The sequence below is a fragment of the Eublepharis macularius genome, chromosome 12, assembly GCF_028583425.1.
Source record: "Eublepharis macularius isolate TG4126 chromosome 12, MPM_Emac_v1.0, whole genome shotgun sequence".
Lineage (NCBI taxonomy): Eukaryota > Metazoa > Chordata > Lepidosauria > Squamata > Eublepharidae > Eublepharis > Eublepharis macularius.
In genome coordinates, this window is record NC_072801.1 from 16,663,842 (window position 1) to 16,735,696 (window position 71,855).

Below are 71,855 nucleotides of genomic sequence, written 5' to 3' on the forward strand. Positions count from 1 at the left end.
TGTCCCCTGTGCTTTTTAAAAATCTACGTGAAACTGCTTGGGAAAGTTGTCTGGGAGATCTGGGGTGAGGTGTTATCAGCATGCCGATAATATGTAACACTATTTCAGTAGCACCATGTAAAATGATGAATGCATAAACAATGCCACAATGAGGGGAAATAAATTGAAGCACAATCTAGACAAGGTGAGGATGTCTAAGGTGGAAATGATCTGGGAGGCAGTTGGTTTCTTATTATGGATGGGTTAATCAATTAGGGGAAGTGTAGGCATTTGGTTTGGGGGTTCCTCCAGACCTGGCCAGCTATACCTACTCCTAGAAAAAATATGACACAGTTGTAATAATTACTGTAATGTGCTTTATGCAAGTATGCCCCTGATGGAGACTTCAACTGACTCAACCACTTATTAAGCAAATGTAAGCCACTTGTGGAGCATAGCACACCCGCACTAACAGATCTACAAAAGGCTCCCAAAATATGCCAAAAGCATTTTAAGTGTAGGTCTTAATTTTTGGAGGCCTGAGGGTAGTCTCACATTTCATCTGGAAAAATATTCAGCTGGTACAACCGCCATGCTCTGCACTAAGGTCACATGAGAAGACCCTGTATTAAGGATGTGCAGTTCGGGTTCGGAATTCAGTAAAAATTACCAAATTTTACCTAATTCAGTATTACTGAACTGAATCCTATATTCGGTAATACCAACCTTAAGTTTACCGAATGTGTTCGGTAAAATTTGGTAAACTTCGGTAAGCGCAGCAGCAGTCTTCCTTTGCTGTTCCTTTGCAAAGGAGCAACAAGAAACACGGCTTCCTGCCTTTTATGACCTGATGGGAGAGGGGAGGAGAGTTGGAGTGAGTCAGAGGAAGAAGGGTAAAAGAGGATGGGGAACAGGGAAGGTGGAAATGGAATGGGCAATCCTTGCAGCAGCTCTCCTTCTCTGGGCAATAAGATTCTAGAGAAGGAGACTGCCTTTTTTTAACTGCCCTGCAAAGAACTTGGAGGCTTGCCTGTTTGTAAACCTCCATTTTGCTCTGGCCTGGTGATAGAGAGAGATACTGCTGCTTCTGCCAGCTTGGCTCTCTTTATCTGTGGTCTGGTCTGGGGCTCTGGCTGTCCTGCTGGACTTCTCTGAGACTGCGTGAATTCCTTCCTGCTGTAACTGAGAGTGATTCCTTTTTGCTACTGACCTGCACTTGGAGGACTTCTGGACCTGAGAGGACTACTGCACTGCACCTTACTTGAAGACTGATTCACAGGGTTTTTTTCTCTTTGTGGGGAGGGGGTTGCTTTGGTAGGTTGGGGGAACAGGATTTTTTAATTTTTTTAAAAAAAATTAGTTTGCATTTTAAATAAATTTGCTGCTTATTATTTGCTGCTTGTTCTTTGGGGGGTGTAATTCAATTTTCTTGCTAGTTTTCTTGCTGTGTGGGAGGTGCTTTGGTTGGGCTTCTCTGTGGGTGAGGTGCTTTGATTAACTGGTTTGGCTTTTACTTATTGTTGTTATTGTTACTTTGTTCTTCTGGGGGGGACTTCTGTCTTATCCTGTGGTTGGGGTGCTTCTTTTGGTATTTTATAGTTCCTTATTAGATTCAATTGTTCTTCAGGTGTGTGTTTTCCCCTGTTCTTTTTCTGTGTGTTAATTTTTGCTAGTCGGGGGGGGGGCTGTTTTTCCCTGTTGCTGGCTGCTTTTTCTTTACTAGTAGTTGGTGTTTGTTTTCTGTCAGCATAGAGGTTTGGCTCATTCTCTGTAGATGTCTGTTGGCTGGAGGGCTGTTGTTTGTAGGGGTTCACTTTTACCTAGCAGTGTTGGGGTTGTGTACTTTAGGTTTCCATTTCTGAGAGTGTTGTGAAGTTTTAAAAAGTGTTATTAAGATAGGCTAGTTGTAGGTTTTGTTGTAAACTAGCTAAATTAAATTGCTAGCTTTTAGGGATCAAAGAGAGTTTTCCCTCCTTTAATAGGCTTGTGTATGGAATTAAGAAGAGTTCAGGTTCTACTCTAAATCTTCTCCAGATAAATAGGTCTCCCATTAGTGCATTTTAAACTAGGATTTCCCTGCCCAGCTCTGTGTCGTGGGCTAGGCTAGTCCGAGCAGAGTAATCCAAGTCCAGTCCACAGTAAATGCACTAATTCAAAGCCAGGGGAGAGTTCAGAATTCAAAAGCCCAGTCCAGTCCGAAATCAGAGCACGAATGCAGGTGTGTCTCCAGAATCCAAAAAGCCAAGTCAAGTCCAGTCTGAGGCCAGTTTCCGATAGCATCAAGTCTATGTGCAGGAAGGGCAGGGTACAGGGTTCATGGAAGTGGTTGCAGGCATTCAACACGTTGCTTCCACACCTGGCAGTTCCTCCAGACTGGCTTTTATAGCCAGGTGTGGTTTGCAGCCAGCTGCTGGGGCTCACTCCTGATGCTACTCATCCTTGCTCTCCAGCAACTAGTGTCAGCTCAGAAGGCGAGCACTGAGCCACCTCTCTTGCAGCTCTAACCTCTGTTTATGTCTGCGTCGCTCGTTAGGTGTGGGTGAACCTAGGGGGGTAGAAGCTCCTGGCTGGGCCTCCCCAGTGGTGTTGGAAATCCCTAGCTGAGCTTCCCCAGTGGTATTGGGGCTGGAGAGTGTTGGTGGCCCTGTCTCAGCTGCTGGCTATAAACTCTGATTAGCCAGCAGCGGTTCCTGATCCCTGGCTTCTGCTGAATCAAGACCAGGCCTGGCCACACGGAGCTCCTCTTCTCCTGAGGAGTCATGGCTGTCTACACGAGGCTCCTCTCCTCCTGAGGAGTCCCCACTCTCACTGAGCTCAGACTGGGCCACGACACACTGGTGCATTAGTCAGGCTGAACAGCATTACAAGGTACTCATATTGTTCATAGCAGGTACTAAAAGCAATCTTCCACTCATCGCCTTTCTTGTTGTGCACCAAGTTATATGCCCCCCTGAGGTCAAGTTTGGTGAAGATCTGGGCTCCCTTCAATTGCTTGAGAAGGTCAGTGGTTAAGGGGAGTGGATACCAGTCTCAGATTAGCCAGCAGCTGCGGTTCCTGATCCCTGGCGTCTGCTGAGTCAGGGCTAGGGCTGGCTACACGGAGCGCCTCTTCTCCTGAGGCTCCTCTCCTCCCGAGGAGTCCCCACTCTCACTGAGCCCAGACTGGGCCACGACACTCTGGCTCCCTTGGAGCCAGGCCAGGCACCTTAAAAGTAGGTTTTCTGTTTAAGGCTTTCCAGTAGATTGGGGTTCAGGGGTAGCTTCATTCTTGAAGAGGAGTGAAGCTGTTTGTTGGTAGTGTAGAGCCACCACAAACTTAAATAGGGCCATTTTTAAAAGGAGATATGTCCATCTCCAGGTCCCTACCCACAAAAAGCAAGCTTTTAGAAGAGGTAGGTAAGTTTTAAAACAAACTGATTTTTGGCTAGGTGCCTAAGACTGACACTTCTTTGCCTGACAAAAGAGCTGTTTCTCCAAGCCACACGACTGGTGCAGCATGTATTTTAGCAATGGAAGAGTGAACTACTTCAAGATGTATTTCCTAGTTTGGCCCCCACTAGTGTATGATTGTTTATATTTAATTGTGTGCTGCGATCTTACCTTAGTTTGATTGTTAACTGCTGGGGATGGGGATCTAATACAATCAAGCAGTATACAGATTTTTAATTAAATAAAGTTAGTGTGTTTTCAGTTTCTACTTACTGACAATCCATCTCATTTTCCACATTATTGCCCATTCACCTGACTTGGGGAGTTCCTTTTGGAGCTCTGCACAGTCTATTTCATTCTTCCTCATCCTGAATCATTTATCATTCTCCCTTGTGCACTGCTATCTTTTCAGGTGCTTCCTGGGTTTGTGGTGAACCATAGTTTCTTGTTGCTTCTAAACCAACTTAAGATGGCAAATAAAGACTGCAAGCTGGGAACAATCTATGGTTTGTGGGACATGTGCAAGCCAGAGGTGGCTTGTTTAGATGCAGCAGCCACACAAGGATGTAACTAATTAGACGGCTGTAGAGAGGACGACCAGGGAGGGCATGCATCCAAGAACCCCCCAATTCATCAAAAACCAGAGCGCAGATGTGTCTGAACCAATGGAGACAAAACTTGATTCCTTCCCATCAAGTAAAACCTGTATACAAACATAAGCTTATTACTGGAATCACACCAACCATTTTGTTTGATACTGACTTAGAGGAGGGGTTGGAGAGGGATGAACAGTGTAGTCCTCGGGCCCCAACAAGCTGCACCCACCAACATACATTCCTGACAAATACATATATTTTTCACAACTAACAATATACACAGCAAATCAACAGTCAAATATTATACACTGAACTTATTTTGATTTAGCTGTCCAGAACTCAGTTAGTATGAGGCACTGCCGATAAATATTGCAAACAGCCCCACAGGAGCAGTAAACCGCAGTGCCATGAGATTTCCCCCAATATTCACAGGCTCTTACTGATATTACCAATTTTATAACTAGAATGCTGGCATAAACGTGCCGACTTTAGTATTACATTAACAGCCTTAATTCTGAGGCATGTTGTATCAATTTCTGAAGAATCTGCTTCTACTGTTTTTCAAAACAGCCTAATTCAAATCATGTTTCCTTATACAACGGATGTGTCAATCAAGCAGGTGTCTTGCTAAGTGCAGCAATATCGGCATTGTCAGTTCTAGAATTCATAGCACAGAGTGCACTGCTGTTTCTTACGATTTATATAGAGTCCATGCCCCTCCTTTAAATGCCCTGACCTGGATCTAAACAGCTTGTTAGCTTCATGCAAGGGACTTGCTCCAGCCTAGGGGAATTTAGGACTTTTTCTTCAGATAGTTGGCCCCAATGCCATATCAAAAAGGATTTCTGAAACTTTCTGTGGGCTTGAAAGCAGTTTGCCATTTGGCAGTGGAGTCCAAAGACTGCTTGGGGCCACAAGAGTTAGTTTTATAGTTCTGTAAACTTCGGCCACTGAAACTAATAAACCTTCTAAAGAAAATGAACGCATAAAATAGATAAAATATAATAAAACACATATTTTGCATCTAATATGAAGTGTCTTATAAAGACACCACCAGCGGAAAGTAAGATAAAACCTAACTGAAAGCTTTTGAAAAATAAATACAATGCCATACATTCAGCTGGTGCTATTAAGACTAAATCAAAACAGGTTAACCAAAAATCATCTGAGATACGCTGTATATCAAAATACTGAATTCCAAATACTGAATTCAGTTATTTCAAAAGAGAAATACTCAAGTGTTCAGACGCTGATAAAGATTTTTAAAATATGAAAGTGAAGTGAATCCAAACTTTCACCTGGATCTTTTAAAAAGTCAAAAATCACAAACTAAAATCCATGAATAAGAAAAGTTAAGTCATTTTTTTTTCACAATTAAAGTAACATTTGCATGAGGAAAGAGTTACAGAAGTAAGAAGCGGCTTTGTACTTGAAAACAGCTATGAAACATGATAAAATAGACATATTGGCTTGAATTCAAACAGAAATGAACTTCCACTCACGCAGAGAAAGACTGATGATTCCCATCACCTCACCAGCAGTCTCCCAGAATATAGAGCCAAACTAGACGAGATGCCTGACACATGGAGGACGTGTGTCGGTTTCCCACAAGTTTCCTTGGGAAGTGGAGTGAGAAAGAAACTCTGCCATGGAGAAGAGGGAGAGAATCCCTCCTCTCCCTGGCAGAATTTCTTTCTCTAGATGTCTCCTCTAGTCCACTCGGCTCCCTCTTGCAGCCGCTGGCGTGCTCAGCTCCCTCTGGCTGCCAAGTGCATTTAGGGGAGCAAGGAGAGCATGCTCCCTCTTGCCACTGCCAGCACGCTCAGCTCCCTCTGACAGCTGCTGGCGTGCTCGGCTCCCTCTCATTGCTGCCAGTGCGCTCCCCTTGCTCCCCTAAATGCACTCTGCAGCCAGAGGAGCCAGGTGCACCAGTGGTGTCAGAGGGAGCCAAGCACACTGGCAGTGGCAAGAGAGAGCATGCTCCCCTAAATGCACTTAGCAACCAGAGGGAGCTGAGCGCACCAGTGGCGGCGAGAGAGAGCGAGCAGACTAGATGAGATGCCTACAGAAAGAACCTCTGCCAGAGAGAAAAGGGATTTTCTCTCCCTCTTCTCCCTGAAAGAGGTTCTTTCTCACTACACTTCCCATGGAAACTAGAGAGAAGTCGACACATGTCCCCCACATATCAGGCATCTCGTCTAGTTTGGCTTGGCTCATAGACACAGTAAGGGAAGGGGAACCCCTCTATAGACAAGTGCCTTAACCTCAAAAAAAAAAAGAATATTTGAAACTAAGACCTTATCAACAGACAATGATATTTAGCCAGATGCAAAAAGAAAACCAGCAAAAAAACCCCTTAGAACTTTTACCAATGTAACTTTTCTTATGCTGCATCCAAGAATGTGCAAACAGTAGAACGCTAGCCAAAGCTGGGGTAAACTTATTGCATTATGAGTATCCTGATGAAAGTTGATAGATTTGATAGCTCCCAGAGATCACCCTTATAATGAGTTTGGAAAAATGTGATGAAGGATACTAAAGCATAAGGATATGAAAACTTTCACTTACCTCAACAATAAACTGTTTAAAATCGTGTCTTCTTACAATCAAAAGATCCACTGTGAACCTGAAAAATTCAATAGGGACACACAAGAAAGTCTTCTGAAGTTACTTCAACATTTATTTAAGGCACACACATGAAGACTTCACAATCCTAGTTCTTGATGCAGGAAACTGCCTTGTGCAGCTGGAGGTGCTCCAATTTTCCTTGTTTCAGCTAACCCCATAAGGAAGACTGAATTAATTCAGAGACCAGGGCTAGTCCGACGAGTACATTCAACAACAGTTGCACAGAAGAAAATTCATCATGTAGCTAAATGAGTAGAAGTATGCGAGCAATAAATACTACCCTGAAAAGGGGTAATCTATCTGTCTGCTACTACTTCCCCTTTTTGTATGCTGACGGGCAGGAGTGCAGGACTGCCCATCTTGGAATGGTTTTATTGATTGCTGTTTTTATGCTGTGTTTATTGTTTTTATGGTGTATTTTAATCAATGTTGTACCTCGCCCTGAGCTCGCTTGCGGGGAGGGCGGGTTAAAAATATAATACATACATACATACATACATTAACGATACAATACATCGTCACTGGTATTTAAGATTTGTGAAAGGAATGTTCTTTTCATAATACCCAAGCCAAAAGCATGAGATGTCTCAAAGATCTCCGTTATAAATCTGAAGCCCAAATTGAGGGTTAAGTTTGAAATAATATTGATAACCAAGCTTTTGCTATGAGAACTGCTGGGCCAATTAGAATTCAGAACTTGGGCTAGGGTCCTGCAAATGCATTCCCACAACTAAGCTTTCCTCGAGTGCAAGAAGCACTGTCACATTTCAGCCAAGGTTCCATGAGAAGTCCTGGGAACACAACAGCCACCAACCCTGTTTTCCTTTCCAGTTTATATTCCACTTTAAGAGAGTTTAACATTCCCAGTCAGATCAATCCAAAAGGATTCCACATAGTTACCTGCTTTCACACAAGGATGCAAGGAACATTAAGAAGAAACAATCTGTACACAAAATGGACTGAGAACCTCTCTCTCTTGCAGAGCTGCTTTCTGTCAAACATCTCCTTCAATATACAAAGGGTGTACAGGATGTAAACTTAAGCCTCAAAAGACATATAGAATTCCTAGAAAACTACAAAGCAAACATGGGGTCATCAGAGGATAACAGCTGGTTAGCATCTAGCTATGGAAGTATTCCAGCTATTTAGCACTTTCATTACTATCAATATAAATATACCGGGTACTAAAGCATAGTACTGAAAATACTGAGCACCTTACATCTGCATGCATTTGTAATGCTCATATATACAAATAAAAGTTAAAAGATCAGTGGATTACCACGATAGTGTAATAACTCTTGTTCAGTATTTATATAGTCAGACACTTTATGTAAATATTACCACACTAATTGCAGCATACAGAAATTTCTGCCTATTCAGTAGCTGCAACAGTGACAAAGCAAAGGATCAGCCAACCTAACCCTGCTGATGGGCAAAAATGTAGGTGTATCCTTCCATTTTGTAAGTTGCTTTGAAAGCTTTTTTTTGTTTGGCAAACTCTTATTGGGCCCTCCCCTCCCTGGCTGTGTTTTACTACATTCTCAAATATTTATATATACATTTAAAATATCATTTTAACAGGCAAAAAGTTTTTAGTGCCTTGAATTTGCCGTCTTGGGAGCCCTATTTATGTGGAAAGGCGACATACACATATTTTAAATAAAATATAAATAAACGTTTTAAATGAATCAAACTCTGTTCAGTCACAGGTGGGACCCTGGTGGGGCAGAGAGGCCCGCTCAAGGATCTCCCTTCTCCGCCAGAGCAATCTTGGGCGCTTGGGACGCAAAGGGGAACGGGAAGCCACATTGTAGCAAAATAAAACAGCAATCAGTGGGCACCTTCAAGACTTAACAACACTAATTTCAGTAATGCTTCTAGGAGACAACCAACTCCGCCAGGCTGCATTCCAAGCAAAGAGTCCAGGGGCGCCTTTTAAACTAACAAGATCTATTTGAAACAACTACTGAATTAAATGCTGTGAAGCCTTTGAGGCGCCCCTGGACTCCAGCGCTCGCTTGGAATGCAGCCACCTCTGGGGCGGAGCCTGGCGGAGTTCTTGGCCTCCTGGAAGCCCCGCCCCCTGAGGACCCTGTGGTAATAACCCGCCGTTGCCACTCAAACCTACTCAGAGGCGCGGGACGCGCGGCGGAAGAATCCCCTCTCTCCCCGCCGCCCTTCCCGTCCCCGTATTTTCCCTTCCCATCCCGACATATCCCGTTGTCGCCGTCCACGGGGAAGGCAAACGGCGGGAAAGAAGGCGGGACGCGTCCCCTCACACAAACCCCGCGTCCTTTCCCTTCCCTGCGCGAACCCCAGTCCGCCCCTCACTCACCCTCTCTCGCCGCCGTTACCGCGGACATGTCCTCTCGCGAGGTTTTGGCGGCGAGATTTGGGGAGCGGCGGTGAAAAGATTAGGTGCAGTGGGACGAAGAAGGGGCGGGACGCAAAAGTGTGTGCACGCGCGCTCTCCCTGTCGGATTCGGCGGGGGCTGTCCCGAGCAAAAGGTATTGAGGCGCGCGCATGCACGCGACAACCGTCGGGATGCGCACGCGCGCGGCAAAGCGCGGCTCGACTCTTCTCACCTCGCGTTCGAAAGTTTTTTTGGGGGGGGGGGAGGAAGGCGCTCGTGTGGGCTCTCCTTCATCCGGGTATTTTCCTGCTGCCTCTGCCCTTTGTTGGCAGAAGTGTGAGAATTTGGTGCTAGTCTTGTTACCGGGACGAGATATATGCACATTATGTATCGACATACACAACTCTATATCGACACACACAAACAATTCATGTTACTCCCCCCCCCTCTCTTGTCATATGAATGTATACACATACACCTGCCAATAATTCCAGAGGTTGGTTTGTATCAGCAGAACAAAACAGGACACCTTACAGACTTTTATAAAACTGGGTCATTTGTTACCTCAGTGGATAAACCTTCAAAACTTTATTTCCACCTAAGGCTTCATGAGTCAGAGCTTAATTCATCAGATGCAATGATGTGTTGATATCTCCTACAGATGCGTCTGATTGAGTGAACTCTGACTCACAGAAAGCTTATACTAGGTTTCTTTGGGAATGCCTCCTGACCCGTCTCCTGCTGGGGTGGGGGGTGGGGGGGCTACATAACCATCTGCCCCCTCATATGGTAAGTCACAGTCAAAACTCCAGTTGTACCCAGGGGTCATTTTGTAGAAAAAGAAATGCAAGAACTCATTAGCATGACTTATTATCATATGCCACACCCCCTGACATCTCAGAGTGTCATTAGCATAATTGATTTGCATATGCCACACCCCCTGACATCACCTATCCTGGCTGTTTTGGACCCAATCCTGGCCATTCAGGGCTGAAATTGGGCCCAAAATGGCAAAAAGGGGCTGAAAAGGGGCCCAATATGATCAGAATTGGGCTGCTGCTGAGCAGGAGAGTGATCCACCACCCGTCAGAGGCCCGATCCTGGCTGTTTTAGGACCAATCCTGGCTGTTTTAGGCCCGATCCTGGACATTTTGGGCCAAATCCTAGCCGAAACAGGCCCAAAATGGCCCAAAATCAGGTGGGCAGGGCCACTTGACATGTGACCTCTTTGGAGAAGTACTGGAACTGGGTTCCTGCGCGTTCCCCCTCAAAATGAGCCCTGGTTGTACCCCTTCTGCCCCTTGTTTATGCTACATTGGGAAAAGTGGATGTGGCTGCTATTTGAGGTTTGATTGTACATATTGATTATTCTGATTTTAATGTCTCTTAATGAATCTAAATGGTCTATTTTTGTATTATTATACTGTTGTAACCCACCTGAGCCCATTTGTGGGGAGGGCAGGCTATAAATTAATTTATTAAATAAATAATAATAGAATAAACTGAAGGTGCCATTGAACTCCTGTTTTCATCTAATAAATGAGAAACACCAAAACACTCCAGAAGCAAAGGAGTAAAGTGGCCTTTCGCACTTCATAAAAAAAAAATTCCTTTCTGATAGATCAAGATGGGTAGCCATGTTAGTCTGTCTGTAGCAGTAGAAAGGAGCAAGAGTCCAGTAGCACCTATAAGGCCTATAAGACTAACAAAATTTGTGGTAGGGTATGAGCTTTCGTGAGCCGCAGTAGGGTATGATCTGAAGAAGTGAGTTGTGGCTCATGAAAGCTCATACCTGATCACAAATTTTGTTAGTCTTATAGGTGCTACTGGATTCTTGCTCTTTCCTTTCCATTTCTGAGTTGTATATAAGACAATGCTTGTGGATGCACGTTAGGCTTGCCAGCCCCCAGGTAGTGGCTGGAGATCTCCCAGAATTACAACTGGTCTCCAGGCCGCAGAGATCAGTTCACCTGGAGAAAATGGCTACTTTTGGGGGTGGACTCTATGGAATTATGCCATGCCAAGGTATTTTCCCTTCCCAAACCCCACTTTCTCCAGGTTTCTCCAGGTTTCACCCCCTAGATCTCCAGGAATTTCCTAATTTGGAGCTGGCAACCCTAATGTTGTACAGCAACCTATTGGTTTTTGTTTACTCTGCCTTTTGTCTAAGGAACACCAGCTGATGTACATGATTGTCCTCCGTTTATCCTCACAACAGCCCTGTGAAGTAGGCTTGGCAAGGTCACCCTGCAAAGTGGCCTAAACAAGCCCCAAAGGGGCATACAATTCAAAAATCTGTGGCATTCCTATGCAAAATGCAAATGCACACAAGAAAAAAAATGGAGCAAGGGTTCACACCAGCTGTAGCTGACAGTATCACAGCACACATGAGCACCTTCACATCAGTTGGCTGTGAATAGAACTATCTCCTAGGAATTTGCTTGATTCTTTTTTTAAAGCCGTCTAAGCTAGTGACAATCACCACACTTTGTAATAGAGAATCCAGTTAAATTAACTGTTTTATAAAGACTTCTTGTCTGTTCTGGATATATAGCCCATCAACATCATTTGGAATCTCTAAGTTCTCGAGAGGAAAAGTTGTCTCTATCCACTTTTGCCCTTCCATGCAGAATTTGATAAGCACCTCCCCCCCCACACACATATAAACAGCAAAAAACCAAACACATTAGCATAAGCAGCACATCTTTCTTTCAGACAAAGCAGAGAATTCCTGATGGAAAATTCAGTTGACTTTATCATAAGTAATACTGATGAACTATGTACAGCAGTTTCAAAAAATGCCCAGGGGAAGGAGGCCAATTCAGTTTAACATTCTTGTAAACAAAAGTCTTACAACTGATTCTCCTTTAAGTCCTGGAGCAGTGTCTTTTCCCAAAAATAATCAAAAGAAAACAATCTGACTTTATTGCACAACCAAACAGGCTTCTCAAAAGAAAAAGCCTTTCCAAGTTCCTGTTACCAAAAACAAAATAAAAGGCACGCTATTAGATCAGTGGGGGGATGAGGGTAATGTTTAGAATGGGGGAAAGTTACACGAATGCTTCCCCCTGCAATATCTAATTAGACTTGTAAAAATAAACTTGAAATGAGTTGATCAAATCAGCAATCCCATCTCCTGCTCCTTGCCAAAGACTGCCTAGCTCCCTGGAGTCCTTGCAGTTAGTATCATTTTTTAACATGCACAAAAAAAATTAAGACAAATAGGAGCAAATGTATACAAGACAATCATTGCTGGTCAAGCAACAGTATCGCCATTTACATCGTTTGTACCCCACCTTTCTCCCCAACTGGTACCGAAAGCAGCTTAACGTTGCTCTCTACTCTATTTTACCCTCACAACAACCTTGTGAGGTAGCTTAGGCTGGGAGTGTGTGATTGCCAGGCCCAAGGTCAACTGACAATCTCAGTAAACAGAGACCCACAGAGCGCATGCCCATACAGAAGGGGGCTTCTGGGTCCTACAAAGTGCAAGCGGAAGAGTGTCACAAATACGAATTTTCCTTATGTTCCCCTTCCTCCAGCAACCCTCTTTTAACGTAGGAAAATCTTATGCTGGGAAAGGCAGGGAGGCCTTTCCATACTTTTCTATGGCCCCACATGCCCTACAAAGGACATGCGGAGCCAGAAAAGAAGGAGCAAAAAGCCTCTCCATCACCTTTTCCACAGGTTAAGGGGAGGGAGGGAAACTGGAAGCTCATTCTCCCCCCTCCGAGGGCTCCCCTGCAGCACCAAGCAAACAAGTGCTGTTTAAGGTGAGTTCTCCAATGTGTGTCTGTCTGAGTTGAGAAGTACACTCATGTCATAGCACATATCTGGTGTATCATGTCCTTTGACCCTAAACATGCCTCAGATTGGACTGTGCGCTTAAAATGCAGCTCTTAAGATTTTGACAAATGATGTCAGGAAAGAATGGAAAAGAGCAAGAGTCCTCCAGTAGCACCTATAAGACTAACAAAATTTTGATCTTTGGTTAAGGAGTCTGGAGAGCTATCAACAGAGCTCTCAAAGAAAGCAAAATCAATGTATATTTATCCTAAATTTTGGTAGAACCATTGAAGAGGGTGGTAAAGGAAAGTTAGGAATCACGAAACAGATGACAAAGGGTTGAATCCAGATGAAATTTGCTACTGGATCTTTCCTGCCCCTCCCACTGTGGTCACTGATCTTCAAAAAATGCTGCTTGTTGGGAATGGTGGACCAGGAATTACATGGGTTTTTGGGGGGTGGGGGGAGATAGATGGGTGGGAATTGCCAGTATAGTCTGGATCTAACCTAGAGAGAAGAAATTTCTTTGCAATCAGAAGATATCTTGGCTTGGTGGCTGCCCGAAGCTCAAGTACTTGATGTTCAGATTTTCAAAGTCAGCACTGGAGCCAGAATGTTAAAAACAGAGGACAATTTGGTATTCTCTTTCTCAGCCTGAGAAGGGATTTGCGAAGGGGCTTCAGCAAAAAAGAACAATCTGTTCCAACAACACTGAAAAAATGGGGGACATCACAATACGGAACTAAATCCAGTTGACCACACAGGCATGCAGCTCTTGTCCAGTTGTTTTCACAATTCTCTAGCAGCATAGAAACAGCTCCCTCTAGTATGTGGTATATGGAGAACATGTTCAATCTGATTAGGATTTTGGCTGCTTTCATGGCAAGCAGTCAGGCTGTGTGTGGCTGGCCTGGCCAAGTTTTTATGTGTGTGTGTGTGTGTGTGTGTTCAACATGACAGATTGAGATTGTTCAGGAGAGATGAGTTATGAACTTTTTATCGGGTCCTTTGCCACCAACTATTAATAGCAAAGATATTTCCCCCCTCGCTCTAACACCACTGCCAAGCTTGTAAAGGATTTTGAAATTGTTTTAGTACATTTTTCAATCTTTTGTGTACGTTATGCAAACAATAACAGAGGCAAGATTTTAACTCGCAACAAACCCGAAGTCTGAACACAAACAGTGGCAGAGTTTAGCTAGCAGCATGACCTTCCCTGTAGCTGCTCCATTGCTGTGGATTTCTTACCCGTGGCTGTTCATTTGGCTTTCTCTCTTCCCTTTTGGGGAGACAAATGAGAACATAAAACAGGGCACTTTTTCTGGGCCACTTGGCAAACCTACTTGGCAGGACAGTACAGATTGCTTCTCAAATGGCTTGATATGCCCTAAGGCTTGGTAAATAGTCGGCAGTGAAGATCCGACATTTACATCTACGCTGTGAAGAAGCTAACCCGGATGGTTTCTTCTGCACTTAAGGAGAAAAGTGCAAGCCAGACCGGATTATTTTCTGGTCAGTTGGTTACTCATCCAGTTAGGTCACTACCCTGCCTATGAGGCAGTCCCTTTATATCCCACCCCCCAAAGAAAGTTCCTTTTTCAGTTACACTCTTGCAAACACTGCATGGAACCTGACAACGGGTCATTTCGTGCCAGCTAACAAGTCTTCCGTGCTGGTAACCTGAGATTCTGCCTTGTATCTCTGAAAATGATGCCCAGTAACGTAAGCTAAGAACAACTCTGCTTTATATATAGAAACTGTTTGTTTTATTGGCAGACCACTCTCAGAATAAATAATGAGGTAATTTTTAAGAGGAACCCAGAGAAATTGGCTATTAATCCTAAGAGCAGAAGGCCCGGGAGTTTGCTCTTTGGTTTCTGGGCCTGGCTTATGAGTAGTAGCAACTGCTTGTCAAAGGTCATGCTTTAAGGGCAGGGGGACAGGGTGAAAGATGTAAGCCTTTAGCCTTGCAGTATCTTCCTCAACCCTTTGCTTGTTCCTTTTGAAAATATAGGTGTTGCCGAACCCTAAGCAGGTTTATGCAGAAGTGGGTACCCTTGGGATCAGTGTGGCTTACTCTGGAGTGAACATGCAACTTGGGGGCCCCTCAAGTTAAAAAAAAATTCAGAATTTAAACTATAGTGGGAAAAGAAATAATTTGCATACGAAAGAGCATGAGCTATAACTGAGGGTTTGCATTTGCCCTCTGATGCATCTGGCACCCAATGAAGCAGCGGCTCAGAGTTCCATCTTATGCATGAGGAGACAGGGAACTTTACTTTCAAGGAGCGGCTTTTTATTGCCCTTCAGCACATGGAATGGAGGGTGCGAACCTCTGCGTGCTTTTATTTGCTGAAGACGACAGGGCTTACAGCCAAGAACACACAAACAGGATTGGACAGGAATGGGTGGAATGGTTACAGGCTCCCAGTGAAAGGTACATGATAGAGTTACCTTGCCACATCAGGTCTCGTCAGTGCCCAGATGGATGGATGGCAGAGCTTGAGTACTGTGAAGGAAGTAACCAGCCACATGAATACATAATAAACATCCACGGAATCTCCACTGCCACAGGCAAAAAAGGACCCCAGCTGACCTTCCCCACCTTGTGTTGTCTTCCACCCATGAGAGAGAAAAACACAATGACTTTGAGATCCAGAGCATTGGAGGTTTGTCCCTGCCACTGCTCCCCTTGCTCCCCTAAATGCACTCAGCAGCCAGAGGGGGCCAAGCGCACCAGCAGGTAAGAGGGAGCCAAATGGACTAGACAAGACGCCTAGAGAAAGAACCTCTGCCAGAGAGAAGAGGGATTTTCTCCCTCTTCTCCCGAGGTTCTTTCTCACTACATTTCCCATGGAAACTGGTGGGAAACTGACACGTGTCCTCCGCGTGTCGGGCATCTCGTCTAGTTTGGATCTGAGTGAACGAAGTGTCAAGTCCCCCTGCTTTCTATTTGCTCCAGCTTTTCCAAAATGAACGAGGTTATATACTCCTCTGGGTTAGAGTCGATGCTATGTGGTCATAAAACTCTTGTAGTTTAGCCACTATATGGAAGCCTTAAGGGCCAGTACTCTAGACAGGACACAGTTCCCTGCAGTAGCAAAAGCCTGACCTGCTGAATTGGAAAGCACAGGGCATCCGTCTGTGCAAAGATCTAGCAACTGTAAATATATCCTGTTCCGCCTGCAGGTTTAAGGCTTATTTAAAGAAGACCTTGGAGGGATGCATGACACCATAGCTATGGATATTTATGTTTTCAACTGCTGTTATTAATGACAATGGGGGCAGGGCGTAAGAAATTGTTCTTCACAGTGCCAGAAAGGCCTAAAACTTGATTTCTTTTAGGGTTATGAAAAAAACTGGCTGGATAATGTGGTTATGGTCAAACTTGATCTGGTCTGTTTGTTTTTAAAGAAAGAAAAATGAACAGCTTGCACCCAAGGCAGGCCTTCTGTCTAGTGTATCATTGTTCCACTCTTCCCTCTGAGGTTTGCCGCAAGCCAAGAGGCTTTTTTGTTCTTTTAGTTAAATATATGTGTGAAAATCAAGATTGCTCTACAATACTGAAACATTTCAAAAATAGGCCACAGCGGCTGCAGCCTGTGATAGAAGTGCATGGCGTTAGCATTCATGCATCTGCATTTATGCATATACACACTCAAGACAGACTGCACCCATGCCTCCCTCTGAGATTTAGCCTACAAAGAAACTAGGGCGGCATGAGGCTTTTACTTTTTCAACGTGAGAGTCTTCATTTTTTTTTCCTTCTCTGTCTCAAATGTTTCTGGTGCATCTTGAAATCTGGTTTGCACCCACCACCCATACACTAATTCTGCCACACCTACAAATTGCAGACTTTGGCTCCTCTATCATGCCCTACAGCATTTTTTCCTCTTCCCCTTTACTTTTGTTCTGGATGGCTAGCCCAATGAAAAGCTCTGGAGAACTTCAAAGTTGGCACTTGCCATTTTGTGCTTTTTTGTTTGGTCTTCAAAAAACAAACCAGTTTTATACTCATGTTGTATCAGGAAGGCTGCTTAGCCCTGAAGAATGACAACTGCAAAAATTCAGACTAACAAAATGTTCACAAGACATGCCAACAAAAGGCAAAAATAGGAAGAAAATGGATTTGCTAGGGCTGGGAAAGTGACCAGAAAGAGGGGCTGTTCTTGGTTTAAAAGCAGGGTTTTTTTCAGCTGGAACGCGGTGGAACGGAGTTCCGGAACCTCTTGAAAATGGTCACATGGTCGGTGGCCCCTCCCCCTGATCTCCAGACAGAGGGGAGTTTAGATTGCCCTTTGCGCCACGGCGCGGAGGGCTATCTAAACTCCCCTCTGTCTGGAGATCAGGGGGCAGGGCCACCAGCCATGTAACTATTTTCTTCAAGGGCAACCCACTGAGTTCCGCCACCTCTTTTCCCAGAAAAAAAGCCCTGTTTAAATGGACTGTCTGACCTAGAGAAACCCCAGTTCTGACTAATGCTGGAAGTCTCTATCAGAAGGGTTACATGTTTTAGCAGCACCGAATTCCCTGTTGGCGTTTGAATGAAGAAAACAAGCTCCATTTTTTTGGAAGCTCCAATCACCTTTTCTGGCCTTGTACCTCTAAGCTCAACACCAATAATTCTCATTTTGGTCATCCAGCTTGTACAATTACCAGGACCAGCATGCTGCTATGGTAACCCTCTTTATTGTCAAAACAGAAACCACTGCTGTGGTATATCCAAAGAGGCAGACTGTGGCTTCCTTTGACCGAAGCACCAACAAGACCGAAGAAACTCCTTACCATTTTAAGGGCATGCCTACTTCAGATTTTAAGAGTTTCTCCGAATTTAAATAGCCTGTTCCCCCAGAACCTTTCCCTTCTGCGTTTGGAAACACAGACAGACAAAGGAAGATGCTTTCCCGGTCATTCTCTCCCCTTGGTGTTTGGGATATGCCAGCTATTCTTAGGCTGTACCAGCCTTATGTGTTTTGTCACACTTCCATCCCAACTATAGCAGAAGAAGGCGTGCAATTAGCAGGACTTTAAAACAAAACTGGAGGGGCTTCCAAGTAACTGCATGCCGATGCCACCTAGCATGCAGTCAGATTTGCCCCCTTGCCAAGTGTGGGGGTGGGCGGGCATGTCAACCAGTGGCCAGCTGACCGGGAATCACTGCGCTAGAAGGGAGCTGAAGAGATCATGTTAGTTCAAGCTCTTGCTCATTGCAAGACATCCAGATTTGGGTTCAGCACCCCCCCCCCCAACAGATGGCTAACCAGCTTCTACTTGAAAAATCTTCACCAAGGGAGAGACTTCTACTCTCCCTACACAGGCCATCAATTCAATTGTCAAGCTGTTCTTACTATTAGGAAGCTTTTTTTTTGGTAATGTTCAACTGAAAATGTATTTATGAACCAGTGTGGTAAAATGGTTAGAGTGATAACTAGGATCAATGTGACCCACTCTGCCGGGGAAGCTTGCTGTGGGACTTTGGGACAGTCCACCCATTTTCAGTCCAACCTACCTCACAGGTTGCTGTGAGGATAAAATGGAGGACAGGTGAACAACGTCAGCTGCTCTGGGTTGTCTCCCCACCATGGTTCCCCCCTCCATTAAAGAGAAAGATGGAATGTAAAGAAAATGAAATTTTACCCGTCTTGTCCTCACAACAACTCTGTGAGGTAGGCGAGGCTGAGAGTGTGCGACTGACCCCAGGTTACCTCGCAAGCTTTCATGGAAGAGTGGGGATTTGAAACCTTTCCTATAAACCTATGAGATCTAGCCTTACCAACTCCAGCAGCCGAGAACAAATATTTGCTCTCTTCCACATGGCAGCCCTTGAGGTATTTGAAGTGTACAGTCTTATTCTCTCCCCTCCCCAGTCTTGTCTTTACCAAGATAAACATATCCAGAATTCTGACTCAGAGTTCTGTGGAAGTTTTAGTCTTTTCTGTGGAGTGCCGGCTGTTTCCTTCGTGTCAGGCTGACCCCAAAGCAGTGCAGTAGAAAATCAGGTGGGGAATTAAAGCGTTCTTTCTGCTTTTGAACTCCTGCTCTTGCTTTCAGAAGCAACGATTTCTATACAAAAGGTGGAACAAGATTTATCCTCGTTTCCCCTGACAAAGAGAAGTTCAAATAGGAATTCACAGAAAACTCTTTCAACATTACAATTCTTTTCAAAGATGGAGAACTATGTTACATTGCAAGGGAGCCAAGGACAGGGCCATATTAACCCATGGCCAGGCCCCGAGGCTTTCAGGTATTTTGGGCCCCTTCCAGCACTTCAGTCTTTCCCCCCATTACAACTCTTAAGGTGGTACTGAATGAGGCTGTTTTGTGACTCCTGGGATAGTTTGGCATACTGTATAGTTTTAATTAATTTTAGTAACCTATACAAACTGTGATAAGGGATATAAATGTTTATTAGTCAATGTTTGGTGAATTGTGATGGCCTATGGCTATAGACAATAAACTCTTTTGACTTTGACTCACTAAAGCTGACCCTGGTACAGTAGGTACTAGACCGCAGTACATAGAGCCCTGTATTCATTTTGAGGGTCTCCTGAAGAATTCTATTCACAAATTAAAAAAAAAAATTATTGCACAAGTAGAACTCTTCAAGAAAGCACATTGGGGGGGGGGTATAATTAATACAGTAATATTTTGAAGTGAATGAAATTATTATTTATTAAAATATATATAATTTATGGATATTTAATATAAGAGACAATTTGTTTCACTTCAATAAGGAAGCAGTCAATTGTCTTATTAATAGAGGTTATATAAGAGAATTAATTCATTGTAATTTATGTGGGGGTGTGCCTCAGCAAAAAAAAATGATGGGCCCCTAGTCCTGTGGGGCCCCTAGGCTTCGGCTTAGTCAGCCTTATGAATAATACAGCCCTGGCCAAGGTATTAGAAAAAGGAAGAGGTCGTGGTAGCATAGTATAAAACTCTACAGAAATCTTCTCCTGACAACGCATCTGAGCCCCAGCAGGACGGCTCAACCTCCCAAGGAAACATTTTTGTTTCATTTCCTCAAAAGCCAAAATACCTCACATAGAATTTAATGTTTGCAGAATAATTCCTACATCCATGGTATAGCTTGCTCCAATAGGGTTGCCGGCCTCCAAGTAGTGGCTGGAGATCTCCTGGAATTACAACTGGTCTCCAGGCCGCAGAGATCAGCTCACCTGGAGAAAATGGCTACTTTGGGGGGGGGGGGTGGATTCTATGGAATTATGCCATGCCAAGGTCCTTTCCCTCCCCAAACCCCACTTTCTCCAGGTTTCACCCCCCAGATCTCCAGGAATTTCCCAACTTGGAGCTAGTAACCCTATGCTCCGATAATTAGTTTAGCAATAAACATTATTCTAGACTTTATATCCTGGGTTGCCTGCTAAAAATAATAAAGATTGTCACTGATGAAGTTCCAACTACTCCTATACATCTGCAAGCCAGGGCTGGCACCTACAGAATCTCCCACCATTTCTAACCAAAATATTAACTTTATTTATGCCCTCAGCCTTTCCCCGCAGTGAGGACCCATCACATCTTACATTCTTCTCCCATCTCTCTCCACCACAGTCCTGGGTGGATTGAACCTGGGCCTTACAGATCTGACACTCCAATGACTACAATAACACTGGCTCAGGTATAAAGTTTTGGGCACTGCAAATGGTTGGCCAGTAGCCACAGAAATAGACAAAGGTCTTCACGATAGGCACAACACACAGATCCCAGCAGGGCAAACCAACATGGCGAGTCTCCCAAGAAGCAAGCCTGAGGATGCTGTGGGAAAGCTCTACTGCTGTGGGAAGCTCTGAACATGGAAAAATGACTCACAGTAAAGATGGTGGCGGTGTTCTCAAGATTTCTCTTTGTCTTACCAACGCAAAAGCTCTCAACAAGATTTCTACCAGGGGATTGTGCCCCATCCTCTCGAAAGAAAAGTTTGGCTCCAGGTAGCCAAATTCCACCCGAGAACTGAAAGCCAGAAGTGGCAAGTTCAGTCTCTGTCGCTTCTGCCCGCTCCCTTAGTTCAAATTAAGGTACTCTGATATAGCTGTTAATTTTAAGGTTCAATGCAGCACTTGGCCTATTATGTAATTGCAAGGAAAAACTGAAGAGGTAGGGAGAAAATGTCCATTCTGCAAAATAAAATTTGGAAGGTAAGACAAAAATCTGCATTCTGGGTGACAAAGAGTACCAGCAATTTATTTATTCATAGATATTTCATCTGGCCTACCTTGGATGGTAGGTGTAAAGAAAATTCATGAAAATTGGACATGTGGTATAAGCAGACAATTACAAAAGCACGGAAATTACAGCCCAGTCCCCAAAGAGGATAACTTCACCCCACACAATTCCTGTGACCCGAGTCTCCAGGGGCAGGTGGAATGTCAAGGATCCAGTCCATGAGCATGATGTGATAATTTTGTTTCTGAACACCATGCACAAGTGACGTGCAGCATTTCTTATCTATTCTTTTCAATTAGTAAATACGTGTTGGACACTTCTTTGAAAGTTTCTGGCCACCCATGCCAACCAAAGCGCCCCAGAACAACGCACCATTGGGAGCCAATTGTCAAGCGATGAAAAAAAGATGTAGTCCAAGGGCCAACTGGAATGTAATATTCTAAAATGCAGGAAGGAAGGAGAGCTGGGTCTGAAATGTTCCCCCTGCAATTTTTTTTAAAAAATCCCTGCATGGAGAAAGCTAACATCAAGACAAACGTTATGCTATACATGCTACCTTTCTACACACAGGGAGTCTTGGTCATAGACTGCATTCAAACATGATCTACCTTCACCTGCATTCTGAAGCTGTCCAAGAGGACTGCAGCGTATCAGGGTTTCCCCCCCTGAATACTCAGATCAGCCCAAAGATACTAGAAGCAGTTATTAAAGGCACTCTGACATTAGATTCACCAGGGGGCCTCAACGCTCTTCATCACCTCTTGGCTTTCCCTTGAGAAACAGCTTCTGTGTATGGCAAATGAATGAATTCATACAGCTGCTTGGCACTGTTAGTGTTGCCCAGCAGTTCTGCCAATTTGTCCTGAGAGAGCGTCATGAGTTCCGCCAGGCTGTTGATGTGGTTCAGTATCGCCTGGCAGTTTTTGGCATTCACCCCTGGCATTTTTAGCAAGAAGTCTTGGGGGCCTGGGCTGTATTTGTCTGACTCGGGGATGCTTTCTGAATCCGCTGTAATAGCCGCTGCCGTCAATGAGTCAGGCTGGGGCCGGTTCTGTTTCAGCTCCTCAAACAGTTCTGCGGTGGCATAAGGAGAAGGGCACCAGAGGAGCCGGAGCCGGGGGAAGTGAAGGGTCAGCAGGACAAGTTTGGAAGTGACGTCACTGCTGGAGATCTCTTGGCGGAGGGAAGCCCGCGGGGCGAGAGAGAAGGATTTACTGGGGTCGAACTCGATGAGGAGGACGGGGCGCTTATAATAGCGGCACATGGAGACGCACTGGCCATAAAGCCTCCCATTATTGAGGGAACCAATCAAATCACTGATGCTCTTGCGCTCAACGCAAATGTCAGGTGTGAGGATGTAGTCGCCGACTTCCAAGGTCACGGGGTCAATGTCGATGCCCCGGCGATGGATCAAAGAGGGAAGCTCACTGCGGAATTCACGCATGTCCACCACGATGCTATGCTGGACGCTCTTCTGATCCTGGCCACCTGACAGAAAAAAACCACTGCCACGTTAGTGAAGGCTTATCACGATGCAAGCAGAGCTACTGCTATGCAGAACCCACGGCTCTTTGCGGGGAGGGTCCATGTCTCAGAGGCAGGGCAATGGTTTTCAATGCAATGGCTCCAACCCCTGGCTTCCCTAGTGAAAGGGTCTCACAAGGGTCCCGAAACCCTGCCGGGCTGCTGTCATTTAGAGCAGCAACCAAGTCAGATGGACCTACGGTAGTAAGTTTCTGCCCTCCTCCTCAGAGGAACTCTGGCTGCATTTTGAGCTAGCAAAGTATAGCGAGTCAAAGTGCTTGGCTCCAAATCCATGAAACCCTCACTATGGGCCGGTCATTCTCTACTGGCCTAACTGACCTCATAGAGAGAACCATGTATATGACCCCCGCGAGCTCCTTGGAGGAAGGATAAGAATGAAAACAAGGGAATTTGGTGCTAGGTGAAGCTTCTGAATGGTCTTCGTGAGCAAACCCCCACAGATTATGTTACAGTGGCCGAGCACAGACAGTTCTCTGCTCCTCCATTTATCCTCACAAGAAGCCTGCGAGGTAGGGCAAGGTTGAAAGGAAGAGGGAGTGTCCTAACAGCACCCAGATTCCTAGTTACGAACTGTGACTCTACATTCCTTTGGCATTTCTGATGGTCAGGCTTGGCACAAGGCAGCTTCAGATACAGACTGGTCTGTGCACCAGCGGTTCTCAGCCTTTTCGATCTTAGGTCCCATCAATCACTCTATCGAAGTGGGAATGTTTGGAAGCGCGGCTTCATTCCACCCGAGCTGTGAACGACTTCCGCGGGATACGCATGACTTCTTACAAGGAAAAGCTGCCATTGATCCTGAGTGGGATGGAACCAGCTGTTCCTCTGGCGCAATAGGGAAGAGAGGACCACCCCCCTCCCGGTGACCATTGCAAAAGGCTCCGCTGGAGATTCACTGCCTTTGCATGGATAAAAGCCACATGGGAAAGAGGGACTAGTAAGGAGGAGAATTGGACCAGATTAAGTGGGGAAATTGGCTGGATCCTGCCCACTCTTTCCGTCAACCGAGGCAAGGGAATCTAAAATTTTCTTTGATGCAGCCCCTTACCTGCTTTACGTGTATCGGTGGAAACAGCAGCCGGAGTAGCATCCCTGACTAGATCCAAATTGGTCTCATCTCTTCCTTCTCGTTCTTCAGGGATGACCATGCTGGCCTTCTCTCTGAAATGGCATAAATGGGAACGCTTTAAGGGCAGCTTCCCGCGGTTAACGTTTCAGCCCTGAGCCCGTCTGATGCTACAGTAGAGAAAGAGAGAGCAATCTCACCTTCGCTGCGGAGTCATACAAAAGGCTGCGTGTACCCCATGCCAATGTAACAAAATGCACAGGCATGCACACACAACTCTGCACCAAGAGTAACTGGATGACTGGTACAAATTAAAGCAACCAAGCACATCCATCAATTGAACCTCCTAAGAACAGGCCAGCCGGATCAGACCAAAGTTCATCCAGTCCAGCATCTTACTTCCCCTCTGCCTCTGAGAATGGAGGTCTCAGTTGAGCCGTGGAGGCTTAATAGATGCCGATAGAGCTGTACTCCGTGAATGTCTCCAGAGCCCTTTTCCAGCTATTGTTTCATCCCACAGCAGTGATTTCAGTGCGTTTAGTGACTTTACAGCCATAACATTTGCCCACATTTACTACCTGAAATCCTATCTATGGATAAGCTGTGAAATGAACGGGGGCATCTTTCACAAGCAAAACATGTATTCTACCACTAAGCCACGGACCTCCTGAATGCAGATGGAAAAACTGGGGGAAAAAAACTGTTGAAAAATGTGTCAGTGGCTTGATAGCCATTCATGTCTGTGTGCTGGAGGAAGGGATTATTAGACATCTAAATACCTCTGGATTTTCATGTGCTTGGAGCTTGAGTGAATTCATTTTTATCTGGATAATGCTGGCTTGTCACCTATGGTTCTGTCATAAGCAGACACCCAGATTTTAGTACACAGATGTATTTAATCCTTAGATATGTTTAAATTTAGAATGAATGCACTTGTTATATATAATTATATACGCTGATCTGAATTCTGACCTTGGATCGTAATAATACACTGACGATGATGATGACACCCGGATAAAGAGTCTGAAGATCAGCTACCCTATCCTTTGTGGAAATGTTACTTTTAACAATTATTATATAATTCTATGACCATCTCACACAGCACTCAGATCTTTATATAATCTGCTTCCTTGGTTACGCAGGGAGGAGGGGGAAGCCCAGGAAGCTGCATAGCAACAAAAATGCACCCAAAGAGCTTTCATAGCTTTTCTGAATCTTTAACCAGAATCACAAATTCTTCAGCAGTGAATGGGCAGTGCAGTCTCTCTGTTTGATGGCACATGAAGATATCCTACAAAAATAAACAAGGCTAATTGTATGCGATGCTGGCATGCAACCTGCATGTTACCCACCGAATGAGTTTTTCGAATGCTTCTTTTTCCTTCCTTAGCGTGGTCAGATAGCGCTGTTCTTCTGTGGACCCTCCATATATAAGGAAGTAAACTCTGCAATAAAAGACTCAAAGATGTCTCACAACATGGAAGAATGCAGACTCCGCAAAATAATAGCAAACTGCTATTTTTGGTAAACTCGACAGCATGGATTTAAATTCCAGCAGTTTTCACAAAAAGTAATTTAGCAAACATTAGGGACAACTGATCTGAAACGTGGGTGCTCAGAAATTACATTCCCTATTTAAATTCAAGGAAATTATTTGCAGCTAAGTATGCATACGATTGCAGCTGGAGTGTGGGGGGGAAGGCAAAACTTATTAATTAATCGATGTACATTACTACACAGAACAAAGAAAATGGGGACTGAGCTGTGGCTCAGTGTCAGAGAGTCCACTTGGCATGCAGAAAACCCCAGGTTCAACCCCTGGTATCTCCCACTAACGCGATCCTAGAACAGAGGATATAACAGAGGATCATATAACAGGGGATGCAAAATACCTGCCAGTCAGAGGGGATGGTACCAACCGTGGTTTCAGATCATTGGTTTACTAAATCTTTCTAAGGCAACTTAGCATGTTCGGAAGACGGATGAACCTGATTTCCAGTGCTAAACACTTCTTTCCCTCCCTGTCCTTATCCCGCAGCTAGACTCGGAAGAAAAAGGCATGCAGAGAAATACCTGAATTTTAGTTTTCCTTAATTTCCATAGGCCACTTTAGCAGAAGAAGGGGTGAGGAATGGAAGATATCTGCTATTCTTTTAGTGCAGATTCTAAACAATGGGATTAGAATAATCCCGTTTTTTGGAAGAGGGGGGAGGTGTCCGACCAGCGCAACGTACCTCAAAGGTTTCCCAGGTCTGCTGGCCTTGTAAATCTCTAGCTGGCGGACAAAAGTCAGCTCTGCATCATACAAGACGACGTACCGGGGATCCACCTCGTGCAAGACCCGCGTGAGAGCATAGGGGTCACTACAGCCATTCAAGGGATGGATTACGGTCAACGGCTCCTTTAAGATCCCGTAACAGGATTCTGAAGGCAGGTCCAGCACAAAGTCTTCAGGTCTGACTTCCCCACCACTCTCTTGGCCGCTGCTGACTTCTTCGTAGGAGTCTCGTTCCCCCATAGTATCCTGCTCGCACTTGCCCATCATCTGTGTGAGAGTCAACTCTCGCTTCCTTTGGCTTTTCTTTGGCTTTGAGGATTTCTTTTTGGCTTTTTTCGGCCAAGGTTCTCTACCACCCTCATCCTGGCACTCGGCTGCCTTCCGTTCCTTCAGGAATACCTCACCAGCTTCCTTGTCCTTCCCAAAGGTTTTGTGGTAGAGTCTCATTAAAAAAGCACTGGCCCCAACAGTGATAAACTCCTTCAGCTGAGCACATGTTCGGTCATCCCCTGCACAGATAAGCGTTCGTCCTGCGGGTCGGAAACAGTCGCTCTGTCTTACAGGATGGCAAAAGTTTAGTGGATACCCCATCCCAAGAAATACAGGAAGAAATTATTTGGGGGGGGGGAGTCCATTTCTCCTTGTCTCTTAAACCTAACTGTTCAAATTGAGAAAGACAGACCAGGTCCAGCCCCCAGGCACGGTTCCAATTTTCTTGGTGGGTCATATAGGGTTGGATCCTGCTGATAATTCACCCTAGAAAGGGGAGGGGGTGAGTTTGCTTCTTCCCTGTTCCTGCTGCAGAACTCCACCCCATGAGGAGCTTAGAGTTTCCCCTGCCTCCCCCCTCCAAAGCAGCGTATTGGCGAGGTCAGTGGGGTGCAGCAGGAGAAGGACAGCAGAGAAGTTCAGTTCATCTAATGGAAGTACCTTCTGCCAGCAGAAATTATGGACGGGATCCCCTGCCCTTCATGCAAACCAGTGGGGCAGCTGGCATGCCACACTCGGGACCCACCTCCTGAAAAAACTTTTAGGCTTGCTGCTGTCCCCCATCCCAGCAACTGGCACTCAGAGGTAGCATGCTTCTGAATATGGAGATGCCACTTAGCCTTCACGGCTAACAGCCACTGACAGGCTGGTCCTCCATGAACGGCCTAATCCTCTTCTAAAGACATCTAAGTTAGTGGTCGTCACTATATCCCAAGGAGGTGAGTTCCACATGTTAATTATGTATTCTATTTCCAGTAAACTTCACTGGTGGTCCTCCTTGAGAGAGAGCATTTTTGTGAGGAAGCAAAAACTCCTAACTCCTTGACTTTACTATGGCTGCTCATGAAAGCATAGTGCGCTCCTGGCTCCTGGAATACTGTCTCTTCCCAAGAATATACACATTGGCTGTTTCTGCCATAGAGAGCACAATTACCCTTATACAGCAAGTTTCCTCAAGCCTGCCAGGACGCAAAAAGCACAATCCAGACGAACAATATTCATGTAAAAAGGAAACAAAACTCCCTGCAGAGGGTGCCGGTTCTCAGGTTAAGAGATGGGTCAGGCAACTCCAAATCTCTGCCCAGCTGTGAACTCCCCTCCCTCCCCTCTGCCCAAGCCTAGAAAAGAATACGACCACTCTCTGACGTGACAGGGCTAGCAGGAGAATTTCTGAGATAATTAGGTGAACTGCTGTGAGCAGTTAAGAAAACTATATAATATAATATAATATAATATAATATAATATAATATAATATAATATAATATAATATAATATAATATAATATAATATAATATAATATAATATAATATAATATAATATAATACGAGCCCCATGGCGCAAAGTGGTAAGCGACAGTACTGCAGCCCAAGCTCTGCTCATGACCTGAGTTCGATCCTGGCGGAAGCCGGGTTCAGGTAGCCAGCTCAAGGCTGACTCAGCCTTACATCTTTCTGAGGTCAGTAAAATGAGTACCCAGTTTCCTGGGGGTAAAGTGTAGATGACTGGGGAAGGCAATGGCAAACCACCCCGGAAAAAGTCTGCCAAGAAAACGTTGTGATGCGACGTCCCCCCCATGGGTCAGTAATGACTCGGTGCTTGCACAGGGGACTACCTTTAATATAATATATATGATATGATATATGATATGATATGATATGATAAGTGTATATATACTTGTATTATATTATATGCTTTATAATATATAATAAAAGTATATATATATACTTGTATATTATATTATATAGTTATATTATGATATAATTATATATTATATTATATGCTCATTTTTTTAAGCACTAAAATATCCATTGGCCTCCAAGAGAAACTGGTGGAGGCAATGCGCCTATTAGTGCTCCCCACCACCTCTCCACAACGGCCCCTCGGCAAATTCAATGGCCAAACACTTCTACGCCCGCCTCCCCTTTCCTCACCTGGCCCACCAAGAGCTTCACTGCTGGCATTCTCCGTCTCAATCTCCTTGAGCACCTCTCTCAGGGCCTCCCACTTCGGATTGCTTTCCAAGATCAATACCCTTTTCTGCCCTGAAACATAACGGGGTGGGGCGGGGTGTCAATTTTTGCATACAGCCTTGCATAATGGGCAGCCTTAGACGTTTTAGGGGAAGCAGGCTACAATCTTGGCATTCCAAATGACGCAGAGTTGAAAAGAGCAAAGTGAAACAATGTCTGCTTCTGTCAAATTACGAACGCGAGTATCTCTGGAGATTTAAGCTATGTGAAGGGACCCTTATAGTCACTGGACCATCCTTAGTGGGTAATTTAGCTGCACGCTACAGGTGGAAAGCAATGCAGTCTTATTGTTAGCATGCCTGGTTCAAATCCCCAGAAAGCTATTAACCTCATTGAGTGACCTTGGGTCAATATCACACACTCAGCCTAACCTACCTTGCAGGGCTGTTGTAAAGATAAAACAGAGAAGGAAGAGTCAGGGACACTGCTCTAAGCTTCTTGGGGCAGGGTAGGCTGCACTAGATATAGAAACCAACACAAGATCATCGTTTCCAGTTCTGGTTTGGAGACAAATTATGATTTGGGGAAACCAGAGTTTTCCAGTTGGATATCACAACACTCCACAACACTCCACTCGACAGTCCAGTGCCAAAAACCGACAGCTGGAACTGGAGCATGAGAGAGAAAGAGGGAGGGCATAATATGTTCACGATGGTCCAAGCAAGATCTGGCAACATGTCAAAGTGGGACCTTTGGGATAACCATCTTTTTTTACCACCTTCTGTTGAGAAGAAGTCTGTTTACCTTTTTCTTCCTCAACATCTGTTTTTCCAGCAGCTTTTCTTTTCTTATTTTCCTTGTTATCTGTAAGGTGATAAACTCGAGCCCGAGCGTTCAGAAACATGGAAGTACTGGAATCAAGAAAAAGCCAGCCTAGGAGACAGAGAGGTGAAAATATTATTAGACAACGCAAATATCAGGCTTCACAGCATTCACCCCCTTTCTAACTGTGCTTTGGAGCCACGGTGCTCAGTCTTAGGAGACAGCCATCTAAGTTTCATCACATCCTATGGCAGTGAGTTCCACAGGTTAATAATGTCAAGTCAAGCAGCACTTCCTGCCATCTGTCCCTTATGGCTTTGAATTCTAGTCCCGTCCACTGAATCCACACCAGACACCGCACAATAGGCAGACTGCTCCAAAATGCAAAGTCCCACCCAGTTTCCGAAAGGAGACATGGGTTCCCAAAGAAGAAAGGTCACCACAGAGGAAGTTTGGCTTCCGTTTGATAAGCCTCTAGCATTAAAAAAAAAAAGATGCTACATATAATTCCTCAAATGTGGAAAACCAAAACACGACCTTGTACTCAGGATCAGTTGAGAAAAATCTCGTACCTAATGTTAATGAATAAATTTAGCATGTACAAATATTTATGGCAGAACGAAAGGATATTAATTGGTGTTACTTATTCAGTACCAGCAACCATTTATTGATGACTGGAACCAGACAGAGAAAATAATGAACATATAAGAGGTTAAACAGACTTACAGTGAAATCCTAAACAGAGTTACTCCAGTCTAAGCCTATGGAAATCAATGAGCTTAGACTGCAGTAATTTTGTTTAGAATTTCACTGTTAAATACGTTCGGGACTTTGTTTAATAAGGTTTTTTTTAAGACTCAGAAGGGGAGACTAAGAAAGGACAATAAACATGAAGCTCACTGCACCCCTCATTTTCATTCCCCCCTTCTGCCAAGTTGCTTAGGCCAACAGCTTCTCTTTCATCTCCAAAACCCACCACGGGCCAGGCTGAGAATACTTGCGACCAGGGCTTTTTTTCAGGAAAAAGAGGTGGTGGAATTCAGTAGTGGAACTCAGGACCACACAATGACGTCACTTTGGATCAGCTGAAACAAGGGAGGAGTTTTTTAAAGTTTAAATCACCCTCAACAAAAATAGTCACATGGCTGGTGGCCCCGCCCCCTGATCTCCAGACAAGAGGGGAGTTTAGATTGTCCTCAGCGCAAGTGGCGCGGAGGGCAATCTCAACTCCCCTCTGTCTGGAGATCAGGGGGCGGGGCCACCAGCCATGTGACCATTTTCAGGAGGTGCCGGAACTCCGTTCCACCGCATTCCAGCTGAAAAAAAAGCCCTGCTTGCGACTGACCTGAGATCACCCAGTAAGGCTGAAAGCAAATGGGGATTACATCTGTGGTCTCTGGATGCTAGGCTAATTCTCTAACCATTAGACCATGCAGGGCCCCTCATGAACCACGCCTCGGAGGGGAATCTCAGGTAGCACTGCCTCCTTTGCCATGCCTCCATCTTGCTAAGTTATGTAATTATTGACTTTTTTAGACGAAGAAACAAAAGTCGAGTTTCTAACGTGAATGTGGCCTATTTTCAAGTGACAGAAGTTCAGTGGGCGGCTGAATATATTAACTGTCAGTAAATCCTACAGCCTTATGGCAGGCTGAAAATGCTTGCTCGGGAACATTTATAGCATGTGTGTGTGTGTGCCTTTTAAAATGCATTATGGCCTTACAGACTAAGAGCGTAACTACAAGTGACAAAAGGCACAGGTTGGACACTTGTCTGCTTCCCTCAAGTTTTGGCGGGAAATGTAGGCAGCTTGGCGGAATGTTGGACAAGTGACAGTTGAAAAGTCCATTGGACGGCAGTCAGAGAGCCAAGCTGCGAGACCAGGATGCCTACATTTCCCATCAAAACTTGAGGGAAGCAGACAAGTGTCCAATCTTTGCCTTTTGTCACTTGTGGTTCTGCTCTAACTTGTAAAAGGAAGAAAAATGCTGTACCGCTCCTACCTGAATTCTGACCGAAGGCTTTTTCTGAGGCTCTCAAGGATTCCAAAAGGTTCAGAAACGTGATGCAGTCATACTGAGTTAAATACTGCAGCAAAGTCCGAAGAATCTTCAAATCCTGGACCAATGATTTGGTCTTCGCTCCAAGCTGGTGCCAAAGAGGGTCTAGATAGTGACGAATAGTCTAAACATAGGGAAAAAACAGAAATCTTTAGAATACACTGCTGATCAGAACTTGAAAATGGGAGGCTGCTCGATCTCTGCCATGTTTAAAACTTGAATCTCGCATTCTGCATCTTTTTTTAAAAGACACATTTCTAGTCCTCATGAATGTAAGCAAATATTCTGAACATCACCCATCATATTTGTCAGCTACCCTTCCTCCAATAAGCCACAACAAACTTTGACTGCTGAAGAATCGGAAAAAAAATGCAGAGGAGAGGTCAAATGATCAGGTACCCCTAATCTATAAAGAGCTCCCTTTAACTCCCTAAACTTTCTTGGGCATTCTAATACAAAAATAAGGTGGTGTTGTGTGCCATACATTTGCTTAAACTGCTTTTAAAATGACCTAAACCACCATGCCTGACAGCAGCATAATTATGTCTTGTGTGCAGAAGTTAGTTTTATTCATTATTATATTCAGGTTTTTTCAGCTGGAACACAGTGGAACGGAGTTCCGGAACCTCTTGAAAATGGTCACATGGCTGGTGGCCCCGCCCCCTGATCTCCAGACAGAGGGGAGTTGAGATTGCCCTCCACGCGGAGGGCAATCTCAACTCCCCTCTGTCTGGAGATCAGGGGGTGGGGCCACCAGCCATGTGGCCATTTTTGCCGAGGGTGATTTAAACTTTAAACAACTCCCCCCTTTTTCCAGCTAGCCCAAAGTGACATCATTGGCCTTGGGAGCATTCGTGCACTTTGCACACACACATGTGGAATCAGGGGCACCACCTCCCGCCAAGAGTTGCCCCCTGTGCTGGCAACCCACTGAGTTCCACCACCTCTTTTCCCAGAAAAAAAAGTCCTGATTACATTTTTCTCTTGCCCCTCCTCCAAGTAACTCAGAGACACATATAGTTACGAAGAAAGAGCAGATAGTTATGAAGAAAGAGCAGAGACTGCATTTACTTTACCTAAAAATAAGTCAATATAGTTCTCCTCTGCCTTTTTATCTTCACAGCAATCTTGTGAGGTAGGTTAGGTTGAGAAAGAGAGACAAAGACAGCCTACCTAGCAAGCTCTGTGGCAAACAGGGACTTGAACCTGTGCCTCCCCAGGCCTTGTCTATCAGTCTCACCACTATACCACACTGGCCCAGTTTATCTCTCCAGAATCTGCACCTTATCAACTTTATCAGACACCCCTCAAGTTCCAGTGTGTCTCTTCCTTCAACCCACAGATCGTTTTCTAATGTGAAAATTTTCTGGGGTGACACAGCATTGCTTATTCATCAGAATATCAATCTTAATTGTGTGTGTGTGTTGGGGGAGACTCTCCTCCTGGTTCCACTAATCCCCCCTACACATTTTTACCCTCTGAACAACCTGGTACTTAGGCAGAACAGTCCAAACAGGACAATAATTACGTAGGTTATGATAGCAGGGTCTGCCCATTTGTGTACACAAACTGGAATTTCTTTGCGTGCAAGATTCAGTCTTGCCCTTTACTATCTTGCTGGGATAGCCCGGGCTAGCTCTGTCTTGTCAGATCTTGACCTTGTAAGCAGGGCTTTTTTTCTGGGAAAAGAGGTGGTGGAACTCAGTGGGTTGCCCTCAGAGAAAACGGTCACATGGCTGGTGGCCCCGCCCCCTGATCTCAAAACAAAGGGGAGTTTAGATTGCCCTCTGTGGCGCTCCAGTGGCACAGAGGGCAATCTAAACTCCCCTCTGTCTGGAGATCAGGGGGCGGGGCCACCAGCCATGTGACCATTTTCAAGAGGTTCCAGAACTCCATTCCCCAGGGTTCCAGCTGAAAAAAAGCCCTGCTTGTAAGTAACTGGATGGGAAACCACCAAGAAAGATCAGGATTGCTGTGCAAAAGCACGTTATGGCAATCCACCTCTGTTAGTCTCTTGCCTGTGGCTATATGTTGGCTGCAACTTGATGGCACTTGACACACTTGATACACACACACACCACTGAATTATTCACTCCTCTTGGCTTTCAGAAGCTCACTCAGTTTCTTCAATGCAGACGGATGGATGCTTATGAAGCACAACGCTAACTATGTAATGGCCCTGGCGCACAACAGCCAAACATATAAAGTTGATTCCATTGTTAACAAGCATACGATAAGCCTGCCAGGGTCTTGGAGAGATAATAAAACACTCTTTTATGTAAAAACATGGCTGAACTAATAACAGATGTCTCAGTTCTTCATTAAAAAAAATAAGAGGATACAGACTTCCCTTTCCTAAACAAAATGCAGCTGGCAGGAAGAGAGAAAAAGAATCCGGCCAGAGAGAACCGTGGCTGGCTCGCGCTCCACAACATTCAGTACACTGCAGACAGGATCACATCATTCCAGAAACAGATGCGCAGCCTGCAGAGCTGAACACCAAATTACTGAAGGATACTGAACACGGTGATGGGGTGGGGAGGACGGCCTTCCAAGCGTCAGGCAGCTCAGCATTGGAAGAAACAGGATAACATAAAAGTGGGAGCACATCAGCCAGCCAGTGCGTCAGTGGAGCCAGGGTTCCACCACAGAATCTAATGCAAAAACCCAAATTGAGCCCTGGGTGGCGTGAAGCAATACGACCGTGACGAGAGCCATGTGCCAACTGTCTCTGAGCATGTACAGAGGACCTCTTCCTCACTGTCAATCCAGCATGTATGCATTTGGGATCAAAAGGGTGGAGCCCTGGACAAAGGAGTACATTTTTAAACCAAGCTTCCTCCCACGTTTCCCTCTCTAGCTTCAGGACAAACCCTGAGAGGTAGTTTAGGCTGAGAGCACATGGCTGACCCAAGCAGACCCAGCGTCACCATTGAGGCGGCGGCCGCGGGGCCAGAGGGGGCGCCGGGGGTGGAGGCACGCACCACGGAGCTGGCATGCCTGGCCCGCGCTGCTGCCACCAGCCAGCCCCGTGCTGCCGCCACCCCCCCCCAGGCAGGCGCAGCAGCCACGGGCCAGGGACGGCAGGCAGCCGGGGCGGTGTGCGGAGCACGGGCAGCCTCCTCGCGGTGCCCCTGCCACCCGCTGGCCAATGGCCCTGGCTTTACTGCGTGATGACACCATCACGTGAGGACGTCATCATGCAGTCTGGGGGCATAGGAGGGTGGCCGCAGGCGCCAGAACCCAAGGTCACCCAGCAAGCCTCCATGTCAGAGCAGGGATCTGAGCCTTGCTCCAGAGCTCTCAGCGCTGCAGTATGCTAGCGCCTTCTTTCAGAGATTCACACCCGGTGGGCCTTTCACTTGCTGGGTGGGTGTCCATTGGATGTATGGATGCCGTCTCCTTTCCCCCAATTGATTTCAATGGCATGTGCAGCCTGCCCCCCCGGGGCTCAAGTGCTACAGGTACAACATTTAATCAACGGCAAAACTTCTGATCAGCCAGTTTAGTAGGCAATAGATTTAAAAGAAATCAAATGCACTACCAGAATAACTTACAAGAATACAGGGCAGAGGCATTGTCTTTCATACACAAGAGAATGCCTCTTCTAAGATACAGTCCAGTGGTCAAAGATGCAGACTAGAGTCTGGGAGACCCAGGTTCGAATTCCCAAATAATCCAAGGAAGCTTGCTGGGTGACCTTGGGCCAGTCACATACTCTCAGCCTAACCTACCTCACAGGGTTGTTGTTATCAGGAAGAACTGGAGGAGACGAGAATGATGCCAATGAGTCACTGTAGGACCCCACTGCAGAGAAAAGCAGGGTGTAAATACCTATTAAATACATGCACAGTTCTCTAACAACCAGCCAGGAGTGCTTCACTCTTACTTCTTTTGCCGATTCAATCTACTGAAATTCTTAGGCTGGATCAGTATGGTAACGTGCGATTTACCTTGTCAAAAGACTTGCCGATTGCATTTTCCAGCGACAGATCCTCTACCTCCAGAGCAGGGTTACAATTCTTCAGTTCTTTCAAACAGGCGTTCAGGATGTCCAGGATTGAACTCTGGATGGTGCGCATGGCCGGAGTCATGTTCACATGCAATTCCACCACTTCTGGCTTGTGCTGTTCTAAAAAGGAGTGCACTGCCACGTGAAACCTGGCGGGGGGGGGGGAGGCATTATGGTTGTGTTATGTGCCGTCAAGTCACCGCCGACCTATGGCGACCCTAGGAATGAAAGACCTCCAGAATGTCCTATCGTTAACAGACCTGCAAACTGGAGGACGTGGCCTCCTTTACTGAGTCAAGCCATCTCGTTTTGGGTCTTCCTCTTTTCCTATTGCCTTCCACTTTCCCCAGCATTATGGAGACCTTTTAAAATGCTGGGCATCAATTTGCACAGCTTGGGGCGGGGTGGGCAGGCTCCTTTTCAACAAACGGCAAAAGGGGGCTTATTTTTTCTATGAGGGTGCTGCCTTTCCATCAGCTTGAAGTGATAAAAGCAGAACAATATTAAAAACAGCGTAACATCACAAGCACAGCCTAGAACTCGCTTATGGCCATACCACCCTGAACACGCCCGATCTCGTCTGATCTCGGAAGCTAAGCAGGGTCGGGCCTGGTTAGTACTTGGATGGGAGACCGCCTGGGAATGCTGGGTGCTGTAGGCATAGAACTCGGAGGCAATGCAGTGTGGTGGTCAGAGTGCTGGAGTAAGATCTAGGAGACCCCAGCTCCACACGGCCACGAGGTTTGCAGTTGCCTATCCTACCTCACCAGGTTATTGTGAAGATGAAAAGGGGAAAGGAGAATCATGTACGTAGCCCTGAGCTCCTTGGAGGGAGGGCTGGATACAGAAGCACTTGACAGATCCCAAGATTCAAATTCACTAGCGCTTTAAAGAGCAACAAGATTTTCAGGGTATACGCTTTCAAGAGTCAAAGCTCCCTTGGCCAGATATCCGATGAAGGAAGCTTTGACTCTTAAAAGCTTACACCCCAAAAGGCTTGCTGGTCTTTAAGAGGCACTCAAGGGAGAGTACGTAAAGCCACAAAGAATCTCCCCTCTTCTATATACAAAACTATTTTAGTAACACCTTGCTACAGTGCTAATGTGCAACGATTTCACATCTACAAATAATACAAAAATACGTCACAAACAATCGATATGCATAGGTTTCTATTCCGATATTCACAATTGGCAAGAATCAATGTGAGGCAAACGGCCACAATGCAAAAAGTCTGTACCACAAAATAATAGCCGCCAAGATCCAAAAAACTTCCTTGCACACAGTCAATAAAGAGCTTCTTCAAAGCAGAAGCTCCAGGAGTGGTATTATTCATTCTGCCCGACCAATGGCTAGCTTCATTCGTTTCGCAAACGATGCTTCCTCGGGGGCGACCGTACAGTATTAGACCACATTAAAGGTTTTTCAACGATACTGGTTCCATCTGGTAGCCGTGGGAACAATGCCCATTGTACAATGTCTATTGTAAACCAACACGGCTACCCAACTGAAACGAGGCAGGTCACAGAACCTCTGTCAGGCTTTGATGCCAATAAAGCATCTACCTGCCAAAGGATCTGCAGGACTGCAGTAGAACGACACCCTCTACAGAAGAGACTACAATACAAGGCCTCTGAACTACCTGCAATGCTGCCTTTATATGTGATTTTTTCCCCAGCTAACGGGAGCACTGGACTTGGAGCTCTCGTGGTGGGGTTGAGCATTAAGCTTGAAACACCCCGCTAATCTCAAGCAAAATAATGGGCACCAGAGATGCTTTCCCGAGCCGAGCGTGATATATACAAAAGCAGACTGCACAGAACACCACCGTGCCCCTGGGGAGACCGGCGCCACTGCTATCCCCATCTTCACTCTTCAAACAGCACACACAGAACCTCCAAATCAAATGACACTTGCCGCTTTGCCACTTAAATCTTGTTTGATAGCCCGCCCGCCCCCAATCTCGGTTTACTGGACAATTTAAAAAAGAATTAAACCTAGCTTTGTTCCCCTACATGAAAAACAGTTCCCAGGAGGGAAGGAAGGTGGCTTCAAAACCGACAGAAGGGCCAGCCAGTTGGCCCGGAACAGAGCAAATCCGGATGGATTTTGCCTGGGCTCTGTCTGGGTGGCCGGTGAACCGAAGACTGCACAACCAACCAAAATTTTATTATTTAAATTCTTTTCATGCTGAGTCTCAACAGCACATTGCTTGGCACTGGACAATAAAACAAATTTAAAAATCAATTTCGGTTTGCTTGTGTTTACACAACAAACTTAATGCTAACATTATGTATGTTGGAGACATAACCATTGTCTTCTAACATGCTTGGTCCCATCGTCTGACGGTCCCAAGTACGCTGCCTCTGATCTGTAACTCACGAAAGCTCATACGTGCCACAAATGTGGTTAATCTTATAGGTGCAACTGGACTCTTGCACTTTTCTACTGCTACAGACGGACTAACACGGCTACCCGTCTTGATCTGCCTATGATCATGGAGATTGTACATGTACTTGGCATAGGTATTAGGCACATCCTCTATAGATCTAATTTAATTGTTAAGAGTGCCAAAAGGCACACCTCACCTTGGCCACAGGTAAAGCTTCCTGACGAAGAGATTCCTCATCACTCTTTCCACATGACAAAACCCAGTGTTAAAGGCAACGGCGTTGTCAGAGAAGGCTTTGACGAAACCCTGCTTGTTCTTCTGCCGATAGAGCCGCAGGATAAAGGCCTCTTGGCAAGATTCAATGATTCTGTGGGCTTTGTACACTAGGATGCCTGGAAAGGGTAACGAGAGGGAAAATCAGGGACTCGGGAGAAAAAAAAAGAGTTCCAGCACGGCATGTCATATTCCAAGGTTATGAAGAGTTTAAAAAGTTTTACCAGTTAAAGAGCTGGGCAAATCAAAGCATTCCTTCAACTGTGGAATCAAAAAGAAGGGGAAGGGGCTCAAGGTGCTTCCTTCCTTCCCTCCCTCCCACATTGTGTGAGTGAAAAAATATCGCCAGCATTTGAAACACATTAATTGAATTTGAAAGGGAAAGGGGCAGGAAATGCCGAACAATATCTATTTACAAAGAGGAATTTTTCTGCAATGCGGTCCAAACCTAAAAGAGGACCTGCCGGATCAAACCAAGGATTTATCAGTTGAGCCTCTTCTCCCAACAATTGCAGGCATCCAGAAGCCCATCGAGCGCGGCACGAATGCAGTGGCCTCCCTAGCTGGTCAGGTCACAGCAACTGGTATTCAAAGGCAGGGCCGGCGCCAGAGTTTCTGGTGCCTGCGGCCACTTATGCGCACACGCCATGGGCTTCTGCGCCTGGTTGGGGTGTGTGGGGGCAAAGGAGCGTGCAGTGGAGCTGGCGTGGCTGGCTGCAGCCCAGTGCCGCCACCGCCGCCGCCAGCCCCGTGCCCCAGACAGGTGCAGAAGCCGCGAGCTGCTGCTGTGGCAGCGCGCGGAGGCTGCTCTGTGCTCCGCACGCCGCCCCAGCAGCAGCTCGCAGCTTCTGTGCCCAGCTGGGGCGTGTGGCGGCAGCGGCGGCACGGGGCTGGCTGGCTGCAGCAGCAGCCCAGTCACACCAGCTCCGCTGTGCGCACCTCCGCCCCTGACACCCCCTCGGGCGCCTCTCCAGTGCCCTCACGCCCAAGGCCACCGCCTCCCTAGCCTCAATGGGCGCGCCGGGCCTGTTCAAAGGTATGCTACCTCTGAACCAGGGGGTTCCATTTAGCACTGCAGAAGCACACCCGGCACTTAGTTTTAGGCAGCAGGTGAATTTTTTTGTATTTCCCCAGGCATTTTGCTGATTTCTTCCCCCATCCCACGAAATGCATGCCCTCCTTTTTATGTGCAGGTTTTAGATCGTTTTCCCGGTGTTTTTAAAAAACATTCAGCTGTTTCCCCCCGGCTTCTGCTTTCAGCAGCTGTTCCTTCTGATGCTATTTTGACATTTTAAAGCACCTCCTCCAGCTCCTTTCATCTTGAGAGTTGTTGAGAAAAATGGACTATAAATAAAGTCAGCAAATAACTAAATCTGAAGGAGCAAGCAATCAGGAAATATATGAAGTAATTTTTACAAAATGAACAAAATCCTCTCCTCCTACATATACTGGTCTACATGAACTGCCATAGTCACGCAGCCGAATGAAGTGGATGAGTGCTGAGGTGGTAGAGTGGACTGAACCAGGATTGCAGGGGAGGGATGATATCCTTCCAAAACCCTTCGTTATTTACTCCCTGCAAGGGAAATGTAGCACAGCACATGAAGGGCTAGGCTAGAACCTCTCTCCCTCTGCACTACAATTTTTGGCAGAGGTTTTTTTAAAAAACATGGGAGAAAAAGGTTTCTAAAAAATACCATACCTGTCAGCTGAAGTGGTTCATCCCATTCTACCAGCTCCGATTTCTACCACCTCCTTCTGCTGCATGCCAGGACCAGGCCTAATTCTCTTTCAGAGCCATTCCAGCCAATGGCTGTCACCCCATCTCACGGCAGTGAACTCTACAGGTTGATTCTGTGGTTAACCAGCTTGCCCATCCTTTGCCTCTGCAATGCAAAGCCCCAGGGCAGCACCAGTGCCTTGTGCGGCTCACCCACAATTCACACAGGAATAACAAAACCTTACGAGGTCAATCAGCATGCTGTGTGAACTGAGGGTGCCCCTGAGAATACCTTCCAGGCATCCCCTACTACGATACACAAGAGTCTCAATGCAAACATGTACAGGCCTCTCAGTAGATAAATCAAGGCAGAAAAGGGACCCTGGAAACTATCAAGATAAGGAAGGCACCATGAAGTCACGCACAGTGTACATTTCTATAGGATTCAAGAGCTATGTCTTTTTTCGGACTATACCTTTACATATTCGGACATTTTCCTGTATAGAAATATATACATGAAATTTCAGGGCATAATGCTGACTTTAAAGACCATCCCAGAAAAGCTTGGCTAGTGGGCAACTCCAGGGATATGGCTTCCCAGCCAAGCAGGAATTTTTAAATAAGTGTGGCATCTAAAGGAACAAGTAGGACGCACCTCTGCAATGAAACTGTACAAAGCTTTACCATTACTGTGTAACTTCCTTAAGAAAACTTTCCATTTGGCCCTTGTGTCACAGTGACCTCTAGTGACAATTCAGAGCAAACAGCCACAGACTACCCTTTAGATCCAAAGGAGTTAGCCGTGTTAGTCTGCAGTTGCAAAATAGTAAAGAGTCCAGTGGCACCTTTAAGACTAACCAACTTTATTGAGCCATAAGCTTTCGAGAACCACAGCTCTCTTTGTCAGATGCAACAGAATACCCTTTGTCCATTTATTAAAGGGTCTTAAATAAAAACTGTCTCACGAGATGAGGACAGTGGCTGCCTGACTGCCATGGCAGCTTCTCTGGAAAGGGAGGGGAGAGTGTACTCCTCAGCTGGGGTATTGATAAGGCCCCCATTAGGGCCCCACCTTCCCCCTACTTGGTGGCCAGAAGATGGGAGGACAGGCTTGGTGCCCCTTTGGAGCCCTCTGGCCTCAAAGTCTGGTGTAGTAGTTAAGAGCAGCAGGACTCTAATCTGGAGAGCCGGGTTTAATTCCCCACTCCTCCACTTGAAGCCAGCTGGGTGACCCTGGGTCAGTCACAGCTCTCTCAGAGCTCTCTCAGCCCCGCCCACCTCAGGGTGATTGTTGTGGGGATAATAATAACATAATAATAACAAAATAGTAAAAAGTCCAGTAGCACCTAACCAAAGGTACTACTGGAGTCTTTACTATTTTACTATTTTGCAACTACAGACTAACACGGTCAGCTCCTCTGCATCTATAATAATAGTATACTTTGTAAACTGCTCTGAGTGGGCATTAAGTTGTCCTGAAGGGCAGTATATAAATCGAATGTTCTTGTTGTTATTAATATTATTAAGCCTGCTGGTGCTGCAGCCACCAGCCCCTTCAACCCCCACCTGCTCTTTGGCTGAGCATCAGGGCGGGAGCCCAGAAGGGCTAGCAGGCCTCTTTAAGCTTCCATCCATCTTGCAGCTGATTGGTAATGGGGGGCCAGGTGGTGAGGAAAGGTGTATGGAGGCACGAGCTTTAAGCCACCTCACAGCTCATTCATGGGTTGGGGGCTTCAGGCAAGCGGAGACCAGTCCTCTGCTCAGCCTGCCCCAGGCTAATGAATGCATAGGGTTAGGAAACAGGATCCACAACTGGGCGCTTGCAAATTAGCTCCAGCCTATAGGTAATTCTCCCTCTAAGAGCAGGAGGGGACTCTTGGGGGAACACAAATCTGATGGGGCTGCCGTTATAACTGAGAAGGGCTCAGCCCGATAAGGAGACTGGTGAGCCTTTTCTGGAGATCGAGAGAAGTCCAGAGGCTGACGTAACTCCCTCCTCTCTCACTTTCAAGGCCTGTAGAGTTCAGTCAGGCGTGAGTGCTGACAAGAGACAGGGTAGGGTCAAGCTCCCCTGCTCCATGGGGTGTTACATGTTTTTCGTTTCTGGGTTTTGCTATTGACCAATGTGCCTACTTACATTTTTGTTACCACTCAAGTCAGGTTGTGCTTAAAGGGAAACGGCACCGTTTCACCTCTGGGTGATATGCTGTTCCCAATTGCCATGGATGGGGCAGTTAGAAAGAGGCCAGGAAACCCCCGACTGGACCTCCCCCCTGCTCCCCCCTCCAATTCCTAACTATTGTTGGAGGGGGGCACCAGAAGGATGGCAAGATGTAGCCAAGCACTCACTCAGCTCAAAACCCAATGCACCTTGGAACATCTGTGATGAGTTTTAACGTAAGCTGTCACGGGGATGGGGAGTTATTCCCGTAAGCAGGGCTTTTTTTCAGCGGGAACGCGGTGGAACGGAGTTCCGGCACCTCTTAAAAATGGTCACATGGCCGGTGGCCCCGCCCCTTGATCTCTAGACAGAGGGGAGTTTAGATTGCCCCCCGCCGCCAATCTAAACTCCCCTCTGTCTGGAGATCAGAGGGCGGGGCCACCGGCCATGTGACCATTTTCGCCGAGGGCAATTTAAACTTTAAAAAACTCCCCCCTTGTTCCAGCTGACCCAAAGTGACATCATTGTGCGGTCTTGAGTTCCACCACCTCTTTTCCCAGAAAAAAAGCCCTGCCCGTAAGTCATTTTGGCAGACAAGCAGGATGAAACTTAATCCTGCATACAGCATGGATGAACTAACATAGAAGGATAAGTGTCAGTTTCTCAGATAGAAAGCATTCCAAATCAGGCACCTGGTCTGGGGGAGGCCGGGACTAGGATTATTACTACAAGATTCTTACCAGTAATAAGATCAGAAGGAATTCTGCCTGTTAGAAAATCCACCACAAGGATGCGGCTAGTAGCAAATACGATGCCCCCTTGCATGTATACTTCATAGCGACTGTTGCTGGGGATTTCATTTGTAATGCGCCGAGGAAGATGAGCTACATTACACCTCCTCAGCTGGTCAATAAAGAACTCCTAAACCAAAGAATACAAGTCAGAATAAATACAATTGCAACCCACTGCACCCCAAAACATGTAGTGAACGGACTGACTGACAGACTGTACAACAGCTATAATAAAAACCATCATCAACAGTTTGGATCCTAAACACATTGACTAGGGAATAAACTCCAGAGGGTGTCTAAAACTGACTTTCAAGTAAACAGGGTTTGGATCGCATGCCGTGAATGTTTTTTCCACAGCACTTGTTGGTATATGAGAACCGATGGACTGCATCAGTGATGGGACAGAATCAAGTCTCGACTCTGTACTTCCTATCTAGTTTTAAGTTTAAATTAAGACTGATTATCAGAATCTTTTAAAATGCTAATCGGCAGACCAGGGTGGTCCCTCTGAAGAGTTCCCAGACATTTAATCCTTTATTCCGGTACCCGTTCAATGGCTTAAAACATCCCTCCAAAACTGCAGCCTGACCTGGGAGGAAAGAAGAGGCACAGTCAAGCCACCTGCTTCTCTCTTCCTCCATACAGAGAGAACTGCCGTTTTGGAGGCATGTTTAAATTGAACAAACAGGCATGGAAGGAAACCCGGCAATCCTTCCCCAGTGTTCAAAACAGCTGACTGCGATTGCGATCTGTGTGTAAAGTGCAGCCAAGTCACAACTGACTTACGGCAATCCCAGCCAAGGGGCTTTCAAGGCAAGTGAGAAGCAGAGGTGGTTTGCCACTGTCTTCCTCTGCAGAGTCTTTCTCGGTGGTCTCCCATCCAAGTCCCTGACCTGGATAGCCCAGGAGAGCCTCATCTCGTCAGATCTCAGAAGCTAATCAGGGTCGGCTTTGGTTAGTAATCAGATGGGAGATCTCCAATGATGACCAGGGTTGCAGAGGCAGGCAATGGCAAACCACCTCTGTTAGTCTCTTGCCATGAAAACCCAGGCAGGGGTCTCCTTAAATCAGCTGTGACTTGGGGCCACTCTCCATCACCCATCCAAGTACTGACCCTGCCTAACTTTTGAGATCTGGCTATACCACGGCCACCTTCTCTCCCAGGATTGCTAGCAACCCTTTACAAAAGAATGAGAAGAATCCTTATCACGTTTTGGCTGTTGGCTGACCGAGTGGCTTGGCTTTCAATACTGGCCTACCTTACAAGGAAGTGGCAAAACTGACAAGAGATTTTGTATGAGAAGCAGCGTGGAGGCCCGGAATGGACTCCGGGGTCTCTCTTCCCAGGGTGGGGTGGGGGGTGGGTGGGTGGAGAGAAGCCCAGCATTCAAAGAGATTCCTGGGGCTGAGCTGTTGTGGGGATAATAATGGCATGATTTGTGAACCGCTCTGAGTGTGCGTTAAGTTGTCCCGAAGGGCGGTATATAAATCGAATATTTTTTATTGTTATTGTTATTCCTGATTCAGGCCCCCGGAGAGAGCTTGAGGCCATTTTGGCAGCCCTGGGCAGGCTCATCTGTCTCGAAGCAAAGCAAGCAAAGAAAGAGCAGAAGCCCTCAATGCCAGCGCAGCGCAACGCCCTCCCCGAGGGGCTTCGCTGCCCTGCCCTGCCCTGCCCTGCCCGGAGCCGTCCTTCTCACCTCCTCTGCGGGGCTGGTGTTCAGCACCAAGACCAAGCTGGCGGGCACGCAATAGAGCCGCAGGAAGCGCAGCAGGAGGCGGTCGATGCCCAGCCCCCGGGCGCAGATCACCAGCCCGTCCTGGTGGAAAAGATCCAGGAAGATCTGGGTCTCGTGCTCCAGCGGCACCGACGACGAAGCCGCCGCCATGATGGCGACAGGAGGCGCCGTCAGGAACCGGCGACGGAAACGGGCGCATTCGCCGCCGCCACGACGGCCCCTGGAGCGGCTGTCAGGACCACGAACGGCGTCTGCGCATGCGCGGAAAGGAGAAGCCCGCCTCTCTCGGCTGGGAGGCTCTACGCGTGCCCGCAGACACCTTCCAGGGATCTACCGTTTGCGCGTGCGCGGCAGTTCTCCGAGGCCGAAGCGTAACCATAGCGACGGCGTGGCCTGTCCTACAGAGAGGGGAGAGGGAAGGGATAAGGGTGTCAGTCTCCAGGTGATGACTGGAGATCTCTCCAGGCCGTTGAGTTAAGTTCCCCTGGAGAAAATGGCTGGTTTGGAGGGTGAACTCCATGGCATTATCCCCAAACCTCACACTCTCCAGGCTCCACCCCAAAGTCTTCAGGACTTTCCCGTTCTGAAGCTGGCAACCCTAGGCGTGGCTTACGACAACCTTGCAATGTAGGTCACGTAGGGCTGCCAGCTCTGGTTTAGGAAATTCCAGGAGATTTTGAGGGGCAGCCAGAGGAGGTGGGGTTTAGAAGGAGAGGGCCACAGCAAGGTTTAATGCCATAGCGTACACCATCCAAAGGCACCATTTTCTCTAGGAAGGTAGTTCCAGGTGGGTAGCTGTGTTGGTCTGTAGTAGATAGGGTTGCCAGCTCCAAATTGGGAAAGTTCTGGAGATCTGGGGCATGAAACCTGGAGAAAGTGGGGTTTGAGGAGGGAAAGGACCTTGGCATGGCATAAATCCATAGAGTCCACCCCCCAAAGTAGCTGTTTTCTCCAGGTGAACTGATCTCTGTGGCCTGGAGACCAGTTGTAATTCTGGGAGCTCTCCAGCCACTACCTGGAGGATGGCAACCCTAGTAGTAGAAGGATTTGGGTCCAGCAGCACCTCAGAGACCAACTAGATTCCAGGGTGTGATCCTATGAGAGTCAAAAGCTAGTCTCTAAGGTGGTATAACAAAAGTTATATAATACTAGAGATTCAGCAAAGTTTAAATATCTATAAATGTATATTTTTTTATATTTAAAGATGCAAAGTGCTAAAAGGTGTAACAATAAATACAACGAATTCAATAAATACAGTAAATACATTTTTAAAGTATCTGTAAATGTATATTTTTAATATTTAAAAGTGCAAAGGGCTAAAAGTGCTAAAGGGTGTAACAATAAAGACAATGAATCCAATAAATTTCCTTTACAGAGGCGGGGTCAGGGGGAGTCCAGTGGCACCTGGCATGGGCTTTCGAGGACCACAGTTCTCTTTGTCAGATGCATCTGGCGGGGAGGACTGTGGTTATGGAAGGCTTGTGCTGCAGTGGAATTGGATAGTCTAGGTGCTGCTGCTGAACTCTTTTAAACTCCTTTGAACCTTTACACAAGCAAACTGATCCCCACACCAAAAGGAGCTGTCTGCATCTCCATATCAAAGGAGTTGTTTACATCCCCCCTCTCCTCCTCCCCCTCCCCCCTCTCCTCCTCTATATTTGACTAGTTTCCTTCTGCCCTCCATGCATCTGACGAAGAGAACGTGATTCTCGAAAGCTTATGCTACAATAAAATTGGTTAGTCTTAAAGGTGCTACTGGACTCTCTTTGATTTTGCTACTACAGACTAACACGGCGAACTCCTCTGGATCAATAAATACAATAAATATGACAATTTGATAATATCCTAACGTCCTATATAGGCAAATGCACACATCAGTCTCCTAATCAACAGTCCAACTGATGCAGGAGAAGTCCAACAGGTAAATTCCAGGTCAGTATATGAGATATCAGAGTATTTTGTTGATTGTATTACCCTATACTTTCTTCTAGGTTTAGATGTCTGCTCAGAGGAAAGGCTACTCAGATATTTAAACTTTGCTGAATTTCTAGTATTATATAACTTTTGTTATACTTCCGGTAGGGTTTTCCCTTGAGTGTTGGTTATATATTGGTTCCGGAAGAGCCCTCTTTTTTTCCTGGTCTCTAAAGTGGTACTGGACCTGAATCTTGATTTTTTTCTCTGGCCTGATCTCTAGCCATGACCTGGAGGTTAGCAACCCTAATGTCATGCTGTGGGGTGGAGTGGTTTACAACTTAGGAAAGCACCTTGATTTTCAGGAGGCAGTGGTTTCATAAAGGCTTAGTTCATTCTGTATTTGCCTATTTTGTTTTAACTTTCTTCTGAGCATATCCGAGTTTTGAGTATTTTCTCTTTGTAAGCCACTTTGGACCCTCTCTGTCATGGGGAAATCAGCAACTGTGGTTAGTGGTGGCAAAAATATTACATTGGCATTAGAACCAAAGATGATTGGAAGAGCCCTGCTCAATTAGACCACTGGTCTGTCAGGTCAAGCCTCTTGTTTCACACAGAGGCCAACGAGATGCTCCAGAAGGCCCACAACAAATACCACAAAGGACAAAGTCTCCCCCCACCCTTGATGCCTCACAGCAGTTGATATTGAGGTATGCCACCACTCAACGTGGATGTTTCGTTTAGCCAATAGCCACCAATGGACCTGTCCTTCGTCCATTAATTTCCCTTTCTCTTAAAAAAACACAAATGATGGCCAATCATAACATACTTTACAAATAATTTTCATGGGTGTTTAATCATTATGAAAGGGAAAAAATGGTAAGCAAGATATAAAGTTGATTATCTCTTCCTTTGGCAAAAAAACCCTTTTTGGTAATTAACCTTTTGTTTCTGAATTGAAAAGGGGAACCAAGAGACTCTTTTGGGGACATGTATTGCTTTAAACAAATTTCCTTTTTGTATTCTTTTCCACGTCCCTGCTCAGGAACAATGGCGTATCAAAGCTCAACGTGGCCAGTGGTTGTTTGCAAAGCTGATGAGGATTTCACATCTGTGCCAGCGTTAATTTGCAGTCTGACAATGCCATCTGTGATTGACACCTTCATCCTCCATCCTCACCAACCGCAGCTTTCCAAAGGTCTCCTACTCCCTCAGATAACTCTGCCCATTCTCTCTACTGTGTCCTAAAACACCTGTTATTTCCCCCACCCCGTTCAAGTCACTTCTCAAAACCCACCTTTGTCACACTCTCCCTCCCTTGTTGAAACAAAAGTACATGGAACGAAAATGAATCCATCCTCTCATACACCACATACACACCCCATACACATGTCCCCATTTCTCCTCTTCCCTTTTGCTAATTTTGCTTGTTTTAGATTTAAGATTGTACGCTGGTTGGGGCAGCAATGTGTTTTCTTGTACTCTGTAAAAGATCACATAAATTGACGGAACCTTACAAACGATGAGTCATTATTTAACCCTCCCAAACCAAATGGTTTCAAGTTACTCCAAAAAAGAGGCAATACATCGATTACTCTCCAGAGCAAGAACAAGAATTGTCCTTCACCTTGTGTCTTGATTGTAACCTGCTGCTCAGTCCTGAAGGAGGCATTGCAGTCCACACTTGCAAGTATTTTTAATTGTATGTATGTATGTATGTATGTATGTATGTATGTATGTATGTATGTATGTATGTATGTATGTATGTATGTATGTATGTACGTATTCATTTATTTGTAGTACCCTCTTTCTCACTGAATCTCAAGGCAGATTACACAGTACGAGTCAATACAGTCAATTTCAAATAAACAATGCAATAGTATATAAAAATGCAAATTTACAAGGATTTAAAACCAGCAGAGATCTAGTACAGAGTTGAAGAAATGCTGACACAGATTGTAAGCAATTCTAAGCCCACCATTCTTTCTTTCTTTCTTTCTTTCTTTCTTTCTTTCTTTCTTTCTTTCTTTCTTTCTTTCTTTCTTTCTTTCTTTCTTTCTTTCTTTCTTTCTTTCTTTCTTTCTTTCTTTCATTCATTCATTCATTCATTCATTCATTTGGATTTCTAGTCTGCTCTCCCTGCAAACAGGCTCAGACCATATTAAACAATACAGAAACTACCCAGTAGCATGATAATTTCAGCAGCAGCATAGTAGGTAAAAGTCTGTAGTTCGATGTATTGTCGAAGGCTTTCACGGCCGGAGAACAATGGTTGTTGTGGGTTTTCCAGGCTGTATTGCCGTGGTCTTGGCATTGTAGTTCCTGACGTTTCGCCAGCAGCTGTGGCTGGCATCTTCAGAGGTGTAGCACCAAAAGATAGAGACACTGAGAGATCTCGGTCTTTTGGTGCTACACCTCTGAAGATGCCAGCCACAGCTGCTGGCGAAACGTCAGGAACTACAATGCCAAGACCACGGCGATACAGCCCGGAAAACCCACAACAACCAGTCTGTAGTTCCTTTCCCTTTACGAATGCATCTTTTTGAGACTACTTCCTTTCAGCACAGACCTCCTATCTCAGTAAAAAAAACCCTCTTGAATATTTCAGTTTTGCATAGTTTGCAGAAAGCCAGGAGAGTGGGAGCTTTTCTGACCTCTCCAGGTAAGCTCTTCTGTAAGGTGGGGGCACCAGCGACTGCACGTGTACAGGCAGCTGTTTATTTTGCCCATGAGCAAGGGGGCACCTGCAGAAGGCCCTGCTCAGATGAGTGACGCTGCTGTGGTGGAACATAGGGAGAGAGGTGATAGATATCCCTTAGATAGGATGGACCAAGGCCATGAAAAGCTTTGTATGTGATAGCCAATACCTTGATGTGAGCCCTGTAACTGATAGGTAGCCAAAGAAGTGACTGCAGAATGGAAGTAATATTCTTGCTTGCTCCTGGCTCTCAATAAGTAAGCTGTAGTATTCTGCGCCAACTGGAGTGTAATGATTTCAAGAAATGGGTGCATGTATCTTTAAATGCTTGGTTTGAGCTAGGTGAAGAGTGGGGGTGAAAGAGAGGAATGAGTGAGTGATATGATTGGTTGATGACTGAGATTGTGGGCGGAGTGAATGCAGTTTAGACTGGGAGAGTTAGGGCCAAGCTACACATGATGAAAGACACTTGCCTGGCAAGTGGATTGAGTGGAGGGCAAGTGAACAGGGAGAAATACACTTGCCGTTCAAGTGTCATTTGTCACTTGTAGCTTGGCCCTCAGAGAAAGGTTTCAGTCAGAAGAAAGCAGGCTAGCTGTGTGCTGCCTGAGTATACTGAAGTATTTATGAGAGAAATATAACCTGTTTGGAACCTGAACTGAGCATGTTTGTGAAAGGACACTCAGTCAGGGAAAGAGAGGCCAGCTGTGGGCTGCCTGAGCAGGTTTAATATTTCTGTGAATGAGAGTCAGGGAAAGAGAGGCTGGCTGTGTGCTGCCTGAGGAGTTTTAAGCATTTCTGAGACAAATACTGAGTTAGAGAAAGAGGCTAACTGTGTGTGAAGCCTTAGAAGAGATCTGTGTGAATGAGAGTAAATGAAGTAACTTTAAGAACTAAGAACTACTTTTATGAAACCAATACGCTTCTTGAAAAATAAACATTTATTTTGTTTTGTTATATCCCAGAGTAGCTGTCATTGTTATATCCCATTCCTATCCTCAGGGCCACATAGAACTACGAAGGAGCCAGCCGCTTAGGAACGTTACCAAAGGGAAAATTTAAATAAAATATCTTGGAATAAAGTATTCCTGGTGGCAGCAGATTACCCAGAGGGTTAAGGGATAGATTAAAAGAAAAATCTACCCCAAGGAAAGTAAAGATCGTAACACGGAGTCTTCAAGTTAACTTAGAAGAGAGACTTATGTACAGTGCATTACAGTAGACCCGTTGTTACCGTGGCATGGATCCAGGTGGCGAGATTACCCACGTCGAGGTAGGGGGCCATCTTCTAGGCTAAACAGCTTGCAGAAACCAGGTTTTTTTTGCAGCTGCCTTAACTTGCTTTTTTAGCAGTAGTGCTGGACCCAATATAACCCCTATGCTCTTAACTGAATCTGCAAGGGTTGGACAAACTCCATCGAAAGTGGGAGGTACGTCCTTCAAGATTTCTCTCTTCCCAACCAGTATGGCACACCCGAGAATTCCCTTGTAAGTCCTGTTATGAACAATATTCTTGGAGGTTTGCAGCAATGCCCAAGCATAACCCCAGAATTATAGTTCCAAGGATTCAGTCACCAGTACTGAACTCTTGACCTGAAATTGTCGTTACCAAGACAGTACAGCAGAAAAACAGAGAATATTTCCCATCTCTCTGTGCTTTGTTTCATTAAGATTCTTTGTAAAAAGCCATCACAAAAACATGGGTCTCCCCACCTGCAGTTGCTGTTGGAAGAGCGTTCTACTCTTTATCCTTATTCAGACCAGAGGAACAAACTCAGAGCTCTCCATGCATTCTAGTTTCAGTACGGTCCACTTTGAAACATATTCATTTGAAAACACTTGGGAACAAGGACAGTTCTCTGTCTGAACCACCAAGTGACTGCTTGGGGGGCGGCTCAGTTAGGATGTTGATCCACTCGAGGCAATTGCTTTGCTCTTGGCTAATGGCAACAAAGTGGAAAACCAATAAGTATCTTTAGGGCTTTTTTCTGGGAAAAGAGGAGGTGGAACTCAGTGGGTAGCCAGCATAGGGGGCAACTCCTGGCGGGAGGTGGTGCCCCTGGTACCACATGCGCGTGAGCAAAGTGTGCATAAGCTCCCTGGACTGCTCAGTGATGTCACTTTGGGTCAGCTGGAACAAGGGGGAGTTTTTAAAAGTTTAAATCGCCCTCGGCAAAAATGGTCACATGGCTGGTGGCCCCGCCCCCTGATCTCCAGACAGAGGGGAGTTTAGACTGCCCTCTGTGCTGCGGCGCGGAGGGCAATCTAAACTCCCCTCTGTCTGGAGATCAGGGGGCGGGGCCACCAGCCATGTGACCATTTTTAAGAGGTGCCGGAACTCCGTTCCACCGCATTCCAGCTGAAAAAAAGCCCTGAGTATCTTCATCTGCACCTGTTCTGCCAACCGGATTGCTACAAGGCCTTGACTCAGATTTGGCAAGCAGCACAGGGAAAGGCAATGGGTGTAACTTGCTTGAACCAGAACAGGGCCCATCAATGGCAGTAAATCTCTAGATGCCAGTTCTAGGAGACAACAGCATGGGGAGGCCTTTCCCTCTATGTTTGTTGGTTCTCCAGTGCAACTGGTTGGCCCTTGGACAGGACAGGCTGCTGGACAAGATGGTTCTTACGTAATCAGTCCTGATTGAGGGAACAGGAATTCATAGCTTCTGACCCCAAATGAGCCTCTCACCTGACAGTCAAACCAAAGATGAAAGGAGGATGTGTGTTTCCCACCCCTGAAGAATTAAGGAGCAAGAGAAAAGAAAATCACCTCCATATAGTGACGCTCTAGGAATTTCCCCTAGTGTCCATGGTGAAGAGCATAGAGACTACAAGAGGAAGCCTAGAGTGTCACCTGGAAGTGACATCACATCCTCCCCAAAATCCGCCCTTCCCAAGCACTGCCCTCCAAATCTGACATTTGCAGAGGCAGTGTTGGGAACTCTTTGTGGCCTGCCCATCAGAAATTGTCGCCAGCAATTGTGCAGCTGTGGCCTTTGGCCCATCTCTGTTGGAACTGGTGCAACCCAATAAGAGATCTTCTGTATCTGTCCACGCACAATTCCCCTCCCACACAGCACTATGGAAAGTTTGTAAAAGCCTAACTTGCACACAAATCAGTGAAACATTTTTTTTTTTGCCATCCAGTTCAGTATATGATTTACCTACCAGATATTCTGAGAGTTTTAGATTATTTTTCTGGCAAAAGAGGAAGCCGTATCACTTGATACTCATATATTCTTTCCTGGACTAATTGGCTTGGGCATCCAAACAACCTCAGTTCTTTCCCCCTTGTCAATACTGTCATAATTATCACCCATCATTACAGCAAAGGTTATAGGTTTTCCAATTACCCTCTTGTGCACCCCCCTCCATTCCCCACCAGTAGAAATAATGACCTCTTGCAGCTCAGGGGATTGCTATCCATTCAAATGACAAATCATTACAAGGGAGTTAACAAATCGTTAGACGTTGTTATTGCAAAAGATAAAGATCAGCCAGTGATTAAAGGTCAGGGCCCTGGAAGATGCACAGTTACAGCAAAATGTAAATTGGATGACTGGAATTATATACTCAAAAGGAAGCCGGTTAATATCAAATGGGCAATTTTAAAGTGCTACCAAAAAAGGTAAAAAAGAAAAATTCCTCAGGCCTGAAAGGAGAAATAAGACAGACAGTCTAAGGCTAGCAATAATGTACAACTAGAAGTAGAGAGGATTGTGTTTACTTTAGAGAATTACAGCCACTGAATTCCACCAGGCCACTAGGACATCGCTAGAAATGATACCTGGGGGGTCCCCCCATTGAAAGGGGTGGAGGCTGTGCAAAGAATTGGGAAAGGAGAACCATTTATGCTCCTTGGAGGATGGGTGGGATAAAAATAGACAGAAGTCGATACAAGACTGTTGCCTTAGGCAAGCACCGGCTAAGGCAGAAAGACCCCTCCTCAAAAACGTGTTTTTAAAAATTGCAGTATTAAATACACAACTCCCTTATCATTTTGAGTAACACCAGAGTTTCAAGAACCTCTTTACCATCCTGTCAATTTTCCCTCCCTGCCTAATATCAAATTAAATTTTCTCCAATAAGTAAGTAATTTTGTAAGGAAACTCACTAACAGGACAATTAAGAACATTTTCATATTAATTTGAAAGCTGCGAACATGGAATTAATATTCTACGGTGTGATTGACTTTCCTAATTAGATTGCTTGTTGCATCCTATTAGAGGAAAGGAATGTTCCCCGAGATCATTTGTGCTGCTTGTATTTAACTCTTCAGTGGTTGAAGGCAGGGCGTTTTTTCTTGGAAAAGAGGTGGTGGAACTCAGTGGGTTGCCAGCACAGGGGGCAACTCCTGGCAGGAGGTGGTGCCCCCGGTACCACATGTGCATGTGCAAAGGGCACGCATGCTCCCAGGGCCAATGACTCTGGGTCAGCTGGAACAAGGGAGGAGTTTTTAAAAGTTTAAATTGCCCTCAGCGAAAATGGTCACATGGCTGGTGGCCCCGCCCCCTGATCTCCAGACAGAGGGGAGTTGAGATTGCCCTCTGTGCTGCTCCAGCGGCGTAGAGAGCAATCTAAAGTCCCCTCTGTCTGGAGATCAGGGGGTGGGGCCACCAGCCATGTGACCATTTTCAAGAGGTGCCGGAACTCCATTCCACCATGTTCCAGCTGAAAAAAAGCCTTGGTTGAAGGTAACTGTTGTTAAAGCAAATCCCGAAGCAACAGTATTGATCCTTCCATCAGGACCAAGAAAAATCTCACCAAGTAGGAGGCAAGAGTCCAAGTTCCACAGAATTCTTTTTTTCTGGCGGCATGCTCATTTTTTTACTAATGGTTTTCAAACTTTTTATAAACATGAAGCTCCTTTCTACCAATGCAGACCAAGTGTCTACTCTGACTGGCCCATCAGCTCCCCAGGGTTTCAAGCAGATATCTTTAACATCATCTGCGATCAGATGTTTTTTAACTGTAGATACCGCAGACTGAACCTTGACCTTCTGCCTGCAAAGCAGATGGTCTGTCACTGAGCTAAGTGTTCTCATCTTAGGACTTACACTAACTCAAAGCAGTGGTTTATTGAGGTCACTGTTGTCTACTTTGACTGGCACTGCTCTCCAAGGTCTCAAGCAAAGAGTCTCTCTGCACAAGACGCCAGGGCGCGCGTCCGTCTACTGCTGGGAGAGGCAATCTTAACCAGGAAGCCTAGTTTTGAAAGAGATCCAGTGGATATCACTCCAGAGGGGATGGATTCTCTCACAGCACTCCACCATCTCTGGTGTGCCGGACTGTCTCCCCTTCCAGAGCTTTTACCCAACCACCCTCTCTGCTTAAAACTTTGAATTAACTGAACCTCGGCAGGGCAAAGACTCCAGAAGGGGAGACGCCAGAGGTGGCAGAGGTCTATGAGACAATCTGTTCCCTCCGGAGCAATCTCCGCCAGCTCTGTCATTTAAAACTATGCTTCCCAGTCAACATTGTGTCTCCCTACACGTGAAGAACACGTGTCAAAAGTATTGTGTAGACTCATCGTCTGCTACCTGATTCTTTCAGCTGGAGATGCTGAGGATGGAACTTGGGACTCTTCTTTATGCAAATGCTCTACCTCTGAGCCAATGCCCTCCCCACCTTCGGAGCAGCCTCGCCAAGGACCCTTTGTACCTCTGCTATAGAACTACTGCATATTGCAGAGTATTCTGGGAAACAGACCAGAGCTCCTGTTCACTTCACATGGACCGGTGTGTCGGGGGAGAGTCTGAAATGACTTGACATTTAACACAGCTCCATGGGCAATCTATGTCCCGATCTCTCCATTTTTAAAAGCAGTTGCACAGATTTATTCAAACTGGAGTTGTGGCAAGGTGGGAAATGAAGGAGCTCGATCCTTCAATTCCCCCCAGGTTTTACCAACACCTTTTGCTGCTGTTAGTCCTGGAAGAGAGGGGAAAAGAGCTTTCGCCCTCTCTTGACCTGTCCTGCCTTCTTTTTAGCGCTAATAACTCCATGAGCAAATGGCAAGGATGCACTCTTTGGACTGGTGAAAATATGCCCAGCTAGGCAGGCAGTCTGTATGGTGTAGGTTGCAAGCAAACCTAAGCAAGAATTACACTCTTTTGAGCTCATTGACTTCAGAGTAATTAGAAGGATGCAATTCTGCTCAGGGTTACACTATTAAAGGATCAAACTGTTAAAGGATCAGACCTGAGAGACCCGAGTTCAAACCCCACAATTTGCCATGAATCTCACTGCACAGCTTTGGGCCAGTTACCCTTTGTAATGTACCTTGCAGGGTCGTTGTGGGGCTAAAATGTGGAAGAACAATGTATGCTGCTTTGAGCTCCTTGGAAGAAGGGAGGCAGCTATTTGAGTTCTATATAAAGCACCATATCTGTCCCTCCTCTCAAAGGAAGGATGCAACTCATCCTATATTTTTTAGGGGGAGATCTGTTTCAGCGGGAGGAAGTGCCCGAGAAGGTCGTCCACCATTATGAACTGTCTGTCCAGCAATAGCCAGTTTACAGGCTTTTTCCATGGTCGGACCAGTGTACAGGAATCACTTAACCCAGTGGAAGCACTTGTACTTTCTGTTCTCAAGCAGTAGAAAAGAGTCCAGTAGCACCTCTAAGACTACCCTACCACAAACTCTGTTAGTCTTAGAGGTGCTACTGGACTCTTGCTTTTTTCTGCTGCTACAGACAGACTAACACAGCTACCCATCTTTTCTGTACTCGTTAGTCATGTAAGATGGTTTTATTTTATTTTTTAAAAAAAGGCATTTAGTGGAAAGTAAACCTTTTTGGCCGATCTGACTGTGTGTGTGTGTGTGTGTTTAAAAAAAATCTTGTGTGTTTTTATCATCTGCATCATGCTGATAGATATTGCCTTTATTAGGTTTGCAACTTGTTGCTTTATCAGCTTCCTTGAACCTCAGGAAATAAGGTGAGATATAAATATTTCAAATACATAAATAAATACCTGATAAGCTTCCAGGGCACCCTGGGCTTTCCTTGTTAATCCACCTTATAAACCTCCAACATATCTGTTAAATAGTGGGTCCAGACATGAAGGAATTCAACAGCTCTTTATTTATCAGGAACACAACTGAACTTAGGCGGCAACACGCTCATATATCTATACACAACTTCAGTCTTAAACCACTCCCCAATATTTCAACACCCAATGGGAACGTACAGAACAGACACCCTTCATTTGCATTTAACTATATAGAGCAGAACCACAAGTGACAAAAGGCACAGATTGGACACTTGTCAGCTTCCCTCAAGTTTTGATGGGAAATGTAGGCATCCTGGTCTTGCAGCTTGGCTCTCTGACAGCTGTCCAGTGGACTTTTCAACTGTCACTTGTCCAACATTCCGCCAAGCTGCCTACATTTCCCATCAAAACTTGAGGGAAGCTGACAAGTGTCCAATCTGTGCCTTTTGTCACTTGTGGTTCTACTCTATGTACATTGTAACTTATTTACAGCGCAGTGATTGGTCTTTATCTTGTCACCCTGATTGGCTGCTATCCGCAAATAGCAGCCAATGATAGTGTAGCTTGAGTTCTCTTGCTTAAGCTAGAGTTCGACCAATACATTACAATATCCAAGTTGGAAAGCAAGTGACAGTAGAGGAGCTATTCTTTTGAGTGTATCTAGAATGTGAGTTGCCTCCCATGTTTTGTTTGAAACTCCGTTCCACGGATACAGTGCTCAACACCCGCCCCCCCTTGATTTTGTAATTATTTATGACAATGACCTTCTGAAGCTTTTGGCAAGTCACTTAATGTTTCTCCCTTGCCTTCACTCATACAAGACAAGAACGAGAAAGACTGGTTGCTTGCTTCACAAAGCCTGTCTGGAGGGTTAATAAATTAATTTTTGTCAAGTGCTTTGGAAATTACAAGTACTTACAGACTCTTTAGTAATGGCTAAATGTTGTGATGAATATGCATGATTTTTGCATTATTGCTGTCTCTGACCCAAAGTCTTTGAAATGCTTTCTCTTCCTTTCATTCTCCCCCTCCCCCCCCCGTCTTTGTTTTAACTCCTTTTGTGTATAGAGAACAACAGAATCTCAAAATAATCAGTCTGGAGGATGGGGGAGGGGGCTGTACAGATTTTGTTTTTTAGCTTTGAAAAGAGAAGCGTGTGTCAAAATAGAGTAAACCAACTGAGAGTTTTTAATGCATGGCTTTGCATGCCCTAGAAGGAAGGGTCATTCTGCATGCTTTTTCGGAAAGCCATGAGTGAGAGAGCTTGGTAATCAGCAGCATAGTTATGTATCAGGACGGAGCTGTGGAGATTGGGAGCTTTGCTGACCCACAGGGTAAGCCAGAGGTTGCTGAGTGAGCCAGTTCCATAAGGGCCAAGCTACAAGTGAGGAATGACACTTGAATGGCAAGTGAACAGACTCACGTGTATTCCTCCCTGTTCACTTGCGCTCCACTTGCACGTAGTGATCGAGTGGAGTGCAAGTGGAACGCAAGTGAACAGGGAGGAATACACGTGAGTCTGTTCACTTGCCGTTCAAGTGTCATTCCTCACTTGTAGCTTGGCTCTAAGCTACTAGAAGTCTCTCTACACAAGACCATCTTATACGAGGATGCTCAAGTGTAGGGAGATGCCATGTTAGCCAGGAAGCATAGTTTAAAAAGACAGAGCCAAAGGCTCTGTCAATTTCACATCTCTACAAAGAGCCCACAGAGATCACTGGGTTTGGTAATTTCATCTTTGCAGCCCCAAAGGGGAGGTGAAATTGACAGAGCCTTCAGGGCTGTGAAGATGAAATTAACAAACCCTCTGAGGGACCATCTCTGTCGGCTCTGTGTAGAGAGGTGAAATTTAAATGGTGCTTCCTGGCTAACACTGAGAGCAGAACCACAAGTGACAAAAGGCACAGATTGGACACTTGTCTGCTTCCCTCAAGTTTTGATGGGAAATGTAGGCATCCTGGTCTCGCAGCTTCGCTCTCTGACTGCTGTCCAATGGACTTTTCAACTGTCACTTGTCCAACATTCCGCCAAACTGCCTACATTTCCCATCAAAGCTTGAGGGAAGCTGACAAGTGTCCAATCTGTGCCTTTTGTCACTTGTGGTTCTGCTCTATGTCTCCCTGCACTTGAGCGTCCTCATGAAAGATATCTCGTATAGAGAGACTCTTAAGGAATGCACCATCCACTAACTCAGCCACAGGCTCTGAGTCACTGACGAAGCCCCAAGGAAGTCATGGGTGGTCAGCAGTCCTCATTGACCTTAGGAGAGGCCTTGGCTCAGTGGTAGAACATCTGCTTGGCATGCACAAAGTCCCAGCTTCAATCCTTGCCGTCTCCTATTAAAAAGCACCAGGGAATTCATGGATGCAAAAGACATCTAGCACAGACCCTGAAGAACAGCTGCCAGTTAGAGTAGACAAGACTGACCTTGAGAGACCCATTGTCTCGGTAGAAGGCAGCTTCATTTGTTCACCTGCTACAGCTCCTGGAGTATTTTTTGTTCAAGGCACTCTCCTGCTTTCTGAATCTCCCCTGCTCTTGTGGATTAAGCTCCCCTGGCCCATGGGTTAGCAGACCTTCAGCCTCTGGGCCCCTGATCTCTGGATTCTTCTGCAGCCCTGGCTCAGAATTTGCCCCCTGGGCTGCTCCCTACTCCATCTCAGTCTCCCAGTTCCCCCTCCTGAGCTCTGCCTAGGTCTCACCAACAACCCTGGCCTTAACAGTGCACTTTATGCCCAACAACAGTGTTCCTGTAGAACACAGATAGATGGTACTGTATCCCCCTTTCCCCCCTAGGGCCCCTGCAGAACGCGCACATGCACACAAACCCATGAAGCTGCTGCGTACAAATCAGACCTTTGGTTTGTCAAGGCCATTATTGTCTGCTCTCTCCAGCCAAGGCTTTCCAGGGTCTCAGACTTTCACATCACCCGCTGCCTGATCCTTCCAACTGGAGATGCCGGGGATGGAACACGATGAAAACAAGACTAGTAGGGCGTGGGTCTAGAAAACTTTCAATGTATTTTTGTATCTAGGGTTGTTGAGTGAAATGTTTATTGTGATTGGGTAGTCTTCCAGTGGGGTGTTGCCGGGTCAGTCTCGAAATTCATTCGCTTTTTCGTTCTCATTATTTTCATGGCTGTTCTTTTCAGTGGGGAAAGGGAGGAGAGACCACTTGGAGGCTCTGGGGCAGCTGTTTTTGCACTCAATAGCACCCAAACTGTACAGAATACTGTCCTCCCTCTGAACTGTCAACTCATTAAGTTTCCAGCACACAAACAAGGGGGTCCGTGATAACAGACCCCAAAGTAGGCAAGTGTTGGCAGCAGGGCTTTTTTTCTGGGAAAAGAGGTGGTGGAACTCAGGACTACACAATGACGTCACTTTGGGTCAGCTGGAACAAGGGGGGAGTTTTTTAAAGTTTAAATTGCCATCGGTGAAAATAGTCACATGGCTGGTGGCCCCATCCCCTGATCTCCAGACAGAGAGGAGAGGGCAATCTCAACTCCCCTCTGTCTGGAGATCAGGGGGCGGGGCCACCAGTCATGTGACCATTTTTAAGAGGTGCCGGAACTCTGTTCCACCGCGTTCCTGCTGAAAAAAAGCCCTGGTTGGCAGTACGTGCTCATCATCATTCCACTGACTTCAATGGTGGGAAATTGCAAGCAAACTGATAGAGGCGGGTTGGCACTCAAGCAAGAGAGAAGAGCACTATCGGCTTGAAGAAGCCAGTGACATTGGGAAAAGAAATCCTGCTTTATGTTTACTTTTTTATTCTTCTTGTACTGTGATAGTGGTAATAAAATTATTAATCATTTTTGTGTCTTGGGGGGAAAAATTAGAAATAGAATCTTTTCAATAACTGAGAAGCGCCTGTGTGCTGCTGTGATGAAACGGCACTTGAAAGCACTAAAAATCGAAAAATATAATGGAATATTTGCAGGAGGCGTTTCTGTGACTTCCAAGTAGCCCAGACCTGCACTTCCATTCTGGAGAGTCCCAAGCGTGGTCTGTTTCAAGTGGGAAGCTGTGTTAGTCTGTAGTAGACCAAAATCTGACTCCTGTAACACCTTCAAGACCAACTATGTAAGTAAGGTTTGAAAGGTTATTTTTCTGATCTTTTTGGCTCGGGATTTTTATTATGCAACCTCCTCAAGACAAGTTTATTTGCAGGTTTGCCTGCTCCGTCCCTCTTTCTCTTGTGAAGATTGTGTTAAAAAACACCTCCGTCTAACTGCAATTTGTTCTTATGCCCCAGTTATTAACAAATTGCTGTTTCGTTCTCGCCTCTAAACCAGGGTTCTAACCTAAGGGTCTCAGACTGTGCACAAGAAAGAGCCCACAATTTATTAAAGCACCTGGTTTTGGATGTCACAGCAAATTGTGGTTAGATCAAAGAATCCCCAAACTCTGTGTATGAAGGGAGGCAGGAAGGAAGGTGGAGATCAAACCAGGCCTGTTTCCACCAGAAACAAATTTCAATTTTTTTCATCAAGTCTGAACACAGTTTTAGCAATATGCTGATCTGCATCTCAAAGTGGCAAACTGAAAAAAAAGAGAGAGAACAGAATTCTTTCATGAAACTATTAAACATTCATGCTAATTTTTACAACAGCAACTGTCTCGTGGCACCTTATAGACTTAGACATTGTGGCATGGACTAATTATTATCACAGCGCAAAGCAAATTGTTTGTAAACAATGTTCAGTCCCCAAGCCAGAATCTCTGGAGTGGAAAAGACTCGGATTGTATCAACAATAATTAATTTTGTTTAATTTTCTTCATGAAATAACTAGATCTTCTTCATCTGTCTACCAAGAATCATTTCCCAGACTGGGTGCCCTTCTCTCAATTAATGGTATATGTGAGTTTTTAAGTAATGAGACTATTTTAAGGGGGGGAAACCCAGGATGCTTTTTAAAAGTTGTTTTGAAAGTCAAGGGAATCACTCATAAGATAGTATTCTTTTGATTCAGCCGAGCACTGAATAAAAAACACAAGAGTTCAAGAAAGTGCTAAAATTATAACTGTCTTGGATTCTTAAACCTAGTTGAAAAACACTATTTGCTGCCTAGGTAGCCATCATTTTTATGTTTGGTGCCCATCCGAGCTTGTCCCCCATTGCCCCAAGCTAAAGAGAGCTCGCTTAGAATTTGAAACAACTGTTTTCCTCTAGAAAGAACAGAGAAAATCTGTCTTCTATGCCTGGGGAACTTACTTTATGCAGAGGGGGAGCTCTTTTGCGTTTTGGCACGAGTGATTCCTTGTGGGGCTAAAGAAAGCCATAAACAAAGGCACAAGTATGTCATGCCCAGGGAATACTTGTATTTTCTTTTGTGGGGCAAACAAATGGAGCTTTGCAATCAAGCAGGACGCCCTGGACTTGCAAAGATGCTTTGAGCGGCACAATTAGGCCATCTGTGAGCCAAGCCACACATGACGCCTGACACAGGTTGGACACTTGTCAGCTTCCCTCAAGTTTTGATGGGAAATGTAGGCGTCCTGGTCTTGCAGCTGTAACGGAGAGCCAAGCTGTAAAACCAGGACGCCTACATTTCCCATCAAAACTTGAGGGAAGCTGACAAGTGTCCAACCTGTGTCAGGCGTCACTTGTAGCTTGGCTCTGTGTGAACATATCTGTCTGTCAGTTGGCTTGTCCTTTGGAGGAGCAAGCAGGGTTTTGCTAGGGGAAGGAAAGCGTGGCCAACTGGGAGCAAAACACCCAAAAACATTCTGAAAGGAAGATACCATCCAGTGCAACCTAGGAAGACAAACAGGTAGCTGATGGTGGTTCCTTTTAAAAATAACTTTCCCTTTTAAGCCGGAGCAGAGAAAAACCTTCATTCATCAGATTTAAAGGGGGGAAATGGTGGGGAGGCTACAGGCAGAGCCTCCAGGTGTAAGATTTGCCAGCAGCCAATCTGGGGAGGGGGGAGGAGCTAAGCCCCACCTTTGAAGTGGCAGAGCTAAGTAAGATTCTCATCGAATTGGCACAGGGGGTAGTGGACACCAGTGAGTAGATCTGGGGAGGGGGCATGTGCACACGATCCAGGCACACCGTCACTTCACTCAGTGCTGTGTCCACAGCGCAGGTTGGCCTTAGCCAGGGTATCTTCAGTTGGTATTACCACTCTGAAGTCATTGGTGCCTGGAGGCAGAGACCGGTCAGGAGGGTGAGGAGAGGAGGACACATCCAGAAATGCCGGAGTGGACAAAATCATGCCACAACTTGATTCTTTGGATCTTGGCACAGCATGGGTGAGGGGCAGTCGGTGCCACTGACAGCCTGACAGCTGGCAGAGAAGCCCCCCAGCCATCTTTTGGTGACAACCAAGGAAAGAGAACTACTTATAAGGCAAGTAGCAACCGAAGCTGCTATTCATACCTATCACCAGCCTCTTGGGCATATGGTTGCTATGCCAGCCCCAGGAGTGGCCATCATGTCCCTCCGTCCCCTGAGCCCCTTAAAGAGACTGCCCTTTTTAGGACCATGCAGGGATGCCACTCCTGCCTGACCTTGTCCTATGTCCCTAGCATAATGCCTGAATACCAACCAGCCAGTAAATTTGAACATTGAATAGTACACTCCATATACAAAGATAATATTTTGCCACAAGGAATGCAAAACCCCAGAATCCTTAGCCAATTACCAGGGCTTTTCTTCTGGGAAAAGAGGTGGTGGACCTCAATGGGTTGCCAGCACAAGGCGCAAGTCCTGGCGGGAAGTGGTGCCCCTGGTACCACATGTGCGCGCGCAAAGTGCACGCATGCTCCCAAGGCCAATGATGTCACTTTGGGTCAGCTGGAACAAGGGGGGAGTTTAAAAAAGTTTAAATCACCCCCAGCGAAAATGGTCACAGCGGCGCGGAGGGCAATCTAAACTCCCCTCTGTCTGGAGATCAGGAGGCGGGGCCACTAGCCATGTGTCCATTTTCAAGAGGTTCCAGAACTCCATTCCACCGCATTCCAGCTGAAAAAAAGCCCTTCCAATTACAACTCTGGGTGAAATTCCTTCCTAGCTATCAGCCACCCCAAGGCTATAGCAAAAAACATTAACAACAACAACAACAACAACAACAACAAACAACATTCGATTTGTATTCTACCCTTCAGGTTGACTTAACACCCATTCAGAGTGGTCTACAAAGTATGTTATTATTCTCCCCCCAACAACATTAGAAATACCAGCATCAGAATATTCAATCTCATGCCAGCGAAGAGGTGGAGCCAGTTCCAGTGATCCCTCTTTAAAGATTCATCCTGATCAGATGGAAGCCCACTGCTGTACCTCCTCAGCTCACTCCGATGCCCCACCAACAGTAAAAAGGGACTAGATTCTGGATGGCAGTGAGGGACTCTTGGGCAAGAGCTAACATGAGGTGTGACCACAATTCACGTCCTGTTGATCCCTCCCCCTCCCCCCAGGTGCCAGCAGGGCTTTTTTTCTGGGAAAAGAAGTGGTGGAACTCAGTGGGTTGCCAGCACAGGGGGCAACTCTTGGTGGGAGGTAGTGCCCCTGGTACCACATGGGCCTGTGCAAAGTGCGCACACGCTCCTAGGACCACACAATGACGTCACTTTGGGGCAGCTAGAACAAGGGGGGAGGTTTTTAAAGTTTAAATCGCCCTCAGCGAAAATGGTCACATAGCTGGTGGCCCCACCCCCTGATCTCCAGACAGAGGGGAGTTGAGATTGCCCTCTGCGCTGCTCAGCGCTGCTCTAAACTCCCCTCTGTCTGGAGATCAGGAGGTGGGGCCACCAGCCATGTGACCATTTTCAAGAGGTGCTGGAACTCCGTTCCACCATGGTCCTGCTGAAAAAAAGCCCTGGGTGCCAGAGACACCTGTCTAAAGCAGGTGATCGAATTTTTGAAATATCCAGCATCAGCTCTTGCAAAATCAAGATTGAGTCCCCATAGAAGGTCATAACTCAGTCTGTCAATGCAAAACCCTGTGCCTATTTCTCTCTACCCAGCAATTTCTCTCCTCTTCACAGGCTTAGCTGCAGCAGATGGTGGCAGCGGTGGTGAAAGGGACTTTCTTTCCAATTTCTGTCGTAATATAATTTATTTCCGTCTGTACAAGAGTCACCTCCCGTTTTAGCTATTGTGAAACGATCTGGCTGGGTTCAAGCTGTCTTCCTTGGTTGTTGCTGTTATTGTGTTAATATTTGGGGGGTGTTTGTGTAAGAAGCAGGATGGATCTTCAAAGGAAACCACCTCAGGATTGGTAATTTGGGTTTTTTAAAATAGATATTGAAGGAAAGGCATCATTTCCCACTATAAGGTAATATGCATTTTAAAAAAAAATTGAAAGAGTTCATTGGCTTGTTTTGGAACATTCAAACAAAACTAATTGAACTGGCTATGGTTTGCACGATCATTTAAGAAGAATCACTCCAATATCAAGCCCGGATCATCAAACCAGGCACATTATATCAGGATCTTGAACCAGACTTTTAAGTCAGTTTAATGACTATGATGGCCTGTATCTTACCACTCTGAGCAAAATTTGAAGCCAGTCTATGGAGCTTATAAGAGTGTAACACTGCTTAGAACTGCACTGCTAGAGAACCAGTATAACTCACAGTGCAATCCTAAACAGAGTTATTCTGGTCTAATTCCATTTAAGTAAATGGGAGAAGACGGAAGAACTCCGCTTAGAATTGCACTCTTAGTGTTAGAGTACTGGATCAGGACCAAGGAGATCTGGATTTAATACCCCACATGCCATGAAATGTACTAGATGACCATGGGCCACTCATTCTCACATAGAAAGACAGCATTGTATAATGGTTAGAGTGTCGAACTAGGATCTGGGAAAACCAGGTTTGATTCCCCACTTTGCCATGGAAACCTGCTGAGTGACCTTGGGCCAGTCACATACGCGCTCAGCCTAACCTACCTCACAGGGTTGGTGTGAGGATAAAAAGGGAGAGAGGAGAACTATGTAAGCCATCTTGGGCCCCTGTTGGGAAGAAAGGTGGGGTCTAAATGAGGTCAATACAATAAATAAAGTTCTCTCCCAGCCTAATGTACTTCACAGGGTTGTTGTGATAACAAAATGGAGGACAGGAGAGCCCCGTTCAGTGCCCCAAGCTCTGTGGAAGAAGGGATAAAAAATGCACCAACTAAATAATAATGGTGGCTTTGCGTGACTTACAAATGTGGGCATCCTGACTTGGCGCCTGCCTTCAGTGGCATGGGGGCTGGGGTACCAGGGGGGATTTTCCAGGGGAGGTAGAGGAAAGAGAGAAGGCAAAGACATCTGCATTTGTTGAGGCAAACAAAGGCTTCATTGGTTGCCTGTGAGCCTTGCCCTGGCTTCACAAGCTAGCCTGAGTTAAAACAAACCATGTTTTGTGTTGTCTCAACCAATCCACTGTTAAAGGAGATATGAAAAAGGACCTTCTTCTTCATTCACATGTGTCTTGTAAATATTCACTGAGTGATCACAGAGCAAAAATGGCCTTAAACCTAACTGGTGAAAATGCTGGTTCATTCCCTAATTCTACTTTTAATTTCCTATGCTTCTAATAAGAACTAGTTGGTTAATTTTTGCTTAGGAAGGGAACCATAATGGGGTAAACCTAAATGTGTATGGGGCTCAAGTGCCACAAGATGGCACTATCTGATTTCTGGTTTGGGAAGCAAGTCATCTTACCGGTAAGAATCATTTGATTATTTTATATTGCCCCCTTTAAAAAGACCTCCTCATTCTAGCGCATGCTTTCAGGGATGGTTATATCTGTTTTGCTTCTTTTTATCGGAGAAAGGAAGGAGCCAGAGTTTCTGAGCTACTCTTGTACACCCACGGCAATGCCATATTCCTGGGGGGCGGGGGGGGGAGTTGTCTCTGCCAGACCAAAATGGGGGCTTTCCACAGTCTCTCATTGTCCTTTTTAGTGATGTGCACAGCCTGGAAGCTGGATCTGAATGTTGTGTTTTCTGAGACCAAGTGAATTGGGTTTGGATGGGGAGCAGAGATGCTAGTTCAGTTCCACTGTCATGAACTGTTCTTCTCAGTGGTGGCCCCTACCCTGTGGAACGGCCTGCCTGAGGAGGTCAGGAGATCCCCCACTCTCCTGGCTTTCCACAAACGAGGCAAAATTGAATTATTCAAAAAGGCTTTTTACTCCGATAGGAAGGCTGTATTGTAGGGTGGGGACCTCAGATGATCCACTAATGAGTTAGGAACCATAGACTTCACCACTATGTTGAACTGGATTTCTGCTAATGCTATAGAAAAGAGCAAGAGTCCAGTAACACCTGTAAGACTAACAAAATTTGTGGTAGGGTATGAGCTTTTGTGAGCCACAACTCACTTCTTGTCTTTGTGAACTTGTATCTATTTACCCTAAGGCATTGTTTATGGAAATGTTCTTGATACTAACTGTACTTATCTCACACTGTAATCTGCCTTGAGTCTCAGAGAGAAAAGCAGACTACAAATGACAAAAATGAATACAATTGTTGGCTAATGTACAGCTTTAAGTATTTCCCAGTTCCCGTGTTTTCTGTTTCAGGTACTCTTCCAAATACGCTGGTGTGCATTTCTCCCAGCTTCCTGGCTGTCCATGAGTTCGGATGCTTAGGTGGGATGCAGAGCTTCACACATTGGGTCATGCCTCCTTATAGAACCGCCATTTCCCAGCATCTCCACTTATAAAAGGATTTGGGAGTAGGCGATGTGATGGACCTGGACAGCTGTTGCCTATCAGAGGAGATGCTACTAATTTAATGGTAAATAATGTGCATGTGTTTTAACTGTTGTGGGTTCCCCATAGGGCTGACCAGCTGAGCTTCCCCTTTCCCATAGAACTACTGTGCCCAGCATTCCTTGGGGAGGTGGAATGGCTGTGAATTGTTTCTTTGAAAACTTACAAAACTTCTGTATGGTGATTGGTAACTCAGCATTATCTCCACTCTGCAGATGGGGGGAGGGCACAGCTGAGGTCCTTAGGATGTGGATAATATTTCCTACTGTCTTTTAAATTCCCTAATATCTTCTAATGTTTTATTTTTGTTATTTTTATTTTGTAAGCCATCTCTGGCAGGTTCCTGGGATTCAATCAATCAATCAATCAATCAATCAATCAATCAATCAATCAATCAATCAATCAATCAATCAATCAATCAATCAATCAATCAATCAATCAATCAATCAATCAATCAATCAATCAATCAATCAATCTCCTAGTGTTGTGGCATTCAGCTCACAAGAGAGAATCATAGAATCCTAGAGTTGGAAGGGGCCATACAGACCATCTAGTCCAACCCCCTGCCCAGTGCAGGATCAGCCTAAAGCATCTTTGACAAACATTCATCCAGCCTCTTCTTGAAAACTGTCAGTGAGGGGGAGCTCACCACCTCCCTAGGCAGCTGATTCCACTTTTGAACTACTCTGACTGTGAAAAAGTTTTTCCTAATAGCCAGCCGGTACCTTTATGCATGTAATTTAAGCCCGTTACTTCGGGTCCTACCCTCTGCTGCCAACTGGAACAGCTCCTTGCCCTCCTCCAAATGACAGCCTTTCAAATATTTAAAGAGAGCATGGTCAATATCATAGAAACACCTCAGAGCTTACATAGCCTCAAACAAGTTTAAGACCTATCAGTACAGCAGAAGATCCAGGATTGTAAAAAAGGAGTGTCATAGAATCATAGAATCATAGAGTTGGACAGGGCCATACAGACCATCTAGTCCAACCCCCTGCCCAGTGCAGGATCAGCCTAAAGCATCTCTGACAAATATTCATCCAGCCTCTTCTTGAAAACTGTCAGTGAAGGGGAGCTCACCACCTCCCTAGGCAGCTGATTCCACCTTTGAACTACTCTGACCGTGAAAAAGTTCTTCCTAATATCCAGCCGGTACCTTTCTGCATGTAATTTAAGCCCGTTGTTTCGGGATGGGGAGGATCCCTTCCCATGAGAACCTAAAATTGTCAAACAAGAAAAAATTAAACCAAGGAAACTTTTCCACTTGACAAGTAAAAACTTGAGTTACTAACAGAAGTTGGTTCTGAAAGGCAGGGTGAGGAGTGGGGTTGAGCGGGGAAAGTGATGTGCAGGCGACACAAATCCTTTCCCACCCCTGTGGCTGTTGGAGGCAAAGGTTGCAGGAAGAGATTTTGCTACCTGACAACATGATTTCACCCCCTGCAGAGAACTGGCTGACGAGGGATGACAACTTGGGTTTTACTGTGATCTTATCTCTCATTATGCTTTTATTTTGTTATCCAAGGCAGATGCTGTATTGTGCATTTTTAAAAACAGAGCTTTGGGACACTGGAGGCCCTGAATTTATCAGCTGGGGGAAAAAAAGGAAACCTCTCTTGTGTCAAGGGGTCTGTAAGAGTATTGCGTTGTCAATGGTGGGAATGTCAAAGGAGTACTGCATTGTCAAAAGCATGCAGCGGAACTTCCAGGATGTTAATTGTGTCAAGGCATTAAAGGAAGACATCTTCTCCTTGAGCTTGGAAGGTAATGTTGAAGAGGCAGAGAGTGAAGACAGCCCTCAGTTTGTGAGCAATTCCTGTAAAGCCAGAGTTGGGGTAGGGTTGGTTCCAGATTTGGAGGTCTTTGGCAAGATACTGCCCATGGAGACTTGGTACAATACAGACAGAGAAGGCAAGTAAATGAGGCACATGGATTCCAGGCACACAGGCAATACTGCCACCTCTAGGAGGAACAGCCATCACTGTTACTCACTTGCCCTTTCCCTGTCGATAGCAGAGCCATTAGTGCTTGCACGGCTAGGTGAGTGTCGTTGCATGCAGCAACGACAGTTTCCTGCCCTCTATCAGACAAAGACGGAGGGCAGGAAGAAGCATGTGGTGAGAGGGGAAGGGTGGGCAGGCCCAGTCCTTCTGGGTGTGTGCGCATGCAATCCTTCTAGAGGAGCCTTGTGCTGCTGCTATCCTTCCTAGGAAGACAGTACAGGATGTGATCATTGAGACTACACAATGTTGGGTTATCCCAGGCTCTGGGGCCTTGGAACCTGCCCAACAATGCCAATACCTGAGACTGACCTCTGCAGGATTCATCCAGGATGGTACTAGATAATTTATGATTCTCCCTCACCCCAGGGTTACTCCTAGCTAATGTCAATAATATATCTCTGATTTTCAGCAAGGCTATCTATGAATTATGTGACTAGGGATTCAAACAGACATGGTCTCATTCCATCCATAAAATACAAATTGTAGGCTTATGAAGTGTTGCTTAGAGCATGCTCGGAAGCAAGAGGGGTTTTTACCCTTCCACACCACCCAGTTTCAGTATTTGATACTGGGATATTTGCTTTGTTATTAGCAGTTTGAAGATCACCCCAAAAATAAATAATCATGGGTTATCCATGACACTATTCAGAGCAGACATATCAATAACAACAAGGGATAAAATAGCATTGGACTAGCAACAGACTGGGAAAACAATGGCAGCAAAGAGGAATGGGTAAGGCAGGGCTTTTTTTCAGTAGGAACGCAGTGGAACGGAGTTCCAGCACCTCTTGAAAATGGTCATGTGGCTGGTGGCCCCACCCCCTGATCTCCAGACAGAGGGGAATTGAGATTGCCCTCCGCGCCATTCTGCAGCACAGAGGGCAATCTCAACTCCCCTCTGTCTGGAGATCAGGGGGCGGGGCCACCAGCCACGTGACCATTTTCTCCGAGGGCAACCCACTGAGTTCCACCACCCCTTTTCCCAGAAAAAAAGCCCTGGGTAAAAGTGAACATTTGTACAATGTAGGAGTTTTCAGGAAACATTTTTGCCTCTTCTATCAGTACAACTTTTGACTTTAGCAAAACAGTAGAGCATTCAGCACAACAATTTCCATAGCATAACTGATTAATCGTACCTACAAGAAAACAAAAGTAAACTATTGAGAAATTACACAAATTTAAGGCTGACAATGAAGATATTGAAATTGTTAAAGAATTTTTATTCCTTGGTTCAATCGTCAACCAAGAAATCAGAAGAAGACTGAAACTTGGAAAGGCAGCCATGAATGAACTAGAAAAGATCCTTAAGTGTAAGGAAGTGTTGCTGGAGACCAGGATCAAGATATTCCACACTATGGAATTCCCCATTGCTATGTTTGGATGCAAAAGCTAGACAATGAAGAAAGCTGACCGGAAGAAAAACCATTCATCTGAAATGTGGTGTTGGAGGACAGCTTTATGGATACCACGAACTGACAAAAAGACAAATAAGTGGGTTCTACATCCCACCAATCCTAAATTCTCACTAGAAGCTAAAATGACTGAACTGAAGACATCATACTTTGGTCACATCATAAGAAGACAAGACTCTTGGAAAAGACAATAATGCTAGGAAAAGAGGAAGACTTAACATGAGATGCAATGATTCAATACTGGCCTCCTTTCTTGCTACAGAAAGTAAAGCTGTCAACGATAAAGGGTTTTGGAGGTCATTCATAGGGTTGCTATAGAAAAGACTTGAAGGTACATAATACGCAAACACAGAAGTTTGCTTACAAATTTTCAGACCAAGACAAAGAGAGATGGAGAAGCCATGCTAGTCTCAGAATAATGTTGATTCACCCTGGTCCCTACTTCCAGCTACCCAGCCTAGAAAATCCATCCATCCATCCGTCCGTCCGTCCGTCCGTCCGTCCGTCCGTCCGTCCGTCCGTCCATCTCCTTCCTTCCTTCCTTCCTTCCTTCCTTCCTTCCTTCCTTCCTTCCTTCCTTCCTTCCTTCCTTCCTTCCTTCCTTCCTTCCTTCCTTCTTTCCTTACTTACTTACTTACTTACTTACTTACTTACTTACAAAATACACATGGCATTTTTGAATATCTTAGTTTTTTTAAACTGCAAAATGCACAATTTTCCCTTTGGATCTTTGTACTCCTGAATACATCTGAATTTACACGATCAGTAGGGTTCAAGCAAAAGTTGATTTCATTAAGCACACTGAACTGAACACATTAGAGGAACTCTGAACTCAGCTGCAGAATGAGTCCGTTGAATTTCTAGAGTTTATTCAGTGATCCATGCCTCCCCTGTGTCTTCTCTGCAGATATACATGAGTGGCTATCAGAATCCTCTCTCTGCTCTCAGGTTCTGAGGACGGATCATGCAGATGGCTCGGAATTTTCTGGCTCACATCCCATCCAGCCCCAAGGCTAAGGTTCACCAGTCTAAGAAACCCACCTCTGTATTTATTTTAGTATATTTATATATCATGTATAAGTCTTCTCAAAGTGGTTTAGATAAAAAGGTAGAACAACTTAAACAAAACATAACTGTTAGGATCATATATAAACACTCCCGAAAAGCTTGAACCAGATACAATGGAGGGGTGCCTGGTTGCTGCCGCTACTCCCTCTGAGTAGGCCTGGTTGCTGCCGCTGCTCCCTCTGATGACCTCATCGCTAGGCGTGGGGAAGAGGAGGCCCCTAGCTGCATGTTTTTATTATTCTCTTTTGTTATTCTGTGGGGAAAGTGCACCAGTGAGATTATATAATGTGAAATAGGTGATTATCTGATGTTATATAGTTTTAATAGAGGCAGTGAGAGTCAGCAACTATGATATTCTCTAATGTGATATAATTTTTAACATCACCCCAGAGAATCTCATAGCCTGCGATTCTCCCTGGCTGTAGTTTAATTTCTGAATTTTGAAAACAGTACTATGCAGGCACAGCTTTCTGAAAGTTTCAGTTTGTTTGTATCCTTTTCCAATACTATCCTCCCCTTCCACAGTACTATCACTTGTTATACACATGTATGTTATACACATATAGGTTGGCATAGCTTTCACTTCCTTTTTTTCTAATTGACACTCTACACTGCATATTAATAACACCCTGCCAACCCCTCCCTCCAACCTTGATATGGTCGCATCAATATTCTTTTCATTTGTTTTATGAGCAGACAGGAACATGTGAGCACATAAGTAAGACACTACACAAAGGGAACCTTTATACTTTATACAATCATATAGGATAGCATCA

The 71,855-nt window shown here is 45.6% G+C and overlaps 1 protein-coding gene and 1 non-coding gene across 2 annotated transcripts; one reads left to right on the forward strand and one right to left on the reverse strand.

Moving 5' to 3' along the window:
- Positions 1–20,956: 20,956 nt before the first annotated feature.
- ERCC4 (ERCC excision repair 4, endonuclease catalytic subunit) lies at positions 20,957–44,481 on the reverse strand. Its single transcript, XM_054995569.1, has 11 exons — positions 44,234–44,481; positions 42,483–42,663; positions 37,785–37,980; positions 35,141–35,348; positions 31,131–31,311; positions 29,110–29,238; positions 28,267–28,377; positions 25,802–26,375; positions 24,920–25,012; positions 23,550–23,662; positions 20,957–22,444 (listed from the first exon to the last, which is right to left on the reverse strand). The coding sequence occupies exons 1-11, from the start codon at positions 44,420–44,422 to the stop codon at positions 21,711–21,713; spliced, it is 2,709 nt and encodes a 902-aa protein (XP_054851544.1). The 5' UTR covers positions 44,423–44,481; the 3' UTR covers positions 20,957–21,710.
- Positions 35,742–35,860, forward strand: LOC129340742 (5S ribosomal RNA). The gene has a single exon (XR_008598049.1). It is a non-coding gene; the product is annotated as a 5S ribosomal RNA (ribosomal RNA).
- Positions 44,482–71,855: the final 27,374 nt, after the last annotated feature.

Coding starts and splice junctions, on each gene's coding strand:
- ERCC4 (XM_054995569.1), bottom strand. CDS start 44,422: ATGGCGGCGGCTTCGTCGTCGGTGCCGCTGGAGCACGAGACCCAGATC. Junction 35,349..37,784: donor AAGCTTTACCTGTGGCCAAG/GTGAGGTGTGCC, acceptor CCCCCCCGCCAG/GTTTCACGTGGCAGTGCACT. Junction 26,376..28,266: donor TGAAGCTCTTGGTGGGCCAG/GTGAGGAAAGGG, acceptor TCCGACCCGCAG/GACGAACGCTTATCTGTGCA.